At 46.8% G+C, this 60948-nt stretch overlaps 1 protein-coding gene and 1 long non-coding RNA gene across 8 annotated transcripts in view; both read right to left on the bottom strand.

Annotated features, from left to right (window-relative positions):
• Positions 1-7533: 7533 nt before the first annotated feature.
• On the bottom strand, positions 7534-42182 carry LOC135252215 (uncharacterized). 2 transcript variants are annotated; one of them, XR_010329361.1, is made up of 3 exons: positions 41743-42182; positions 41330-41414; positions 7534-7710 (listed from the first exon to the last, which is right to left on the bottom strand). It is a non-coding gene; the product is annotated as an uncharacterized LOC135252215 (long non-coding RNA). The 2 variants fall into 2 exon arrangements; XR_010329360.1 differs by lacking the exon at positions 41743-42182 and having other exon boundaries at positions 41330-41429.
• Positions 42183-60455: 18273 nt separating this feature from the next.
• The window catches only part of xxylt1 (xyloside xylosyltransferase 1), a 52391-nt gene continuing 51898 nt past the window's right edge, over positions 60456-60948 (bottom strand). For all 6 annotated transcript variants that reach the window (XM_064330042.1, XM_064330039.1, XM_064330038.1 and 3 more), the window contains exon 5: positions 60456-60948. This exon is cut by the window's right edge and continues 1498 nt beyond it. The gene's annotated coding sequence lies outside the window, so the exon portion shown is untranslated.

The raw sequence follows: 60948 nt of genomic DNA, 5'->3' as shown, positions 1-60948 counted from the left end.
GTCCAAATAACCCCAGAAGAGAAAACTTCAAAGGCTTCAGAGTTGGTATGCATTGCAGTCTAGTACATTACATTACATTACATTCATTTGGCAGACGCTTTTATCCAAAGCGACGTACAAAAGTGCATTTTCATGATCGTAGACAACTGAAATAGTATTATTACCGCTACAGAGTTCTGCGAGCTGATGATCTTTAGCAATGCTGAAGAACATAGATATGTCCAGGACCGGCTTATAGACGGACATCGTGTTACTTTTTAAAGCATTTATTTGAACGCTCGATACTGATTGGTCACTTCAGGTAACTTTTTTTTTTTTTGGGGGGCTGGGGGAGACGCGCGACAACCTTCTGAGGACGGCTCAGATGCTGCTCTGAGGCTTGTAAATGGACTGAGCCAGGGTGAGCTTAGCTTAGTGTCCCAGTATAACCACATTAATCGCATATCGGGCGCAAGCGCTTTATAAAAGCTTCTTTCCCTGCAGCACTGACGCCTGGGATATCCTTACAGACGGTTTATCCCAGCATCCTCCTCTCCTTTCCGTCCCATCACAGTTTTACACATGTAGTTTTTAAATGCTTTTCGGAGCGCAGGAACTGGAAGAAGCAACGAGTCATCACGTTCAGGACAACTAAGAGTTTAAACGATTCCGAGTTCGTCCGGTTTTTTTTCCAATTCCGCAACGGCACGTTCTATTCGTTCACTAGCGCGAGTAACGAGAGACATATTTATGCAAATTAATTCAAAACAAGGGGACGAAATGGAAATGAGACTGAAGGATTAATTAGTTCCCGCGTTCATCTCTCTGGGGGTAATGAAGCCACGGAAAAGACTGGCGGTATGTCACCCCAATTAGAGACCCGCATAAAGGTTCGTTTCAGCGCCACCGCAGAAAATCCCCTCGTGCGACGAAATGACAAAGAGGTGACATCATGTAGGCTACAGCGCAGCTCCGCCGAACTTTCAGACGGAAGTTCAGTGACGGGCTACGCCGCACAGCGAAGCGTCTCTAATCGAACAAGGCGGTCTGTTTACGAACAAAAGAAGCATGCACTACGCGTCTTCGCGACAGGAGACATCGCTGACCTACATACATAATTACGGGAAACAGATGGGATTTAATCACAGACCGAATCAAGCGCGCTGGTGTTTTCGCTCGCTCAATTAGCTTGTGCCAAATGCGCATTGTTCATCGGGGTAAATAAGCAGTCAGTCATCCACCTCTACAGCTTATCCTGTTCTCACTGCTTTCTAGTGCTGCAGCATTTTTACCAACATGCATAGCCCCTGACTTTGAATTTAAACCATAAGAAGCAAGGGTGTCATTTGGGGGGACTTTGAGGGGATTACAACCCCACTGCCCCTCCCCCCCAAAAATATTATACAACAAACCAAATAATCACCCGAATGCCCGAATAATTCACTAGAAATGATCATTTCCTCCAGATGGGCATGACCCTGGACCCCCATACAGGGTTGCAGTTCTTGGAGTCTGTGCATTTCAACCCCCCCCCCCCCCCCAATATTAATACTCAAGTTACACCTAGGGTAAGAAGTTTTTGACTCCAGTAAGTATAAGCATAAAAAACGTGATAATATATTTTGAGAGTGGTGCAGCTAAATAAATAAATAAATAGAGGATATCGGCTATAAATATCACTACAGCTACACCAATTCACTGGACTGAAAAACTATATAAAAGAATAGGGGTCTCTTTGAACTAAAAAATGTAATTTGATTTGGTTCTCAGATTAAACTGAGAGCCATCAGTGCACTTGTTCTTATCCAACTCAAATTTCACTTTTCTCTGATCTTTTAATCTCATTCTCAGGATATTCTGCAAATTGAATCTTCAGTGAAATATGAGCCTGAACAGAACATGAAGAGCCTTCTGAGTGTCACAAACACTGAGTCACAGCACAATAATAACAATATTAAGAAGAATAATAATAAGACTAATAATAGTTTTAAAATTAATGATGCCAATTCATCCTTGAGACTAAGTAGGGCGGGACAGTGGTGCGGTGGACAGCACTGTCGCCTCAAAAGAAGGTCCCAGGTTCGAATTCAGGCGGGGACCTTTCTGTGTGTCTGAGTTTGCATGTTCTCCCTGTGTCTGTGTAGGTTTCCTCCAGGTACTCCGGGTTCCTCCCACAGTCCAAAGACACGCAACTAATTGGAGAGTCTGAATTGCATGTAGGTATGAGTGTGTGTGTGTGTGTGTGTGTGTGTGTGAACGGTGTTCATATCCTGTGATGGATTGGTGACCTGTCCAGGGTGCATTCCTGCCTCTAGCCCAATGCATGCTGGGATAGGCTCCAGCCCTCTCGTGACCCTGACCGGGAGTAAGTGGGTTGGGTAACGGACTGATGAATGGAGACAAAGTAACGAAAACACCTGAGAACATGAGAAGCTTTCATGGAATGCTGTAAGCCTCTCCTAAACTACAGCACCTGGTACCTCTTCCTCCTGTAGCGCAAGCTGACATTAAAGATACCCCCGCCCCCCCCGCCCCCTCCATTGGGGGTACAGCTCTCTCTCACAGACACATATCAATGGTGAATGAGAAAGTCCTGCACAAATCCGAGGACCGGATCCTTCCTCAGAAGCACACACACACACACACATTTGAGAATGCGAAAGGTATCTTGGGTTCCCTGTCAATAACTTCTCCCAGTCAAGAAAAAAAATAATCAAACACAAATGCGGACTGCCCAGATGAGACAACAGGAGCAGAAGAATATGTGCAGAGCTAAATAAACTGCTCGAGTTAACTTAACACAGAACATCTCACTGTGTGGCTAACGCTATCTACCATATATTCATTGTGGCTCCTTCAATAATTAATTAAATAGTACGTGAAGTACGAGTGCCTGGTTTGTACAGGTTGTTTTTAATTCCACAGAAATGTACAGTTTTATTTGAGAGATTTGAAGCAAACGCAATTAGGCTTTGCGTATTAACAAGCAGATGTGGCAGCGATGTTATCGCTAAGCAGCACATCGGTCTTCACTGATTATGAATGGTAAGAAGGGTACATGTAAACAGTGAGAATGGAAAATACATTATGGATCACCGATTTTGGAAATAAACCTCAAATTTCCTCCAATGAAAAAACAGCGACTCAAATGTCCTCCAATGAAAAATCAGTGGTGAACACATCACACCCTGTGCTGTAAAATGGTGAATATCTGCTTCCTCTGAGAGAACTACATCCATAAATACCACCTTTTCGACATATAAATATACCAGAGATCTCAACCTCATGTCCTGGCCAGCAGCCGCATCTTCTGCCTTCCAGTGTTCTGGTACTTAGTGTTCCAGCGCTCCAGTGCTGATGTTTAAATTAAGTAACTCTGGGAGAGAAAGTTCACTCACCGTGTTCCCAGAGGAGGAGATTGGCTGCTGACTGAGAGGAACCGGAATAAAAAGCTGGAAGACGCTGCAGCTCCCCAGGGCCGGAGTTTGAGACCCCTCAAATAGGCTCGGTAGGCCTCCCCCAAAACCCCCTGCCCCCCTCCCACCCCCCACACAGCCTCTCATCAAAACCTGAGAGAGAGACATGCACACACACGCACTCACACACACTCTCACACTCGCACAGACACAAGCACCCACTCTCACACTCACACTCACACTCACACACGCTGACACATACACATGCACGCTCACACACTCACTCACATACGGACACACGCCCACATGTACACGTACACACACACACTCACACACACACGCGCAAACACACACACACGCTCACTCACACACTCACTCACACACACTCACAAACACACACACACACACTCACGCTGTTTAAGACCAGCGGGATAACGTAACAGAGACCGAAATTGGGAAACCGAGCCAATCAGACGCACAGAGTCACTCAGTTACCGACTAATAAGACTCAATTCCCTCTGAAGGCTCTTTACCTGTTTGCTATTCACCAGGGGTCCTAATGCACTGTGGCAGGAGCTCAATCAATCAGTGCTATCCACTCTAATGCCGTCATTTACAGCCAAGCCCTGCCAACCCAGCCAGGCTGAGCACAGACTGCAGGGTCACAGTTATACAGCCCAGCCCTGCCAACCCAGCCAGGCTGAGCACAGACTGCAGGGTCACAGTTATACAGCCCAGCCCTGCCAACCCAGCCCGGCTGAGGACAGACTGCAGGGTCACAGTTACACAGCCCAGCCTGGCTGAGGACAGACTGCAGGGTCACAGTTATACAGCCCAGCCCTGCCAACCCAGCCAGGCTGAGCACAGACTGCAGGGTCACAGTTATACAGCCCAGCCCTGCCAACCCAGCCAGACTAAGTACAGACTGCAGCGTCACAGTTACACAGCCCAGCCCTGCCAACCCAGCCAGGGTGAGCACAGACTGCAGGGTCACAGTTATACAGCCCAGCCCTGCCAACCCAGCCCGGCTGAGCACAGACTGCAGGGTCACAGTCATACAGCCCAGGCCTGCCAACCCAGCCAGGCTGAGCACAGACTGCAGGGTCACAGTTATACAGCCCAGCCCTGCCAATCCAGCCCGGCTGAGCACAGACTGCAGGGTCACAGTTATACAGCCCAGCCCTGCCAACCCAGCCAGGCTGAGCACAGACTGCAGGGTCACAGTTATACAGCCCAGCCCTGCCAATCCAGCCCAGCTGAGGACAGACTGCAGGGTCACAGTTATACAGCCCAGCCCTGCCAACCCAGCCCAGCTGAGCACAGACTGCAGGGTCAAAGTTATACAGCCCAGCCCTGCCAACCCAGCCAGGCTGAGCACAGACTGCAGGGTCAAAGTTATACAGCCCAGCCCTGCCAATCCAGCCCAGCTGAGGACAGACTGCAGGGTCAAAATTATACAGCCCAGCCCTGCCAACCCAGCCAGGCTAAGCACAGACTGCAGGGTCACAGTTATACAGCCCAGCCCTGCCAATCCAGCCCAGCTGAGCACAGACTGCAGGGTCAAAGTTATACAGCCCAGCCCTGCCAACCCAGCCAGGCTGAGCACAGACTGCAGGGTCAAAGTTATACAGCCCAGCCCTGCCAATCCAGCCCAGCTGAGGACAGACTGCAGGGTCAAAATTATACAGCCCAGCCCTGCCAATCCAGCCCAGCTGAGCACAGACTGCAGGGTCACAGTTATACAGCCCAGCCCTGCCAACCCAGCCCAGCTGAGGACAGACTGCAGGGTCAAAATTATACAGCCCAGCCCTGCCAATCCAGCCCAGCTGAGCACAGACTGCAGGGTCACAGTTATACAGCCCAGCCCTGCCAACCCAGCCCAGCTGAGCACAGACTGCAGGGTCAAATTATACAGCCCAGCCCTGCCAACCCAGCCAGGCTGAGCACAGACTGCAGGGTCACAGTCATACAGCCCAGCACTGCCAACCCAGCCAGGCTGAGCACAGACTGCAGGGTCAAAATTATACAGCCCAGCCCTGCCAATCCAGCCCAGCTGAGCACAGACTGCAGGGTCAAAGTTATACAGCCCAGCCCTGCCAACCCAGCCAGGCTGAGCACAGACTGCAGGGTCACAGTCATACAGCCCAGCACTGCCAACCCAGCCAGGCTGAGCACAGACTGCAGGGTCAAAATTATACAGCCCAGCCCTGCCAATCCAGCCCAGCTGAGCACAGACTGCAGGGTCACAGTTATACAGCCCAGCTCTGCCAACCCAGCCAGGGTAAGCACAGACTGCAGGGTCACAGTTATACAGCCCAGCCCTGCCAACCCAGCCAGGCTGAGCACAGACTGCAGGGTCACAGTCACACAGCCCAGCCCTGCCAATCCAGCCCAGCGGAGGACAGACTGCAGGGTCACAGTTATACAGCCCAGCCCTGCCAACCCAGCCAGGCTGAGCACAGACTGCAGGGTCACAGTTATACAGCCCAGCCCTGCCAACCCAGCCAGGCTGAGCACAGACTGCAGGGTCACAGTTATACAGCCCAGCCCTGCCAACCCAGCCAGGCTAAGGACAGTGAGGAATGCAGGGTCACAGTTATACAGCCCAGCTCTAGCTCCATCAGGACCTCCCTCCTACCAGCGTGTACCAAAGAAAAGCCTTTATTTAATCTGGCGCCTGTGCTCAAACTGCAGGGAGATTCACGCTAGAGCGTATTAGGGAAGGGGAACGGGACATGAGGTCTCAGGAACACCCGAAATGGACGGAGCGGGACTGCAGAGATGTCCGTTCCTAAAAGCGCTGCGTTCCAGAGGAGCCTCGATGCCCGTGTGCGCGCAGGCAGAGCGGGGATTAGCGCTGGTGTATATTTAGCATGCGAGTCAATGAGACTGTTGTTCCCACGGATTCTGTCTGTGTGCGAGTCAAAATGGGGGAAAGACAGCTTGCCCTAAGCTACTGAAATCCTTAACTGAAGCAGTCACTCAAACGTATAGTACAATATTGTAAGCGTGTGCGTGTATGTGTGTGTGCGTGTGTGTAAGCATTAAAAAATATCCCAAAAACAGCACACAAAATGGAAAACATGACATGAGCAGACCTAAGTCAATTACAACTGTTCCTGAAAACGGTTATAGAAAACATGGTTATATCATGTATAGATGGCATATCTTGTGCAGATGGTAGTGATTAATTTTCCGTCTTCTGAGAGATCGGACATGTAAAAGCAGAGCCAGTGTTTCTCCAGAACTGTACCTTTAGGCTACATTTCCACATTCGCATGACAAGGAAGGATTAAGTTATAAATGTGTTATTTTTTTATTTATTTTTGTGATATGGAACCCAGGACATGAGTATGTACACATGTGTATATACATAACCCAGGACATGTGTATGTACATATATGTATAGCCCTGCAGGAAAACAAATGATTGACTATTTGAGTGGGTCTTGGTAATGCTTCCTGAATTGTAATGCCTAAACTAGAGTCATTCTGCGAACCTACACATACAGGCCGCTGTACTGTGCTGAGAAGCTACAGGTTAAAACACCATCTACAACAAATTATTGATTCATTAATTAAGTCCAGCAACTGATTTCATTTCTATTTCAAACAATGAGCTGATGAATTGAACAGAGGCAGTATTATTTTCCCAGAATGCATTTCAGGTGCCCAGAAACGATGCTGGGGGAGTTTTTTTCCACCGTTGCTTGGTCTCTGGAAAAAACCAAACGCTGAAAAGTACATAGTGCCCTTTTTGGCTTCGGACCAATGCGCGGACACAAGTACAGCGGTCACGGGAATGAAAAAGAGCCCGAGTCCTGTGAATTAAAAAATGAAACACTCGCCGAAGCCGCGCGTCCGTGGAGCGCATCGCACTGAGCCTGTGAGCCCGAGGGCGTCTCTAAACGGAGTCACGGCGACCGGCGCGAGCCGCCGATTTGCCGCGCTCCGCTTTGTCAGTCTGTCACTACCGCTTTAAAAACAGAGAAAATGCTTCGCGTGCCAAAGCGCCCCACTGTTCCCCCGGGAGCTTACGCCTGTAATGCTTCCCCGTGGATAAAACGCGCCGCTTAGGTGCCGCGAACACAGTGCAGGAAAGGAGAAAAAGAAAAAGAAAAAAACAGAGCAGCCTAATCTCTCCATCTGCCATTTATTTACGACTCTCCGCTTTCCAATTCCCGCCAGCATTCACAAAAGCGTTTTACTTCTCCTCGGTTTACCGGCACTTTCCGGCTCCATTGAAATGGGTAGCGGAGCAGGAAATGAAGACTCTCGGTCTCTCTCTCTCTCTCAGCAAAAGCCCAGCGCGGGTCCTGAATACGGACAGAGGGGGAAGAAAGTTTGTATTAAAACCACACAGGTTCCCCACGTAAAGCCTTCCCCGGCTTTGGAACGTTTCCTTTTAAAATGTACGGTAGCACCTTCGGGACAGACAGGCAGCGCGAATTGCAGCAGAAGAGCGATTCCGAAAAGTAGACTTAAAAAAAAAAAACTTCCTGCAAGTTAAGCCTTTTTATTTATTTACATAAAATGAACACAAAACTATTCTGAAAGCATGCATTTTTTTGAACGCGTTCTCTGACAGGTGAAAGGTACTCAACACAGTCAGCAGAAAGGTATCCCAGCATTCCGTGCTCTCCTCTCTCACCTTGACACTGTGGGACCATGGGCCCCAGGGTAGGGGCTGTTACTGCTGAGTGAAAGGTGATACATTAAAAAAAGCTAGTTGGCACTCATAATTTGTCTTGGTGTCTAATTACACATTTTTATTTAATATTTGACCTCCCAAGCCCTTTTATATTGTTGGAAAATATATTTATGATATATTTTCTCTTTTCCACCACCCATTCCATGTGCATCATAATTTAACTTTATAATTGTCACCTTCAAGGATGTCATATGACCCTCACAACAGTTTTATGAAACAGTGGTGGTGCTGATCTGAAAAGGAGCAACCATGACCTGCGGCTGTTTTGGGGGGGGGGGGGGGGAGTATGAGTTTGGTTGATCTACCTGACCTGCGGTCCACTGTTGGAAGTTTGGGGGGTTCAGGGTCAGGAGTCAACCCCGTCCTACATTTTAATTTCCACACGAGAACTGTGAAATGCCTATAAAGTTTAGTGACGTGCAGTTAACGCTCTTATCCAGAGCAATTTGCTCAGATTACACACAATCCGTTTATACAGCTGAGTATTACACTGATGCGACTGAGGTTAAGTATCTTGATCAAAGATAAAACAGAGACTCCCCAGCTGGGAATTACATCCACAGCCTGTCACAATTTTTTTTTTCCTTCTCAACTTTTTTTTAAACCTTATTTCCCCCACACTAAACAAAGGACAAAAACAGCATCAACAATAATGAAAAATAAACAACAGTGACAACATTAAAAAATAGAATCTGAAAGGCAATATGCAGTAGACGATACCAAATAATTATTCTACATTCATCTGCAGTGCTGACAATAAATTGCAGAGACACCATTCTCCATTAACTTGCCATTATAACATGGGTATCTTTGTCATTTCCTCCACCATCTTCGGCGAACACATCCAATTACATTTGACCCCTGCGCGTGTGACCTCTTGCATGTTTACTTCCTGTCAGGGCAGATTGATTGTATTGCCAGCTGTTTACCATTAAATCATGTTTTTGTACTTTTATTTTTTTCCAGAATTACTGATTCCGAGGACAAGACATACTGCACGTCTCCACGGCCCTCAGGTCATGGAGGGGAATATTATTTTAGAGAATTTATTATGATACAAAAATTACTCATCAGAACAGCAGTCGATGCACGGGCGACTGGTAGAGGAACTGTGCGGTTTCCTGAGCTGTGCTCTCGTCATGATGTAACGCTGAGTGTCGCCATATTCAGGGACGGGCCGTGCTCGTTTCCAAATACATCTGTGTGACACGTATGCTTACATGTACGCATTTCCTGTGTAACATCAGTTGCTTGCCCCACGTTCTGCATGGATTACATGTTTTCAGAACAGCCCATACCTCCAGTGTTATGACTGCAGTTTGCAGATACACTAATAACACTGTTGCAATCATTTGTACCATCCAAGAGCACTGAGCGTTACTATCCAGGGTTAGGGATTTGTTCTTAGAGGTTGCAGGTTTGATTCCCAGGAGCACAGCCGTCACACCCGTGAGCTGCTTCAGTACATACACACTCTGTCACACGCCTGAGCGTTACGTATTACTGAAAATACTCTCAAAATATGAAAAAATATTATCTGAGGTCCTCGGGCTCAGCTGCAGTCACGGGTCCGCTCTTTAATATCTTCGCATTATGCTGAATATTGCCTCACAGCGGCTGAGCCTGCGGTGACCTTTGACCCGTGATGTAATGGGACATTCCCTCAGGGCCACCGTGTCCTGTTTTGTTTCAGTGATGCTGAATCCTTAAAGACACCCCCCCACCCCCCCATCCCCCCCCCGCCCCCCTGCGAGTGTCCTTCCTCCCCCCTCCAGTGTGCCTCGTTCGTCGTGTTTGTTTTTCAGATAAAAATAGAAAGGCGCTGTAATCTCGTTGCTGTAATCCCGACGGCGATGGCGACGGTGTAACCCGTCTCTCTGTCCGCCCACGTTAAATCCTCCTCGTGCTCCTGTGGCGGCGGCGGCGCTGGAGTGTTTTTAAAAAACAGAAGGGAAGTCTGACTGCCCCTGTGACAAACTGCTGGCTCGCGGCTGGTGGTCACCCTCCGTAGCGAATGTAATTTAGAGTCGGTCAGGCCACCAACCAGGCTCCAATTCGGCTGGACGATTCCGGGGGGGCGGGGGGGGGGTTGGGGCTGGGGGGAGGTGGCTGGCTGTGGCCAGCTTCACATACAGTTCATTGAGGCTTTAACTCTGAGATACATCTGTGTGACAACATCACACTCGAAGAATGCTAAGCTGTCCGACACCATCTCTCCCTGCCCTAACAGGACTGAGCATGATAGCGATAGTGATAGTGATAGTGATATATATATATATATATCACTATGTCATGACACAAAAGCGTCATGGAGCTCGTTACACCCCAGTCGCGAGTTGTGACATAGCGAAATACACGACGAACCGTTTTTGGGCTGAAATAAGAAACATCCCGGCTAACGTACGCACGGTTTCGCAAAAACACCGTCTGGACTTTGACCGCCGTAATCTGACGCTCGTTTTAAATCCACTCAGTCTGACGGGATGTGACCTGCCTGAGCTCCGGTCCCTCGCCCCGCTGTCCCGTCAACACCGCTACCCAAAATCCCTAATTAACCCGAGCACCGCGGCGGGATAAGGCGGGAGGTTTAGATCCTGCCGGAGCACGCAACCTGGGGATGACCTTGCTCACCTGGGACCACCTTGCTCACCTGGGACCACCTTGCTCACTGGGGACGACCTTGCTCACTGGGATGACCTTGCCCACCTGAGACGACATTGCCCACCTGGGACCACCTTGCTCATTTGGGACGACCTTGCCCACCTGGGATGACCTTGCCCACCTGGGACGACCTTGCTCACCTGGGACCACCTTGCTCACCTTGGACGACCTTGCTCACCTGGGACCACCTTGCCCACCTGGGACCACCTTGCCCACCTGGGACCACCTTGCCCACCTGGGACCACCTTGCTCACCTGGGACCACCTGCTTGACCTTGTTCTGCAGGGTGGATGCCAGTAGTGCACACAGACACGCTACTGTCCCAGTGCTGAAGGCTCAATGACCCGCTGGGCCTCTCCAGCGATCAGTCTCATTCCATAGCAGGGCCCGAGTAACTTCAGCGCCGATGGCTCGAGAAGCGCCCCGGGTCTTTATAAAGGTCCCACACATACAGCGGCCTTTTGTCCAAAGTGAAATTGGACTTTGGGTGCATTCAGTGGCCAGAGACACACGATTGCTGTTCTGACCTGGGGGGAAACGCTGAGTCAGCACTCCACAGGCCCTCCCCCTGAAGGCTCTCTCACCTGGCTCCAGTAGCCCAGGTGGGCAAGCGGAACGGATGCCGAAATGCATGCTGGGAAATTATTCAGACTCCCTCCCTCATTGCCGGGTTCAAGGAGAGCCGGGGGAACACGCTGGCGGGCGGTACCCTTCTGTTCTTCTCCGTGAATCCCGGTACACCAAGTACTTTTGGTTTGATGCTTTGCACATTAGGAGTGATGATGACTGTGTGCTCCCATAATGCAACAGTCTGTTCACCAGCTGTAGGTGTATTAGACCACCAAGAGACACACGCTACATTCAAGACAAGAGCAACAACAATTAACGCGCTGAGAATGTGCACTTAAATGACTAAACATGGAGACTCATTAAATATGAAAAAAGGACGTTTTTAAAGAGCTCTGGAGGAGTCACATGACCAGAAATAGGACCTGTGGATTGGCCGGGATATACAGTAGGTTTGTACAAATAGATTTAACCTGATATTTAAAGTTTAAGTATTAACACAAATTTTAAAAGGTTACTAGAAGTGAGGTTATTTATCTCCACCAATACATCTGTTTATTTTAATCAGAACTGAACAGGAACATATTCGAGAACTCTCCACATCAGTTATTTTAAGTCCACCAGTTAAAAAAAAAAGGAAAGATAAGATGAAGCCAAGAGTGGAAACATTGCGCTTATCTGTGTCATACATGCTGTTTCAACAGCATCAGTGAGACGAGCCCTTGACCCACTAACCCACTCTTCTTTAGGCCCCTCCCACATGCATACATAATTCCGCAGTGTCGTATAATGGGTCTCGTAGCCTAAAGGTCACAGGTTCGGTTCTTCACCGAGGGAGTCCCACATCACTCTATTAACCGCAAATTTTTTTGTTTTTTTCTAAAGAATGGATTTCGGATAACGACTCCATTTCTTGGCCTCAATATGATTGATTAATTTTATCTGAGAAGCCCTCACATGCCCAAGCGATTCTGACCTCTGACCTGACGTACCCTGTCACCTCAGCGGTTTGATGGAAGCGGTGTCAATCATCAACCCTGGTGGAAATGCAACGCCGTCCTGAGATCGACACTGTTCTGGCATCCGAGATGAAATTCAGAAATACTGTTTCAGATCTCTCTAATGATCTTACAGAAAAAAAAATCATAAATTTGGAGTTATGTTATGGGCCTACATAAATAACCAAAAGACAGCAAATACTATATAAAACCTGTTTTATTCGCTTAAGATTTTAAATAAGTTTTTTTTTTCTTGAATGGTTCTTATATTGCCCCCTACAGGAGGGCTGGGTATTGGTCTTTTAGAAACTATGTCGCTGACAAGAAAAATGGACATTCTCATTTTAACCAATCAGTGCTGCATCTGTTTAGTGCGCTGCCAATCAGAACTGGCCTTTAAAGGCACACCCATCACAGAACGGACAAGCTTTGTCAGACTTCCAGCTCCCCTGTTGAAAAAAGGGTTTATATCTTACATCAAAGGGAAATGTTATCTTCCTGTTTATAAACCAGTTTCGAAAAAAGGTATGCGTTCATCTTCATCCTGTAACTTAAGGAACACTTTAAACGTAATAAAAAGGTGAGGACACAGGGTATTTATACAAAATAACAAAGTGAAAAATAAATTAAAGACAACGAAGGGAAAGACACAGGAAACCAAAAAAAACTGCTCAATGCTAAAAACAGGCAACACAACACGTACAACACCCCCCCCCCCCCCCCAAACATGAAAGACATATTTTAAACCACAAAATGGCTGCCCTCTGTGGGCGATGAGAGGTGAACCTGTGGAGGCTTTTTATAAAGAGCAGACTCGTGAGAATCTTCCGGAAGGTTCCCTGAGGTGGGGGTGAGCGAATCTGTGGTGCCACATTCTGAAAGGCAGTGAGGCATTTTGAAGGGGTTCGCCCAGTATAACCGGGACGTAACGGGTTTTTAAACTTCCCCCCACTGCTCTGATGTAAAATGGAGGGTAGTCCCCCCCCCCCCCCCCCAGTTCCTCCACACCCCTGTGGTGTTTTAAGATGCAGGAAACCAGGCAAGGGGATTTTAAACCTGTCCCCCCCTCCCCAGAATACAGTAGCTATTGAAAACTGTGTGGGATGAAAAGCAAAGGGAATCATTTTTATCAGTCCCCCCCCCCCCCCGGCACCCCCGCCCCCTCCATCACCTGCAGTGACATTTCCTGACCTCACCATTGATCCTGGAAATCTACTGCACGCCTAAAGGGCAGATCTTTCCCTCCAGATTAAAAAAAAAAAGAAAAGAGAAAAGAAAAAAAAAGTAGAAATGAACGACAGATATGGGTCAGCCGCAGACGGGTGCGGGGCCCAAATCTGGGTCACGGCCAAACTCTCTTTCTGGGGCCTCCATTCATCCTCTGGCACACTTGTTTCCCGCTGATATACGGACCGCTCGTCCCTCGCTCACCGCCCCGCAGTCTGGGCACGCAATCTGCCGAGTTTAATTAACTCCGGCCTTCACTGAAGCCTGCGCCCCTCACGAAACCTTCCCCCCGTCGCTGGGAGGTCAGGCAGCGCTGGGGCGCGATTCACTTCGGCTGCAAGTTAAGGTCTCTGTTTTCAGGCCCACTCTTTATCTAAATATTACCTAAACGATTCCTTGTTTTAGTGTAATATTTATGGTAATTATGTATTGATTATCCAGGCACAGGGTGGGGGGACCCCAGCAGACCCTGCGGTTCTCTGGGACCAGGGTTGGGGACCCCAACAGGCCCCGTGGTGCTGAAGGACCAGGATTTGGGGACCCCCTGTGCAAGGGCAAATAATGATAACGTGTCACTCAAAGACCCACATGAGGGGAATTTCTGTTGCTGCAAAACACCACCGCCTTGTAAACAAGGACACTACAGCTGCCCCTGCAACCACGCGCCTCACTTCCTTTCTCGCATTTCGACTTCCTGTCTGTCTCGGACGAGCCTGGAAACTGCGCTTTGATGTGAGCTGAGGGGAAGTTCACCTGCCAGGCGCCTTTGATGTCGAACTTTCCACCTCCCTTTCTGACATCTTTCCGGAGGACCCAGAGGACTAATCTTTCCTTACGGGCAGACAGATGCAGAGACAGAGAGCGACAGGTCCCGCCTAGCCGCCATTTCCTGTTTTCTTCTCTGTGTCAGTGTTCGAAATGCTCCTCGTCGACTGAGTTAGGCCAGCAGCTACTGTAGTGCTCCACCCATGAAAGATAGCTGATGCTAACACAGCTTAGCTTCGGCGGCAGTTACGCAGCGGCTCGCCAGCGGTCCACCGTCGGCAGAGCCGGCAGGCCGCCATCAGCCGCCAGCGGCCAGCACAAATAGAGCGATCGCGGTTCAGCTGCTGAGAGACGGTAGAACAGCAGATAAACAGTTCTGCCACTAAGGCACTACTGTAGTGACAATCTTTAAAGCGGTGGCATGCCTACATTGGCTGGATCGGCTTCTGCCAACAAATGCGGCTAAAGGCCAGGGCCTGTGGAATCCCCCAAATTTTCTACCCCTAAAAGGCTCACCAGTACACAGTAACATACTCAAGTCAAGCAGTCTGAGAGGATTCAAATCTGTATTTCACTCTGTCAGAGTGAAATACACTCTATTAGTGTTAATTTAACACTGACCAATTTTCCTGTGCACATCAATGGAGCGCTGAACCAGACACAGTAAACCTGTGTCTTCCAAACTGTACACTGGCCGGTCCGCATGACGGTCCAGCTCAAATCACACCGCGTGGAAAGAAAATGAACACGCGTCATCTTGACAGACGGCGTATGCCGCCATTGCAGCGTTCCCTGGACCACAGCGTGCCATAGCTGACTGTCACGCGTCTGAGAAGGTTTGTGGGATGTCGATGGATCAGGTGACAGAATTGGATCGGATGAGATCAGCCGGTTTTAGGGAAGCAGAAGTTTCACTTCGCTAAAAAAGGAAGCCGCAGAACCAGGTGATCGAAACAGGTGTGTGTGTGCGTGTGTGGGGGAGGGGGGGGTTCCCGCAGGTGGGCGGTTCCCCAAAGGTGGTGTCCCATGCACTGATGCGTGCTAAAATGGCGCACACTCATTTTCCTCTACAGTATCATTTTCCTTTATTTTAATTAATTGTGTTCAGTTCACTAGGAAAGACGGAAAATATCAACAAGACAAAACCACACACACACCTGTAGGCTCTCTAACCACGGACTGCCCCTCCAGGCCCGGTCCAAAATCCAATCAGACCCACTTTCATAGCTTTCGCTGTAACTGTTCTCAGAGGGATAAGGGCCCTACCCAGCACAGCGTCGCCAGGATGTGCTGCAAGCTCGCACTTCCAAACGCCGCTGAGAAGTCACATCAGGAAAAAAAAAACCGACGTGAGAAAGCGTGGTGTTGCCGTGGCGCCTGTTCCTCTGGTGCCGACTGTTCTTTTCCTTCCTCAGGTATTGTTAAGTTTGCCGTTGCTCGTCTTGTTTATAAGGAACTACAGCGAAAAGGCTGATAGATTTCCCTCTGATTGTTATCAAAGGTGTTAGCTCACACAGGAATCTATTTTCAAAAGAAAAAGAGAAAAAAACCCTGTGTGCTGACACCATCTTTTAACACCCTGACTGCAAACCCCTCACTAAACAGAAGGTACTTTTTTTGCTGAGAAGCCGTATCTAAACAAAATGCAACGTAAGATTCAGGGTTTTGGTGTTTTTGTGTACCAGAGCAGCACTAAATTCTCCCCACTGTGGCCTGGATCGCATGTTACATAAAGCGTTTTTTTTTCACACCAAGCCTGACAAACACAAAATGCCTATACACACCGATTTTGGCCATTTCCTACTTTGTGGGATGTAGATTACTGATATTAAGAATTTATCCCGTCAGATTGCATTCAACATAATTAAAGAATCACGATTCCACTAGATAACACCATCACCATAGATACCACTGTTCTATAGAATCCCAGATGGATACAGTTGCACTGTGGAGGTTCTGAAGAACAATGGATACGAGGTGAACGATCAGCCAGTGTTCCGCACAGCGTGTTCTACTGCAAGCGTGTGGCGACGCCCACAGCTCTGCCCAGTAACCCATCTCAGAAAGGGTGCAGCTGCACACAGAACTCTGTTCTGGCACCAGTTCAGAGACCGTGAAAGGTCTGTGCCGGGGAAACCACTGCCCTCATTACTCAAAAGGGAATCAATCCAGCCGCAGAAGTAGGTCAGCGATCGTCGATTCTGCTGATGAAATGCAAGCAGGCCATCTGTGTGCATATTGATCCAGACTTGGACTAATGGCAGATTTCACCCACAACTGCAAATGGAGAACAAAATCCACCGATACTTTATATATATTTTTTCTTTACAGTTAAAACTACAAATTTTAGACGGAACGCATTTAAGCCAGTTTGGGAGAACACAGAGGACCCGTTTGAAAGACCTCTGCCCCGTGTTTTAAATACTACACAACCGCAGAGCTGATGAAGCACATTACAGCCAGGCAGCGCACGATCTGAATTAAGCAGTATCTACTGAGATTTAATGTGTATGCAACATTGCCACCAAGGCACTACTACTGTACCTCTTATCACTCCCTATTTGCACAAGCCAGCCAAAAGGCTTACAGGGAGGGACCACTAAAACGCCCCCCCCCCCCCCCCCCGGCCCCTGGCCCCCACCCCCCTCCAGGTGGCTCACATGAGAAGCAGAGGGGCCCACATGTGGATGCTGGGGTGGACGTGAGAGCCCTAAAACTATTCTGAAAGGCCTAAATACAGAGGTCAGCAGAGCGAGCCAAGCATGGGCAGCAGTGAATGGTCAGGTGAGGCAGGTGATTTAAACAGCAGCTCCCATCACAGCATCAGCATCATGTGACCCAGCGGCGATTTGGCGACTCTCGTCCGCACGGACTAGTTCCGCAAGCTTTGCATCGCTCTGTGAGTGTGAACACCAGAGCAAAGGTACATGGGAAAAAAGCGTACATACACAGAGAGGTCACATGACTGCGTGATACTCAACGCTGGAATGCGATTGGCCAACCCTGCCAGCTGACCGCACCTCAAGTCGAGCACCGTAGTGTTCTTCGTTCGAATAACCGTGAAACCCCATTCCTAAACCTAACTGAACACCTGCTGTGGAACCGGTGTAGATTAGTGCAGCATGTTCGCTTGCTGGGATACAACAGTGTGCTCATCCATTCTTAATGAGAACAAGCCACTGGTCCCAAGGGTTAAGCTCCTGTGTTAACAAATATCATCAATACCCCACTGAAATGTTCAGTGTAAAACACAACCATTTAACTGCAGTGCAAAGGATTTTTATTTTATTTATTTATTTTTTTTTTAAGTAAAGCACTACACTTCCAACATCAAATGCGATGAAAATAGTTACACACTCACATGTTCTACAACTTTTACATTTAATTGAATGAAAGTGTTTGTTTTCAAAACTCAATGACATGAACTATCGCTGAGCCACAGACGCATCACTGGAAATAACGACGTGTAGTGCACTTAGTGATTATATTTTCCATTTCAATTCTTTTTTTATTTTAAAAAAGCTTTAATAGTTGCCATGTCGATGTCCAATTATGTCAACGTTGACGCTCCATATTGATCTGGCCCAAGGAAACAGGCGGACGTCACAGCCACATCAGAGATGGCGGTCCTGAGTGTGAGCCCTGTCAATCAACGGAGATCCTAATTGACCAGTTTCCATTCACAACACGTCTGCTTTCGGAAGGTCTGAATGGACCGCACAGCGACGGGTCACACGCGGCATCAAAGACGACGCACTGTCCAATCACTGCACTCCATCTCGCAGGACCCGGCCAATTACAGAAGAGAAGCTGGAAGGGACCTCCTCCCCAAAGAGAGCACGCCATTGGGCAATATCCACTACTGAGTAATCAAACCCGCTTAAAAGGGAATTCTAAAAACAAACAAATCTGCGAGGAGTTTTTAACGACAAGATCTCAGAACGCAGATTACGCACGCAGTGGGATTTGGAGGGAAAGTCTGTGATGCCGCGATCACCTGCTTAGCGTGGCGCCAGGTCAAAGTGGATTGGTGACCCCCCCCCCCAAAATAGCAGCGAACACACAGCGGGGAAAGCCTCTTACCCTCGGCGTCTCCGGCGGCGACAGAAACGCACGGGACGCGCTCAGGCTACGGGGGGCGCAGGCGCCGATGGTCGGTCTCGTTTCGCATTTACAATTAGGCCATTTTGGCCGACGTCCTCACCGGCAACGACTTTCGCCTTTACGCTCGCTTGATAAGGGACGGGGTAGCTTGTCACCGAATCGCAGAAAATAGCCGCCACCTGTCGATGCAAGTCTAATGTTAACGCCAAGGAATCACAGTATGGAGGGGATTTAGAGCCGGTTGGCGTGTCCGAGCACCCACAGCATAAGCAATCTTTGAGATGCAGATTTAGGCACAGATTCCCTCAATGTGGTTGGGCTGAGTGTAGTAATAGGACTACTCATTTCGGTAAATAATAATTCTGCTCTGATGGAAAAAAAAAACAACATGATTCAGTATCGGAGTAATACTGAGAGGTAGGAACGGAAACACCATCTGTCGGAACACACGGACGCCAGGCCCGTCTCTGTTGGACGTGGGAAGCCTCTCATGGTGATGTTAAAACGACTGAATAAGCAATTAAAAACCACGCGAAAATAACTGCCATTTAGAAACCAGAAATAAAGCAAAATAATAAAGTTGAGGAAGCTGCTCGCTGTGTACGTGCCTTCTCCCGCGATACACGTTAAAATGTTCGGTGTAAAAAATTAATTCATTTCTAGCACTAATTGAACACGTGTGCCCTAAATGTAATGGACTCAGACAAACTCACCTCAAGTTAAATTAACACTGAGAAGTTTGCTGGGAGCTTGTGCAAAACCCAGTGTAGCTGCTTTTTTGGTTTCCAAATTTTAATTGATAGCGGGTCATTTTCAAAATTAGGTTTCTTAATGCAAACGGAGTAGCACTCCAGCTTCTAAAAGCACCCGTTGGCTTTAGTTGAGCTATGATAAATCAGCCATTTGGTCTCCAGTAAATGTCCAGCAGTGCTAAGTGCTAACAAGTAGATGGGCTGAAAACGATGCTAATTCACAAGATGGGTCCGCGGCAAAAATGCAATTAAGTTATATGGGCGATGGAAAATTACTCAGGATGCTCGCCTTCCTTTCCTAATGAAGGGGGGAACCTGCGGACCAATGAATAAAGTTCCTCTGCAGACCCTCCTACTCAGACTTCCTCCCTACATCACACTCTGTAGCGCCCCCTGGAGGACAGGCTGATTTGTGTTCAAATTTAGACTAAGCCGTAAAAATTCCCATTGTGTTAAATTAACTCTTGACACATTTCACGAGTCGATGAGGGACCAAATGTACTCCATTAGAGTCCAGCTCGTTCTCTTAGTGTTGCTTTTACACTGAAAAGCCAGCAGCCGCAGTAGCTTTTCCTTGTTGCTTTAACAGGTTTGTACCAGTACTGCAAAGTATTTGAGACAAGTAGGAGTCATGGAAATTGAAACATTTCCTCAAAATAATCTTTTTTTTTTTACTGCACTTTGAAAGAAAATGACATTCCAAGGGTGGCATTATTTGGGTTGAACGAAAGCCTCATTTTATGTTCATAGTTACCTGTTTCTCTGTAATCCAATCTGAGAAATGGCATGCATGTCTAATCTATAGAGCTAATGTAAATCAGCTTTACGGTTATACAGGAAAGGATCAGTACTGTAAAGACTGCCAGATGGTTTCATTCCCTGAGTCTTCGGTCTTTCTGATAAAGTATATTTATTCTTTATTGTAGCCGTAGGCAACCCTGGTGCCGGACTGCCCGTGATGTTTCTGGTTTGTGTTCCATCCAAGCTTGATCTCCAGAGTTAAACGGATTAAGAGTCTAAATACAGAGAACCACTGAATACCTCCAGCACACGGTCACCTGCATGCATGAAGTCTAATAATTAATACAAATGACAGGTACCATTAACTCTACGAAAATGAAAACCATTATGCAGTTATAGGTTTGGACGGGGGAAAAACCAGGGGAACTCAGAGTCCAGGGCCGCCTGCCCTTATTTTACAGGTTCAACAGAAAATAAATGACTGTAATATATAAATAAGTGAATGACTCAGGCTAATTTTATGAGGGCCTGGCGGTATTTTTGACCGAGGCCTGACGGCTCAGCAGACTGCAGCGGGTGATCAGTCATGTTTCAGTCGGTGGCCATTTTGAGAGAAGCCCGATTACATTTTTTATGGTCCGGTACTGCAGGACGACGCGGTTGATTGAAAAAATAAATCTGAACCCATGCAATGATCTTAGGTAAACCCTGCCTGCGCGGGGGCGGGGGGGGGGGCACTGGACACCTCTGGAATATGATTGGCCACCACAAGTGGGTGGCATCCCTATTTTTCCACCTAAAATTGCGTATTATCATTGGCTTTTATAACTGTAGGTGATAGGCGCCCCCCCCCTTACTGAGTCTCTGACACTCCTCCTCCCCCACCTGGGCCACCCCATGAAGAAAATCCAGATAGCGCCCCCCCGCCCTGCCAGATGATTTTTAAAAAACTTCTCATATTTTACTGTTGATGGCATTGATATTAATAGTAATAGATAAATTCACTCCACACCAGTATTTTTCTCATGCCAGTTTATGCAAGGTTACCTGGTTCCCTCAGAACATCAGCTGGCCTTCACAGTATTTCACAGATTCTCCACGACTCCATTTTCAGCCAGTCTGGAACTCTGCGTCTCGGAGACGACAGAGGCCTGCGCACGCACATTTATTTATTTTATTTTATTATTATTATGTTTATTGTATTTTCATCACGATTACAGAAGGAACGGTGAACAACACGGCCCTGTTTGAGCCATCCGATTCCACACGGGAACGTTGATGAGATTAGATCAGCTTGCATTACGTTCATTTAACAGACGCTCTTATCCAGAGAAACTTGGAAGAGGACAGAAGAGAATCTATATGAGCGATGTGAGTAGCAGTTGCTAAATCTGGATAACAAAATTCCCAGTCCAGCGTACACTGCCTCACTAAAGTACTAAATGTGAGATACTCATGGCGAATCTGGCACTGAACACATACAGAGGAGATCTAGATCACACCATAATCACTCCTTTATTTATACAGGGGTATACACTGTATAAATAACACTGTATAATACCACATTGGATTCCACTGCCACTAGAGGTGAAAGCACAGGGAATATGTTGTCCTTACAAAAAAAAATAAAATAATAAAAAACAGAAAACAGAAAGGTCTATGGGTCATCAGGAATCAAAATCACATTTTTTTTCATCTCAAAAAACCTTTTCTTTCAGTTTGTCTTTTTTTCAACAAACTCGTTTTGCCCATGTTTTTTCTGTCAGTGTCTGTGTTTTGTCTATTTCCCGGTTGTTTCTCATCATTCTTTTTGGCTATGATGGCTACACACACACAGACACACACACACACACACATACACACACACACACCGCCACGCTGAAGGCTGATTGCTGTCCCTTCACCCTTTTCTCCTGCCCTTAACGCCGGTGACTCGGCACGTGGGCGAGAGGGAGGGACACGTGCCGCACACCGCGTGCCACGGCCTTCCGAACGGTCAGCTGCTCGTCCCGACACGAGGCTGCTCAAGCAGCGCGGCAGCCACACCAATATTCACCATTATTCACTATTATTCACCAATATTCACTATTATTCACCGATATTCACTATTATTCACCAACATTCACTATTATTCACCAATATTCACTATTATTCACCGATATTCACTATTATTCACCAACATTCACTATTACTCACCAATATTCAACAATATTCACTATTACTCACCAACATTCACTATTACTCACCAATATTCACTATTACTCACCAATATTCACTATTATTCACCATCAGCAATTACAGACAGGGAATACACTGCAATATATTCTCCATAACCGTAACGACGAGGGAACACATGGCAATATATTCATCAACACCCCGTACAGGACATGGGAATATATTCATCAACACCTCTTACAGAGAGGGAACACACTGCAATATACTCACCAACACACTTCTACAGAAAAGGAGGACAAGACAATATATTCAAATATACTACCAATAGCAGGAAATACACTGCAACACTTGCATTGAAAGTATGTGAAAATGGAGAGAACTGTATTAGAGAGAACTATAAGATAGAACATCTAGAGAACCGTATTAGAGAATCGCACTAGAGAGAACTGCAGGAGAGAACTGCACTAGAGGAAGTTAGACATAACGTTACTAGAAGTTGTCAGAAAGTTTTTTAAAAAAGTGAGATTTCATGTGCAAAATCAACCCACAGTCTTTTTCCTCAGCCACATATACTGAGAGATGTGTGTAGAGATGTGTAAGAGATGTCCTTCTTGGTGTCGGATTTTCCACCACCTAGAGAAGCCTGAGAGAGACATTGCGTGTCTGTGCGGTCTGTGTCTGTTACATCCTCTCTCCCCCGATAATTCAAATCTGGAAACATCACACACACCTCTCTGGCCCGATCGATCAGGCGACAGAAACTGACGCTCTTACGGTGAACTCTCAGACAAACGGATCGGCGCTGTGCGTTTCTACCTCTGATGCCACCCTGGGGGACATGGGCGGCTGGGATTGGAATAAAAGCCCCAGCCTGTGTCACAGCTCAGATGCACGGCGCACGCTGAATCGGGGGAGACCGGCCCCCTCGTTCGCCCGAAGGCCAGCGGCGCGAAACACAGAACGCCGGCCAGAAAAACGATCTCATGTTTTTATTTTCCTTTAAGTTCCTTCTGCCAGGAGCCAAAAGGGGAATAACAATAACAATGGAGAACTTCACAGTGCCAGGAAAGCGGTGACTCAGATGGGAGACCATCGATAAGGGCTTAAACTCCTGGGCTTAGATATCCAAACGGTCAAATCAGCACGTAGGGCAGCCAAGACATTATAGACTACACAGATGGTCAACTCCAAACAATTTCCATCCATCTTCCAGTTGTCATGACGATGGGCAGTTCACTGAAGGACCCTCCCCGAGATGAACTGAAGTGGTGCTGCATTTGGTTGCACGCACGCCCCTTTACGAATATTCAGAAGATGCATCAGATCAGGAATGTTTCAGCGTCAACGGAACCGGACAGCAGAACTTCTGACATTAAGAATACGGAGCAGGGCATCTGGCTCTCCCGCGGTAAATATCTACGCCGTTGCTAAGCGACGGCGGAATATTGGAGCAGACGCTTTTTTTTTTCGCCCGTTCGCCACACACACCGCGTGGGAGGCACAATGGAAGCAGCCCCGGAAACAGCCTGTTGCTAAGACGCAGCAGATCCGCCTCACCCCATTGGACAAGAGCTGGCCAATGAGCACACAGAGCCCCCCCACCCACCCTCACCCCTGGAGATGCACCGGCCCAGCTGGACAGAGCCACTTGTGGGGTTTTTGTGGTTTTGATTGCACCGTCCCTGTCCGTGCTCTGTTCATTTAATGCATCAGGCCCCGGGGGCACTCAACGTGGGGGATGGGGGGGTCCTGCTCCTTTTCGTTTTCACCTGAAGATCACCAAGTAATTCAGACCCAATAAACCCGGAGTGTTGGGGTAATCAGCTGCAGTAACTGACCAATGAGACGCTGAGAAACACCCGCAGTCCCCTGTGCCCCTCGCGGCTCGGTCAGTGGTGGGAAACGCACGCACCGGGGCCGACGGCCGCTGATCTTCCTCATCGTCACCCTCGCACACCTCGCCACCCGGCCCCCGCGATCGCTCCGCAAAGTTTCTCCCAAACGAGAGTCGCCTGGCGAGGCACGGGACGCGACCGTCACCGACGCCGGGACTCACAGTCACAGTCGCACGCCGCGACGCCCAGGAGACTCGACTTCGAAAAAGAAACGCCTCAGAAAGCAATTACAGGAGTTATCCCCGCCGCCGCTCTGCTCCCACGCTTAAACCACACAGGCGGAGAACATCTCCCACCACCGAACGAAGCCTTTAAACTGAAGACAACGTGTGCTCGGTGGAGGAGGAGAAACACAACGTCCCTTCTCCTGAAATAATCACAAATAAAACGCTTCCTTTGCTTTTTAAAGCCAAAAATCATGCAGGAATATCGACCTTCCTTTATACCTGCTTCAAGCCAGCCTTAAAAAGTCAGCAGATTTGGATTTACTGGAAAAATAGTGTATGTACCCACTTGGCCCATCCTGGGCTTCTTAAAGTTTATTAGATTTCTTTTAAAAAAAAATCCATTTTGGGAATAAACCTCAGTAGTTAGAACATTTTCCACCGATATTAAGTGTGTGTGTGCAAGAATGTGTGTACAATGCCTCACATCACCAACCTCTTTATTAGAAATGTTCCACAACATTGCAACCACACAGACAACCAGAGCAGAGTACAGAATGTTCAGAATATCTGTGCCGGTCTCAGATAAATACAATAACGCAGAACCACCAAGAAGCCTTTGAAGTCCCATTTATAATCAATTGGTGTAATATTAACCTAGAAACCGTATCTTAAACAAAAGCACCAGTAGACACACAGCTATTTTTTTTTTTTACAGACACGCCTGTAGCATTATCTCAACAGGAAATCCAAAGAATGTGAGAAAGAATGGGGTGATATCTGAACAGTGCATTGTACTGTACAATGAAATACCTGCAAAGCATCAGCTCAGAAGAAGATGCAGTGCTGCGTGTGTGTGAGACGCGGACAGAGGCAGATGCACTACCGCACATCCTCATTGGAGACCGAGAATTTATGAGCTTTCATTTGCAATTTGCTCAATTAAAACAGGACAAATGTTTGAGTGCTTCACACTCAATTGTCTGTCTGTTTGTTTGTTTGCGTGTAACGGAAGCAGAGAAAGAAAAGGAAATTTGAGGAGAGAGCAGTCACCTTGGGAAGGAACAGGCTCTCTCGCCAGCTAACGAGAAGAGACAGGAGTTGTATTCTCTGAAAGAGAAGGTTTACTGATGGAAGAAGCAGCCAAATGAAAAGGCTTTTCAGGCTTTGTAAGGTGTGTCACATCTCATCTAACCCCCCCCCCCCCCCAGAAGCTCAAAGTCATTACAAAGGGCCACAGTGAGCATCTATTCTCACCGAACATGACAAGACAGGCACTTTGTGAGCACACCCTGAGGTCTGAGAACAGTCACTTAAGCCTTTAAGGTGTCACAAATGTGCGATTAGAATGTTCAGTTATGAACATTCTAATGCTGATGTCACAATCACTGCTGGTAGTTGAAAGCAGTGGAGTTCTAGAACACTGACTTAGAATTTTGACAACAACAAAAAAAAAAACGTCCCGAGAAACCTGCTCTCCAAAGGATTAAAGCAAGTTTTGAAATATGACGCTACCGGGAGGTCCATCCTGCTAAGGTGCAGTTTAAATTCGTGAATGGGCACCGCAGTCTGGTATCAAACGCGGCCCAGAGAAGAGCGACGCGTAATTGGCAGTAGCATTACTCAGGGACGGATGGATTCAGCTCCCTAGCGCCGCCCTGCTGGTCAATCGCGTGCCAGCAATCTGCTGTGCGGGCGAGCTCAGCCTGAGGACTGCGATGCGTAAAGACTCCCGCAGGAGGTCTCGGAGGAGAAGGTGCGATAATGGAGGCTGCAGCAACGAGTGGTCATGCAATGCAATCGGAAGGTTGCAGGTTTGATTCCCAGGTGGGGCACTGCCGTTGTAGCCTTGAGCCAAAGGCACTGAAATTAAACTGCCATTTAAATTGATAGCATGTGAAAGAATGAAAGCTGCACAAGCCGCCCTGGACAAGACCGGCCTGCTAAATGCCTGTAATGTAAATGTGTCTGGTTGGAGAACAAAACTGAGCATTCTACACTGGGAGAATAAAAGAATAAAAATCATGAAAAAAACAAACGTATAAAAAAGCGAAACTCCATTTGATCAGACGTTCTGAATGTGACAGGAGTCCTGCACGTCGTTCAGCTCAACTCAAGTTCACAACTCGGGGGAAAAAGAGAGCATTTCTTGCTGTCATCCCGCCCCCGCAACACCCCCCTCACAAATTCCACGGGAGCTCGACAGAAAGACGAACGAGCGCCTTTCTGCGCAGAGACAGCCTTGAGAGAGCTGTCCGTCAAATATAACAAACGACAGAGGAGAAGGAAAAACGCTCTGCGACACGCAGGGCTGCGGCTCACGGCTTGCACGGACGCCATCGGTCGGGAAATTCACCCTTGTCAAATGTTTTCTTGAGAAATGTTTTTTTTTTTTGTTTTTTTTTATAAACGCAAATCAATTCTGCCTCCCACGTGCGTGGAGGACGGGCCGCTAATGTGCTGCTAATGGAAAAGTGAAGAAAAGGCGACTCAAACGATCCCTTTAGAGACCGAGCTCTGAGCTCAAGGCGAGGCCATGCATTTATTAAAACGTCTTCGTTGTTGTCAGGATTATGCTGCATTTTGAGTCCCCAAATGCGGAGGGGGGGGGGGGGGGTGGATCAATTCAGTTTAAAAAAAAAAACGAAGAAACTGTTCACTATTCTTGTTTTATTAAAAAAGAAATCTCTCTCTCTCACACACACACACAGAATAGCAAAGATGGAACATAAATGGCTGAGGATATAAATGAATACATGTTCAGGGAAACAGCAACAGGAAGCTACAGTCACTTTTCTCCACTGCACTCTATGGTACCGTACACAGGTTTAGCAGTGATTCAGCAGGTACTAGCCCAGAAAAACCCAAAAAAAACAAAGACAAACTAACAGGAAACAGAGTAATGCATTCTGGGTAAAGACAACCAAATGTAGACACAGGGACACATTTGCAGCTCTTTAAAAAAAAGAGGTTGTTTGGCATAGATGGAAGCAAAAAAAAGAATAAAATAAGATATAAAACCTACATAACACTGACATAAACATTACATAACCCCTGTTATAACCAACCGTGACAGCTCATTACAGCCTGTGACCAATGTCATGGCACTGTCACAAACCTATGTAACAATAACTTCAGGTTCATTGTAACTGATTATGTTCTGTAAAATCGTGCACAATTCCTAACATTTTCACAACTCAAGTACCTACTTCAGAAGACTCATCACCCAACATTCTGCATGGTTTTGACTCTGATTTTTAAAAAAAATGTAAAATTGTATTTTGCTAAAGGAAGCTTGTGCCAGATTGTTAACCACAGGGTCCAGGCCTGACTTCACGCCCGTAGAGTTGCGGTTCAGAGTAGTGTACGCTAGCCGAAGGGCTAATTAGCACCAGCACATGGGGCTTCAGCGAGGCCATGCTGGGCTCTCCTCATTTTGAATTACAGCACCGCCCAACACAGCAGCACAATGCAGGATAGGATATAGGGAAGCACACCGTGATGAACCTGAAACTGAGAATCCCACTGTGATTGGCCGAGCTGGAAAACTGAAAACCACTGTGATTGGGTTAGCTGAATCCATTGAGATTAAATTACCTTAAGCCACTGTGATTGGGTGAGCAGAATGAGCCACTGTGACTAGGTGAGCAGAATGAGCCATTGTGATTGGGTGAGCTGAAGAAACTGTGACTAGGTGAGCAGAATGAGACACTGTGATTGGGTGACCAGAATGAGCCACTGTGATTGGGTGGCAGAGGGAGGACTGGTTCCAATATGAAAATCTGCAGACACTGACTGCAGACTCAGGCAGGCACAGGTTCATGAAACGAGAAGCCTTGGTTTATTTTTTAGACATAAATCAAGGTCTGTGCTAAAATGTAAAACTGAAGACTGACTGGAAATATGGTAAAGCTGTTCAATTAACTGCCCAGTAGGTTTAAACTTAATGCAGGCAGTTACCGGCACTGAAAAGAGAAGAGGAGGGTTGTGACATGAAAACACTTTTCGGGAAGGCTGTAAACAAGTCGTGCAGCTGCATTCTGGGATAGCTGCAGGGGGTTGAGTGGCATGAGTATGGAGACCGGCAGAGAGAGAGAGAGAGAGAGACGGGAATGGGCCAGTGATGAAAGCACCAGGACCTGGAGTAAGAGCTGTGTAGAGTAGCCCAAGCACCAGGGCTTGGAGTAAGAGCTGTGTAGAGTAGCCCAAGTACCAGGGCCTGGAGTAAGAGCTGTGTGGAGTAGCCCAAGCACCAGGGCTTGGAGTAAGAGCTGTGTGGAGTAGCCCAAGCACCAGGACCTGGAGTAAGAGCTGTGCAGAGTAGCCCAAGCACCAGGGCTTGGAGTAAGAGCTGTGTAGAGTAGCCCAAGTACCAGGGCCTGGAGTAAGAGCTGTGTGGAGTAGCCCAAGCACCAGGGCTTGGAGTAAGAGCTGTGTGGAGTAGCCCAAGCACCAGGACCTGGAGTAAGAGCTGTGTAGAGTAGCCCAAGCACCAGGGCTTGGAGTAAGAGCTGTGTAGAGTAGCCCAGTACCAGGCCTAGTAAAGCTTGTGCATAGCCCAAGCACCAGGGCCTAGAGAAGAGCTGGTGGAGTAGCAAGCACCAGGGCCGGAGTGCAGCTGTGTGAGTAGCCCAAGCACAGGGCCTGGAGTAAGAGCTGTGTGGAGTGCAAGCACCAGGCCTGGAGTAAGAGCTGTGAGTAGCCCAAGCACCAGGGCTGGAGTAAGAGCTGTGTGAGTAGCCCAAGTACCAGTGTTTGGAGTAAGAGCTGTGTAGAGTAGCCCAAGCACCAGGGCCTGGAGTAAGAGCTGTGTGGAGTAGCCCAAGCACCAGGGCCTGGAGTAAGAGCTGTGTAGATTAGCCCAAGCACCAGGGCCTGGAGTAAGAGCTGTGTAGATTAGCCCAAGCACCAGGGCCTGGAGTAAGAGCTGTGTGGAGTAGCCCAAGCACCAGGGCCTGGAGTAAGAGCTGTGTGGAGTAGCCCAAGCACCAGGGCCTGGAGTAAGAGCTGTGTGGATTAGCCCAAGCACCAGGGCCTGGAGTAAGAGCTGTGTGGAGCAGGCCTCCCCACATTAGCCATGCAGCCCAGCCCTGTAGCACTGACCCGCGGCGAGTTCACTCCCAGCTGGGGGGAGTTTGAGTGATAAACTGACCTGAAAATAACAGCCCAGAGGCAGCCCTGCTCGCTAATGGCAGTAATGAGTGTCCGTCAGGACGGGAACTCTGCCCTCATTAGCCGGTACCGCTGAGGCCCCGCCCCCTCCTCAAGCGCCGCTCACGCCCGGAAGGGGGGGGATAGGCGGCGGGGGGGACGCACACTGGTGTGTACCCGTTACACGATGGCCATTGGAGAATAATTCACACACCCCCATTGTCAGGAAAGAAAAAAAAAAAATTTATCGTGTCAGTGAGCTCTGTGCAGAGTGCTTTTCCACCACATTCATTAGGGCATCGCCATTGCATTAGCCCGACAAAAATACACCCGGATACGGACGGAAGTAGGTCAAAATAACAAGCAAAACAACCCAAGCTCAGCAGGCAGAGCAAACAGTTGTGATGAAGAGGACTGTCCTACAGCCATTTGATAAGTTTTTCATTGAAATATGGAAGAAATAAATGCAAACATATCAGTCTGGTACTTGGGTCTCTCTGGTTGCCTGTATAATTTAGAATTGGCAAGGTTCTACTAGCTCATAAGGATGTCAATGGTATGGCTCCATGTGCAAGGTGCTGGCTATTTGTAAGGATAGCTGAATTCACAATGGGGCACAGAACCATCCCCTATATACTGTAGCTCTTTTTTTACGAAGTAATCTCCTTACATGTGCGTGACCTTCAGACACAGTGTGCTGAAATGCAGGCTCAAAGCTGCATTCGTTCTCTGTTAGTCAGTCCAATCGTTAAGAGCTGACCTGATTCCCTGTTCCTACGTGTCCCGGGTCATACGTGGCCTTCACGCCAAATCAACAAGCCTGTGTACGGACCGAGCCACAAACCCAAAATCAGAAATAACTACGCGTAATACGAGACGCTCGTTATAAATCACGTCTTCCCGTAGTCTCATCAAGAGGAGGAGGCCTGCATCTCTGCCGAAACAGAAAAAACGTGCAGTTTTTAAACCAAAAATGTTCAGTATAATAGGTGAACACAGCTGAAGAAGGGCCCCAAGGCATTCTGAGCAAATACCTTAACAGCGCTGCCTCGTCCGGGAGGCCCGATGTCTGCATTCTGAGCGTGTCCCCTGCCACCAGCTAAATTGCTGGTTGCAAGATCTCGCAAAGAACACGGCGTTCGTTATTGCACCAGAGTGGAGCTTTATTGTGTTTCAGTCCGTTCCAGACCACAAACACTACCACGAAACCCTGGTGTTATCTTAGCAGAGAACAACAAAACAACTCTGAAAGAAGGACACGTTCTCTCTCTCTCTCTAAAGTGACACCAGACGGACATGTGTGTCAATATGCAGCCAATCTAAATTGAACGTGCGCAGCACACACACACAATGGAAATTTGCCCTTCACAGACCAGAACTGCGCCCAGTGCAACTTAACTGGAAAGTGGCGACATCTTCATTGCACGGGTCACCACGACTTTAATGCGCAGAGACATCAATGGTGGTAAGAGAGCAGTGCATGCTGGGATATCGACCACCCTCGTTCGGAGGGGGGAGAAGCTCTTGGATGGGATCTGTAGAAGGAAAGTGAGGAAAACAATTCCCACAGATACCCAGCACCGCTGAGGGACACCGCGACAGACCGCCCTAATGGAACGTGTGCGACCCTACGACAGATACCATTAAACCGATAAAAACCAATAAATCGTTAATGCCTCCATTAATCTCCAGGGGTTTTAAACAGAGCAGAAACAGTGCAAGCCGACAGAACCCCACTGCGGTGCGCGAGGACACAGAATGCAGAAGGCAGCCCTTTAAAAAAACGGGGCGACGGCCTCCAGCTGAAAGCTGCTAAGAGAAGCTGGCGACTTCTCAGTTAACTTGTATTACTACGCCAGGCGCTCTGTAGAGATGGGTTTTACTCAGGAACCATCTTTCTTATTGCCAAGAGCATCCAGAAATTCAATAAAAACACAGAGGCGGCCCTTGTGCGGGTTCTGGAAACCCTTACCTGCGTTTTCAGAAAGGGGATCTGCAGACCCCTGGGGGGATTTTGGGCCACCCCATCCCTACATAATCATCATTACACCCCCCACCCCACCTTTTAACTTATGACAGGGGTCACCGGTATTACTTTGAGCCTGGCTGGTGGTCCCTGGATCAAAAACAGTTGGAATGGGTTGGCATGTAAAGGGAAACCAGGAGGGGGCCGAGTACAGAGCCATGGGGGACACCTGTAGGAAGGTTATGCGCATGAGACAAGTACCCATCCCAGGAGACCTGGAATCTTTAACGACGACAGTGAGCCAGGACCTCAGTTGAAAGTCTCATCCAAAAAAACCGCACTTCATTCAACACAGTGTCCCTAATCCCTGTGCAGAGAAGATTGGTCCAGAGAGAAGACCGCCCCCACCTCAGGAATTGTGCATTTTGCTTGGGTTTAGAAAGGGCTAAAAAAAAAAAAAAAAGGACAAAATGTCTTTTGCCAGCGCAAAAAAAAACTATGAGCAATGAAAGTGGAAATACAAATTAAATGCTACACTGATTAATACATGTCTCTGGGCTAAATGTGATGTGTATTGATGGGCCAATTTCCCAGGCACTTACAGCAATGTTTGAGCCTCTCTGGAAGCTCATGCTGATTAATTTCCCCAATCGCTTATCAACAACAAACACAGAACAAAAACACGCTGGGTTCTCTTTATCAAAGACCCCAGTTTAGGAAACATAATTGAGGATTATGTATTCCATTCAATAATCAACCCGAAAACTGCTGGGCAGTTATACATTTCCGGTTGCACGCCTGCTTACAAACACAGGAACAGTGTTTAAAAAAAAAAAAAGACTTAATACAATAGCAGAGCAACTGAACTTACCATCTGTGGCAGGATACACATTAAATAAGCAGAGAAATTCTCTAAGGATATAATTTAGCAACGTCATCCAGACAAACCAGCACTTTGTATGGAGTCTTGCATCCTCCATGCAAAATTTAATTTCTGATTCCAAGTGCAATGCGAATATTATATTTTCGATTTGAGAGACACTTACAGCACATACGCAGCCCTGGGTCACGGATAATGGGGGATTTCAAAGCGACTCTGAATGCTGCCCCTGTTGTTCCCCTCATAGCAAATTCCCCCTCATTTATACTGTATAGGTAGAAATTGAGAAGAAAGCGTACGACAGAAGGAAAAAAAAAAAGAAGTGTTTCAGCGTCCACATGAAAGAGGAACGCCCGCTTTCCGGCTCTCAAGCCAGCTCTGAGATCTCCAGTCCCCTACACTCCGTCCACACAGGAAACCACTCGCTGTAAAACCTGCTCTCAGAGTAGCTTTAACTCTAACAGCGTATACAGGGGTCCCTGCTGGACTCAGATGAACCGTGTCAGAGGTGATTTAGCACACTGACAGTTTATTTAAATGCAGAGAATCGGGGCTGTGAATTTGAATAGTCTACCGCAAGGAAATGTTCCAAACTTGCACTTGGTCCTTTTATTTTTTTGCACAGTATCTTCCACAGAACACTTCCTCAGCACTGTGCTGGAAGAGCCATATAAACACAGCTAAACCCTCGGTCTTCTTTCGGGGTCTGTTCTGTCCAAAGCCATCCTGCGCGAAGCCACTACTCTACTTAACATGACAACAAATTACTCTGTGATTGAAAATCCTCTTTGCGCACGATGGTTCTGTCAGGAAGTCCCCGACACACAATTCATGTCTTTTTCTTTTTCCTGGGGTTTTTCATTATTCAAAGGAGGAAAAAAAGATACGCAATCCCATTCCTCACTGAAGGTTTATGCCAAGGAAACTCAAATATGGCCCTCGGGGGCCAGTAGTACTGCTTGTTTTCCATTCCTGCCCTCTAATCAGGGACCGATTTTATCCCGGGACACCAAGCTTGAGTTGACCCTCTGAAGAGAAAGGTTTTTTGGAATGTTTTTTTCCTCAACTCTAAGCCAGTGTTCTAGAACTCCACGGCTTTCCCATCACCAGTAGCGATTGCGACATCAGCATTAGAATGTTCAGTTAAGAATGTTCTAATCACGTATTTTTGTGATCTCACACCCTCTCTAGCCAATCAGTGGCATTAATCAATCAAATTAACTATCATGCAGAAAAGGAAACCAGCAGTACTGCAGGCCTTGAGGGCCAGATTGCAGTGTCCCCGGTTTATGCATTAAAAGACCCGGTGCTGGTACTACACTGGTGCTGTACGCTGGCTTTTATAAACAGCCGTGAAAGCAGCACTGTATCAGGCCACAGTAAAACATTTACCAAGGATCAGGGCTGCACGATACACTGAATCACACTTTTTTTTGTTAAGAGTTACTGCCGCCTCGGGGTATATAGCTGATCTTTCGCCATTTCGTTAATTTAATCGTACCTGATGTAGCGGTAAACAACCAAACGTCTGAGGTCATGCGAAACGTTTCCAGGAAAAAACTTAATCACTGATATCCACAGGGTGTTGATAAGACAGCCAATCAGCAGCAAGGCCGTACAGCTTCCATGTGATCTGTTTTTTTTCAATCACATGGAAGCTGCAAGGCCCTGCTGCAGATAGATGGCTGTCTTATCAGCACCAAATAGATATCAGCGATGTTTTTTTCCCTGGAAGCATTTCACATGGCCTCTGATGTTTGGTTGTTTACAACCTCATCATGTATAATTAACAAAAAAGATCAAAAAATCAATTTTATTTGTATAGCGCTTTTTACAGAAAACTGTCACAAAGATGCTTTACAGAGTTGCAGAAAATGGGCAAGAGACAGAGCAAAAAACCAGGCCCGAACCCCCAAACAGCAAACACACGAGGTAAAACGGGCATAGAGGTTAATATTACATTACATTTTAAATAAAATAATAAAGCTCACCTGAACACCCCAAGGCCGCAGGCATTCTGATTACACTTAAAAAATAAAATTGTGATTCAATAAGTCACGCAGCCGTACTAAAGACGTACACGAATGAGGCGACATAGCTCAGGAGTTAAGACCGATTGTCTGGCAGTCGGAGGGTTGCCGGTTCAAACCCGCCCTGGGCGTGTCGAAGTGTCCTTGAGCAAGACACCTAACCCCTAACCGCTCTGGCGAATGAGAGGCATCAATTGTAAAGCGCTTTGGATAAAAGCGCTATATAAATGCAGTCAATTTACCATTTACCAAAGCTCTACTGTGTACAGTAGCTCAGCCCCTGGCAGATCAAAAGAACACGACTGGATTAACTAAACGATTACCTCCCCAAAAACAGATCAGCCCTCACTGTGCGCCCCTGACTTAGCGATAAGCTCTCGGGGGTCATCCAGCGTTGGCAGGTGTCATTTTGGAGCTTCAGGACACGTCAGAGGAAGTTTTCCACTGCCAGAGTTAGAGGAAAATTATCGATCACTTAGTAGGGAACACGCCTCTGGTGGTGAGAGAGAAACAATTCCAACAATGGAACAAGTGGAAAATACATTGGTGACCTGTCCAGGGTGTATTCCTGCCTCTCGCCCAATGCACGCTGGGATACGCTCCAGCACTCCCCCGTGACCCTGTCCAGGATAAGCAGGTATAGATAATGGATGGACCCTGCTCAGGATAAGCAGGTATAGGTAATAGATGGACCCTGCCCAGGATAAGCGGGTATAGACAATGGATGGACCCTGCCCAGGATAAGCGGGTATAAACAATGGATGGACCCTGCCCAGGCTAAGCAGGTATAGATAATGGATGGATGGATGGATGAACATGTGGAAAATGCACTAAGCGTCCTCTGAAACTGTTAAAACGCTGCACAGTTTGATCAGTACAGAGGCAGCCATGACCGTACGGCGACCTGCCCCCCCCCCCCCCCCTTTCCCTCATCTCTCACATCGCTAAGCAACGGAAACTGAATTTATGGTAAGCCCCGTCTAATCCCCTCATGGCTTTTACACACTTCAGTTAAAAACCGACTTAAACATTCCCTCCCCACTTGTCTCCAGCTTCTTGACTTTAAATTTTTGACAGGATGCAAAAGGACTTCAAAAGGGTTTTTTTTGCCGTGCGGCCATTTTGACTGTTTCTTTTTTTTTTACGTCCCAGCCTTCCCCCCTCCTGCATCACAGAATAGTTGTGTGAAACAAAAGCGCGTATGGCTGCGTGTTTTATGGAGCTCTGGGCCTCTGGCTCCGGGCTCTGCGCGCACACACTGCAGCGGGCTGAGCTGATAAATGGCTCCACGCAGCATCGGTCCCTGGTGCACTTTACTTCCCAGGCTCGCGGAGCGCGGAGATAAATAATTTAGATGTGCAGCACACTGTGTTCAGGGCAAGGATATCCCCCCCTCCGCCACTTCCTGCAGGAAAGTGGCTTGTGGTTTTACTTCCACAAGCTCCACATCCAAACACGCAGCCATGAAAGGATTAACTCGGACCAACCTGCGGTTCCTCTGTTCAATCCATCGTTCCCCTTCTGATGTAAACTGAGTCTTTTGGCATGATGCCAAGTGAGAAAAGACTAGAAACATTTTGGCTTTTGTACAGTAAACTGTAAAAGTGTTTAATATAACAACTGAGGGCAAACTTGCACAGACAAAGTGGAGGTTAGTCTGGTGGAGCTGTACAAGAACATTACCGCAGCACAGTCACACCTCTGTGACCTCATCACTACGCCCTAGCTACACCTCTGTGACCTCATCACCATTTTCTAGCTACAGCTCTGTGACATCATCAACACAGTCCAGCAACAGCTCCGTGACATCAACACACCTCAGCAACAACAACTCTGACCTCATCACTACTCCCCAATCGCAGATCTGTGACAGTACTGCTACTCCCTGGCTACAGCACTGTGACATCATCACCACCCCGCAGGCACAACTGTGACATCACAACTACCCATCATGACTCGGGCCACTTTGACAGCCTGTACAATCCGAGCGGAAGCAATTCAACCCAACATCGACTCTGTAGAAGTGTTATAAATTTACCGGTAACGTTGACACGTATAGCCTGAAGCTTCCTCCCACTATTAGATTCATACAGTGAATACGGCGGGTTTCTGAAGTACAGTGTGGCCTAGTTAAAAACAAGTGCAAAATACTGATCTGTGGTTACAGGGGGAACCTGCTCTAAATGTGCACTTGTTCAGTCTACTGGAGTTCAAGTCCTATCTATCCAACCTGCTGAAGCTAGGATCACACCTGTTCCAACCTGCTCTTGATAGATCCCACATAACCAAGCCACTCGAGCCCAGATCACACCTGTCCAACCTGCTCATGTTAGATCATACATGACCAAGCCACTCGAGCCCAGATCACACCTGTCCAACCTGCTCATGTTAGATCATACATAACCACGCCGTTTGAGAGCAGATCACACCTGTTCCACCTGCTCATGTTAGATCATACACAACCACGCCGTTTGAGAGCAGATCACACCTGTCCAAACTGCTCGACTTCAGATCAAACGTCAAGCATCGGACATCCCACTGAGCACCGGCCAGCAGCCTCGACGACCGTCGCCACGGCGCTCCCTGAACAGGGCGGAGCTAACGACGGCAGCGAGGAGCACCTCCTCCCGCGAGCAGCATCCCCACGCAGCCGCGCAACGCGCCTCATCTCGAGTGACTCAACACGAGCCGCAAGAAAAACAATTAGCGATCCTAAAAATAAAAAAAATTTAAAAAAAACAGACGAGGAGGACATAATGTTCCATCTTAAGCAGGTGCTGAGACAGACACCCGAGTGGCAGCCACCCTGTGGGGATTGTCAGAAAAAGACTACACTCCATGATGCGCTACACAGGGGACACGCAGCCTGAGGGAGGAAAGACAGCGTGCGGAAAACACTGTTATCCGTGAGGTAAGCGACTTGAGCGACATCTGGGCCCTGCTTCATGAAGCGGGATAACAGAGCTCGCTGGATAACTGCGCTGAGTAAAACCCGGATACCCTCCCAAATCTGGAACACGGACTGAAGTAAAAAAGAGCCAGTTCCGGGTTTTTACTCGGCGCGGTGATCCAGCTAACTCTGTAATCCTGCTTTGTGAAATACCCCCCCCCCCCCGATCGAGGCTGGACTCTCCTAATGCCGCACATCAGATCTGACAGAGGTATGAAAACCAGCAGCAGATCCACACAGGAGATACGGCTCACTGTGTACAACAGTTCAGTTCAGTGGGACTGCGCACTCTGTATTAAACATGTCACCGTGATTGTAATAATGATGATAATCATCAAGGCTTTTATTTATTTAAGCATTCAAAGGGCTTTACAGACAATTTATAAAGGAGTGAGTTAATATCATAAAAACCTGTAGGCGTATACATAGCTAGAAGGTACAAATAGAAGAAAAAGTGATTTTTAAAAAAACTGTAAAAAAAATTGAAAGATTGAAGACTAAGTATCAAAAAGGGAGAAAAGGGATAAAAACCTAAACGCAGGTGAAAGCAGGTTTATACAAACATCTTTCAAACGCCAGCACAGTCCCTGCACAGCTTCTCACTGCAGTGTGACAAGGACACACGGTTTTGGAGCAGACAGCGTTATGGAAATGTACCAAACAAAAAAAAGCTTGTGGATGTGGATCACATGACGATATCAGTACAGTAAAGTTCCACTGGGTCGCACATCTGCGCGGACGAGTGCTACGTGAGTCACGCTAAAAAGCCCAATGCTAAAGGCAAATACGAAACGCTAAAATTGGATGAGAAGCGTTGGCAGGTTGGACCAATGTTCTGCGAACAGCAATTACGACGGAAATGAACCGGTCAAGTACCAGCAGAGAAACAACCGAGAGCCAAAATTGCCCGCGAAAATGAGAGAACTCATTTCACGGAGGAAAGACGCGACATTATGAAACATAAAATGTAGGTGATCTTTTTTTATGTAGGTCAGGGACTTAAGAGATGTGTGTCAGTGTGTGAATAGGAGGGAAGCTGCTTCAAAGGGTCTGGAGACGACGGGCGATCCGGAGAGAGAGAGAGCGAACGATTTCCGACTGATTCCCCGATTAAATATTCATGAGCTTCAGCTACTCTGCACTGTACACTTGAATAATTTACTGTCTTGATATTACTCCGTCAGTAGCTAATTATTTTGCGGTCATTCTGTCGATAGGGTTGTATTTGGCCTTCCTAAAGAAATGCCTTAAAATATACAGCATCTACACTCCCGCAAGTGGCAATTTCTTAGTGGAATTGCTTTGATTTTTTTGTAATTAGCAATAAGATTTAAGCTTTTACTCACACTTTCCTCTAAACTGTGATGAAAGATTTAAATCTTAAATATAGAATAGAGGAAAGCAACAACTGCATATCTAAAGCAGTATATATTTGGGGGAAAAATATAGACTAATGGAAAATTGACTGATTAATAAACTACTAATATCAAAAAAATCAGCTCAAATGCCCCTTTTACTTTGACACTATGTTCATGAAGACTGTCTAGCAACACAGAACTGAATCCTTTGGACAACGTTTCAGGAGTGTTCCTTCTGATTTTGTCATTGAGCAATAAAAATGCACACGTATCCAAAGAGGAGAGTCTAAAGAAAAACTACACTTTGAAAACCCAGTCTCTCTCGAAGTAAAGGGTCAGATTTGGGGGAACAGGGAAGTGATTTGTGTTTTGTGGCTGAAATTCTCAGGCCCCCTCTCCGAGTAACCGATTAGTCATGTGACACAGGTTAGTCATGTGACGGGGTACCAGGGCCCAATGGCGGACGTGGGTTCTCTCTGTGCTGCCCTATAAATTCTGTCTGACGTTGCAGGTTCCTCAGGAAAGCGGTCAGTAAAAAAAAAAATAATAATAATCAATCTGACCCACAAAATGATTTCCCTCCTGTGTCCCATATATTATTCAAAATAAAATGTTAATGGCTTCAGCAATGTTCAGGTGACTGCTATGTTCAGTTCCAGGTGCACAGTCGAATGATAACTGGTCCCACACAACGGAATGAATGCGTTAGGAAACAACGCTTTCAACAAACCTTAAGTATGCCAGGTTTACCCTGTCTACATGCAACGCTGCCCTAATGAAAACATTGGAGATTTAAATATTTGGCCCAGATGAGCCCACTTCTGCCCAGCCCAGCTCTGCTCTTCTGTGAAGCACCTGATGGAACGGCATCCACTGCGGCCTAACCCCAACGAGGTGATCTACGGGGAACACGCCCTGTGGACTCGGTTACTGACTGGGCCTAGCAACAGAACCGTGCACTTTTCAGGGTGTTAACACCGCGGACCAAACCGTTAGAAGAAGACCACGTCAAAACCTAGTGTATGGCTGGACCTAACACACGTGATCTGGCCGACCAATGGTGTGACTTCAGCACTCAGTCAGTCACTCACAGACATTTGCGTTCGTAGGGCTGGCCCCGCTGTTGCGGTCCAGCCAAAAAAAAGCCACACAGCACAGATTAGGGCAGGAGACCACCCCTCCCCCTTTTAAGCGCCAGACCTCCTAAAAAGTGTGTGCTTGCCCCCTACAGGCCAGCAGCGGAACTTTAACTTTCTAAGGGATACATCAGAGGTCACGTAATTGGCAAGCAATATTCCCACAAGGCTGGTGTTTCAGCATTGTGATAACACTTCTGCAGTATGTTACAGTATATTCAAGAAACACTGCATGGATGTTAGAGAATGGTAGGTGCTATTGAATGCTGCACAATAGAATGTCCTTAGAACAAATTTTAAAGGACAAGAGATGGAAGTCTAGAAGATGGCATTGAGTAAATGCCTTTCTTTACTATATTATATATAACATAGCATAACATAACATAATGGTGAGAACAGACCATTCAGCCCAACAATGCTTGCCATTTTCCTGACTAAAATTACTATGTTTAGACACGACAGGTGTTCCTCTTAAAAGCACTCAGAAAGCTCAGTTAAAAAGCGACAGTTGCTGTACATGCTTCACAAGAACATGGCGGGCATGAATGTGGCAGGTGTTGAGACAAAAACACGAGCAGGCAATATTACAATCCCCTCATATTTATTAACAGTATGTTGTCATAATATGGTAAATGAAACTTGTTGAATAAAACAGCTCAGTCATGCTGAAAACAGCAGTCAAATGATTTATTCTGGACATTCAGCAAATAGCACGCGAAGTGGAGACCAAAGATTCCACAGATTCCAGGATTTGACCAAACAACAATCCGGCCCATGTGTTTGCAATAACAGTACCAGGAACAGCAGGACACGTGGCTCGAGGCATTAATTATTTCTGTTTTTTTGGTGTTGACCTTCACTGCAAAGCAACTTGAATCCTCTTTCTGTTTTTATTTATTTATCTATTTTGACCGAGTGAAAGGTGCTTTTGCGCAAAATAGGTTAAGAGACACGTCAGATTTAACTCGCTGACTTACGCGCGTGCCGCCCTCCTGCCATTTAGTTCCAGGCGACCAGGATTTACAGCTCGTTGATTCTATTCAAGTCCCCTGTGCAATTAGAATACATAGCATACCAAGCAGAAAGCCACCCTCTGTAAGCTCTACACGGAGAATAACAATTTGACGCACCGGCAACATCCGCCGAATTAATTTGAAGCTTTGACGCGTTCAGCGACATTCAGCGCGCACCCAGGTCATCACTAATCTTTCTCGGCAAATGTGGATGTGGAATTTAGTCTGGGCTGTGAACATGCCCCGAGAAGTCCTTGTTGGTTGTGAATACATATTGTAGCTACAAGAAAAAGGGAGGAATGTAGCGGCAATGCGCAATCCAGTCTGTAGCCTTGGCCCGTTCCATATTATACTGTACCAGCGAGACATAAAAAACAAAAACAAAGATGCCCTTCTCTATGCGCGCAAGTGAGTTTGAACTGTCATACACAATCAGAACACCACTAACAGGATCTACTTTCGTGTTTGTATCACAATAATAAGTTTAATGTGATACAAATTTATGTTTATTTCTTAACTGCTGTTTAACTGCGGTTACATTTTATTTGGTGTCGTTCATGTTTGAGCATAACACATGAGGATAATTTTATTTTAAAAAAACATTTTAAGAGCAGGGTGAATATTTTTGCGGAAAACAAATGGGAGGTGGGGTCACTATTTTTCGAACATCATATCGATAGCATTAACCTACCTGTTGTTCTCTCTGTCCTCCTGGTGCTCAACCTCGCTCCCTCTCCGCTCCATTCATTTTCCTTTTACCGGAGCAAACTCGCCTTCTTAGACATCCCGATATAAAAAATATAAACAGCATTTGAACTGATCTGGCCTTTAACTGCGAAAATGGCTACTGCTATGCTACTGCTGCTAACTCGCTCAGCAGCGTAGGCTAGCATTAAAAGTAGGACAATTTAACGAGAAAAGAAAAGCTACCAACTATTTAGTTTACTTTCCAGTTTGTGTAGTGTTGGCACGTTCAAACTGAAGTAAAGGATTTGGAAATGTGCAACCGAAATCCAGCTAGTCCGCCCAAGACGAGACACTTCGTTTATCGCTCGACCAGCGGGGGGCAGATGCTCGTAATTAAATAATGTTTGTTCAGCTTACCACCATTTGCAGTATATGGTATTTTCCCTTTTCAATTGTTTTTTTAAACATGAAAAAACGAGGGCTGTCAAACTGCAGGGCCAACAATGTCTGCAGGTACTTTGTGGTTTCCTTTCAATCAGCAGCCAATTAAAGCCTTGGGAAAAAAGGTGTGTGGACTCTATAGCCAATCAGTGACTTACAATAATCACTCCTGCTCCTGAAACACACGGTAAACCAGCGGACACCTGCTTCCGGGACTGGAGTTGGCCCTGTTTCCCAAAGCAGGATTACGGAGCTAGCTGGGTAACTGTATCGAGTAAAACCCGGAACAGCTCTTTTTACTTCAGTCCATGTTCCAGATTTGGGATGGTTTTGGTTTCAACATTTATGAAATACCCACTGATGTAATCTGATCATTAGTTATAGGTAACCGGAAGTGGAAAGCAATAATTTTTCGGATAAAGGCGATATAGAATTTGCATACGTGTTAAGTTCTTGTTATTTTTTTTAGCTTTTGGGATGGAACGCTGATTTTATGAGGATCTTCACAGGCGGGTAGAACTGGCGGAATCAGCGCCGTCCTTAGTGTGTTACTGACCCGTAGTTCAAACCCATTAACATAGCAACTTTAGCCCCGAGCAAAACTGCTGATGCAACTTTGCCTCTTAACTCTGTGGCGACAATGAGTCACGGTCACGCACATGCGCGCGCACACACACGCACGCGCACAGACACACAAATACACACACGTGCGGTCGTGCGCACACACAAACACACGCACCTCTAGGAACCAAAACCCAAGACACTGCAGATTAACAAGACAGGAGGCAGCCATGCCTTGTCGGCGTAATCACAAACTACTATTTATAGGCATATAAACAGCTTCACTGGAAACCTTGGGCGTCAACCTTTTTTTATGAAGGGAAAAGATAGCCTTTCATTACCTCTACATGTATATCTCCAGCTGGATTCTGTTCTCATTACTGTAAAATTATTTAATTGTGCACCTGGTGAAGTAAGAATTCTTTTTTTTTTTTGGGGGGGGGGGTGTTAACCTAAGTCCGTATCCCCACATGATATTAGTTCTACCTGTTATAGCACATACCTGTGAACACACACACAAAAATACACACAGACATGCACACAAGCACACACATGTAAATGCACACACACTCAAACACAGAAGTGAAGCACAGTCTTGCAAGCATACTACTCATGTAAGAGTTTTTGCCCCCACAATGCCTGAGTGGTTCCCCTCTGACCCTATTATAGGTCTGCTGCTCAAAATATATACATTACATTCCAGGTATTTAGCAGGTGCTCTAATCCAAAGCGACTTACACAACTTTTACACAGCATTTACACTGCATCCATTTACACAGCTGGATATACACTGACGCAATGTAGGTTAAGTACCTTTCCCAAGGGTACAACAGCAGTGTCCTTCCTGGGAATCGAACCTGTGACCTTTAGGTTACAAGACCAGCTCATTACCCATTATACTACCCATAATGCAATAATATTATGGTTTTAAACTTCAGAAAGAATTCATTCTTCACAGTGGCCCGTTAACATTCAGCACGGAGTACGCATGAAACTGCATGCCATCCAAACGTTGTTAACTTTCTCTGAGATAATTAGCTTAAAACCTCAAAGGGGTCTCCTAAATGCAGTACTCGTGGTCAGCGTGGTTTTTTACGCAAGCGAGGCCCTCTCCATTTTAGGCCCGTCGCACTCCATTACCCTGCCGCTCGAAGCACAGTCCTGCTCGTTATGGCGGTCGGTCCGGAATTCTGGACGAGAAGCCAGCCTGTGACATCAGCAGGCGGTCAGAATAACACGGTGTTTCTGGGAAGGCCATCGCGAGCAGGCGGTTCTGGCAACATTAATTCAGGCGGTAGAGCGGTCGTCCGGAAATCAGAGAGTTGCTGGTTTGGGCCCTCTGGACAAAAAAAAAAAGAAAAAAAGTGTTAAAGTGTCCTTGAGCAAAAGACCTGAACACGAATTCCATCCCGACAAGCTGGTTGGTGCCTTGCATGGCTACCTTTTGCCACATGTGTGTGCGAGTGTGCGTGTATGTGTGTGTGTGCGTGTGTGTGTGTGTGCGTGTGTGTGTGCGTGCGAGTGAGCGTGTGCGTGTGTGTATGTGTGCATGTATGTGAGTGTGTGTGTGTATGCGTGAGAGGGTGTTCGTGTGTGACTGGGTGAATAAGAGGCATTAATTGTAAAGTGCTTTGTGTAGCCGCAGTGGCTGGAAAAAGTGCTTTATAAATGCGTCCCATTTACACCAGGGCTGCGTGTTTTAAAACTTGCTGCTCTGCTGAACCCAGAGACACAGTAACTATGGCGGTTCTAAAATCTTCTTGACAGAAATCTTATCAGAACTGTGTGAATTTTACTGGCCCCTGGAGTCACTGCTGCTTCAACTTCATCCAAATCTTACCTAGGATTCAAACCTGCAATCTCCAAGCAATTCCACTGCTGCTCTGCACTGACACCAGCTGATTAAGGTAAATTTTTGTTCAGCAGAATCCAATAACTTCAAATTGCGCTGCTATGGCGACCGGCCATAACTGTAATTCAGGAGCGAGCTGCTAAGAGAAAGCAACAAAATGTGTGTTTATTTGCCTTAACAAGTGTGGGGCTGGATCTCCATGGCAACAGGAGTCTTCCTGAGAGTTTTTTGGATTGCCCACAGCTGATAGCAAGGGGGGGTGGGGGGGGGGGTGGGGGGGCTGTCACCAGATGAGAGAGCGGCTCTTGTATTCTGAAGAGCGCAGGCCAATCAGACACTGAAGAGCCAGAGGCAGCAGCCTGTCCTGTCAGTCAATCCGCACTCGTCTGTGACAATTAATCTTTTCATCTCGCCGCTCAGATGACGGACAGCTAAATTCATCCCCCGTAATTAAGAGGGGCTCTGAGGATTCTGCGTCTATTTGTTCAACAATCCGTTTCGAAGCGCGGAGGGCTCCGGGCTGAAATCCCTCCGAGGACATTTTTGACATATTTCATAAATGAGTTCATATTCCGGGGGCCCCTAACATTGAATAAAGAGATAAGAAAACAGGAAACGAGAGTCACGTGGGAGCATTGGGACAGCTGTAAGTGTGAACACACTCTGATCCTCGCGGTGTTAGTAAAATAAACATCGCCGCCTGAGGTGGAACAGATGGGTGCTTAACGAGAGGCAGCTCTGCTGGGCAGGCTGGCCAGGCCTCAACCCACTCTGTTACAGCTTATAACCTGGATCATAAACACACTTATTATGCCCTGTCATAGCACACAACTACACTCCCTGTGTTATAGCACATAAACACACTCCCTGCACTGTGTTATCAGGCTCACAGACACTGTAAAAGAGAGCAGCCAGGCCCACAGACACTGTACCCAAGAGCAGCCAGGCTCACAGACACTGTACGAGAGAGTCGTCAGGCTCACAGACACTGGACAAGAGAGCAGCCAGGCTCACAGACACTGTACACGAGAGCAGCCAGGCTCACAGACACTGGACAAGAGAGCAGCCAGGCTCACAGACACTGTACGAGAGAGCAGCCAGGCTCACAGACACTGTACAAGAGAGCAGCCAGGCTCACAGACACTGTATGAGAGAGCAGCCAGGCTCACAGACACTGTACAAGAGAGCAGCCAGGCTCACAGACACTGTACAAGAGAGCAGCCAGGCTCACAGACACTGTATGAGAGAGCAGCCAGGCTCACAGACACTGTACCCGAGAGCAGCCAGGCTCGCACTGTCAAGAGAGCACTAGCTCCGACACTAAAGAGAGCAGCCAGGCTCACAGACACTGTACAGAAGCAGCAGGTAGACCTGTAGAGCACCAGGCTCACAACGAGACACTGTATGAGAGAGCAGCCAGGCTCACAGACACTGTATGAGAGAGCAGCCAGGCTCACAGACGCTGTATGAGAGAGCAACCAGGCTCACAGACAATGTACCCAAGAGCAGCCAGGCCACAGCACGTGAGAGAGCCAGCTCACAGACACTGTACAAGAGAGCACCAGGTCACAGACACTGTATGAGAGAGCAGCCAGGCTCACAGACACTGATAGGGCAGTCAGCCCGGTTGAGAGCAGCCAGGCTTGACAGCACACTCACAGACACTGTACCCGAGAGCAGCCAGGCTCAGAGACACTGTATGAGAGAGCAGCCAGGCTCACAGACACTGTACATGAGTAGACGGCAGTCATCGCCTGTCTGCAGGGACCTTGCTGCATCATTAGAGATGACATCCTGCACATCCTCCAAGAAATCCTCTTCTGTGAAAAGATTAGGCTAAATCAGGCCAGCAGGGAATATGAGGTATTTTTAAAACAATGCACTTCATGCAAGGATCTGTAAACAGAGAGAAAGGCTTTTTAGTTTTTCATACATTTACAAGACACTGACATAGACACAACCAGAAAACAACCTGCCTTTACTTCATCTCCCAATGGCAAAACTGAATTTGATTTGATGCAGTTCATGGTCAAACATAGATTTCTCCAGGTTAACTAATTTAACAGACACTTGTACCATAAGCAGGTGACCAAGGTGTTCTTTTGCGTTTCTAGACATAGTGCAGCTTTAATACATCTTCCCAGAAATCATTTCGCCATGACGTATAAGTCCAGATGCTATTCCTGCAAAGGTTGCTGTGTAAAATGACTTTACAAAAGTGATAAAATCAAAGAAAAGAAGAACAAGGAGGATGTAAAAGAAAGTCATAAATAGTGGACTGTGTTACCGGACTGTGCTTGAGAGTCCATGTTAGTGGGGTCTGCTAGGCTGTTGGGTTTGTGTTGGTATTCGGAAGCTTGTGCTGGGGCCACTCTCAGGTGACATTGGGGTTGTGTTTGGGTTCTGCTGAGTTAGTGTTTGGATTGTGTTGGGGTTGTTTTGTGGTTGTGTGCCTGTGTGCGGTAGTGTTATGTGTGTGCATGTGTGTGTGTGTAGCACACACACATGCACACAGGACGGAGTGTAGCACAGTGGGTAAGGAACTGGGCTTGTAACCGAAAGGTCGCAGGTTCGATTCCCGGGTAAGAACACTGCCGTTGTACCCTTGAGCAAGGTACTTTACCTGCATTGCTTCAGTATATATTCAGCTGTACAAATGGATACAATGTAAAAAGTTGTGTAAGTCGCTCTGGATAAGAGCGTCTGCTAAATGCCTCTAATGTAATGTAATGTAATGTTTGTGGTAGTGTTGTGTGCGTGTGCGCATGTGTGTTTGTGTAGTATTGTGTGTGTAAGGTTGTAGATGGAGCTCCTCTCTCTATATGCATGGGCAGGAGCAGATTATAAATATGGTGTCATCTGTACACTTTTTGATGTTTTTTTTATTTTTTAAATATAGAATTGTTCTCCTCAGATCCTCCAGCTTTAGAAAACTGCATCCCCATCTGTCAACTCTTGGAGGAGAGATCATCTTTTAAAGGTCAGATTGGCTGAAACTCCGTCATGTTTTTAAAAATAGAATGTGTTCTCTTATGAGCCAGTGTGGCACCTTTCTTTTTTGCCTGTGTGGATAAGAAAGAGGAAATGTGACGCGGCTGCAATAAATTTTAATTATGCGGACCTTAACAAAGACTGCATGCCGGGGAAATGGAAATCGCAATCTTCGTGTTTTGGTTTCTTGTTTTCTTTTACGGTTTGATCTAGAGGAGCAGTTCATCCAGAACATCAAGCAATCAAGCACGAGACCAACCAGCTCTTCAAAGAAGGGTTCAGAGAATAAAACCAAGCGTGAAGGTCAGATATGAAATAATAATTTCAGTTTACCCAGGGTTTTTGTTAGGCTGGAAAAATGGCGGGAAGCCATTGTAGGCCTACCTTCTCTTCATTTTTCACACACCTTTGAATTACAAAAATTATGTATTGACTAATAAGGAACCACATGCACACACACAGTAACGTTAGCTGTTTTTTAAAGAGGTGAACGTTCACGTGTTCCGAGTGCACTGGCTTTTGAAATATGTTAACGTTCTTTTACTTGAGTAACAATATATATTACGCAATCTGTTTGGCCCGCTTCTTAAACCGTTTCCGTCTTGAACGGTAAATCTGTTTAAAATGTCAAATTAAGTGCGACCGCAGGAAATGAACCGGCGCGAGGACATACCTCGCGCGTCCTCGAGGCTACAGCCGGTTGATACGCTCTGCCGCGAACCGCTGACTGTGACCGCTGTAAGCAGAAGTATGTTCTCCAGCATCCAAACGAGCCTCTTAGGGAGAGTCGGCCCATTATCGGCTGTGATACGGCTAATGAGACAAGGGAATCTACCGGCATACTTCTATGGTAACTCACAGCCTGGGAGGACCGTCAGGGGCTTTACCCCCTCGTGGTTTTTTTTACCGCGGCAACCCGTTCCGACACATAGGTTCCGTTAAAATTGCCTGTTTCCAGCCAATTTATCGCCTTTATATTATTACGTTAACTAATGGGATTAGGAATCGTTCGTAGATAATAGGATGGGAAACGGCTTCACCTCAAAGTCACAGCGGGTCGCAGACGGAGTCTCGCTAAGGGCGTGGAGGGAGCAGGAAAGCAGGGCAGTGTGCCAAAACGCCAACACACTTTTCCTCTGTGACTTCCCAACACGGTGAGAAGTTTAACATTTCTGCAGAAATAAAACCATTTCCACCAGTCTTCTGTGAGAGGGAGGGGAGCGAGTTCATATTAATTTTAATTGATTTTAAATTTAGAGTTTATGCACACTGCAGCATAATTTGTTGGACTACGGCTGGCTGATTCACTCATGGCTGGATACTGAAGTTTTTTTTTGTTTTTTTTTGTTTTTCATATGGTGGAAACAGACATGAGAAAAACTTAATTAAGTCCATGTAAGCGTTATAATTAATATTTCAGATCCAAAAGAAAAATGGCTTTCAGTCAGGGATCTTACTCTGTTTTGCAGGCTGCCAATACAAGCTTGTATTCCACAGATTTACTCAGTAAGGGTGCCAAATGTGCATGTGATTTTCAGTTCCACACTATATTGGCTCAAACTCGCTGAAAACGGCTCATCCCCAAACCCAAATTTTTTCATGCTGATTCAAGTGCTAAGGCCAGACACATAGCGGAGATGGACCCTAGCCAGGGCTTGGGTCAAAGCCCCTCAATGTGGTATTTGAGTATCTGGAAGCGAAGCACTTTTTAAAGTGATGTGAGCTGAGCATGCTCAGTACGCTAACTTCATGTTATGCGTTTTGTTTGCCTTATCCTGGGCAGGGGATTGACCTTTGCATTCAGAGCAGGATTTCAGTTCTCCTGGTCGACAGATTCTTCTCCTGATACCAGCTCTTGGTAGCAGAGATCTGGTGCTGGTAACAGTGAGGCTACCACACACACACACACTCAGATCACACACACACACAGTTCATTGTACATGGCAAACACACAGCACAATGTACATGGGCACTGCACACACTGGCATACAGTTCATTGCATACTTCACACACACACACACACGCTCGCGCGCACACACACACACACACACGCATGCTCAAATCCAAATTGAGTAAACTGAAAAAAATCCTCATAGAACTCTATGGTATTTTTCAAATCACAAATTGAATTTCCATCCATTTCCTGAATTGAGTGAACTGAAGTGTATCCTGTGGCGACTCAGTGTCTGTGGACTCCCTGAATTCTGATATCTCACTGGAAAGTAAAGGAAAAGCTGATATAATTATCCGCTTTTTTCCAACGTGTACATTGTTTATCTACTCAAATCCTGATCTCGATATGCTGGAGAAATTTTCATGAAGTCAGCCTGAGTTTATCGAGGGGAATATGCAGCCCTATTGGCGAAGAAAATGTTATATTAAAATAGGTGTTGCAGTGTCATGTTGTGAGAGCGATTTGACATTTGGCAGTCACTCCATCACATCAAGTTCTGATGCAACACTTAACGTGTGTAAAACGGGGTGGGAGGATTTTGTTTGGTTTCGTGTCGGTGAAATTGCTAAACATTTGCTGAAGCAGTGTGAAGTAACTGAAATCATAGCAGTCACGAGTCGCCTCAATTTGAACTGCTTCTCACGATGCATGGCCACGGTGGATCTGGAGATGGTGAGCATAAATACATACAGGGCCGTCGCTAGTGGGGTGGAAGGTGGTGAAGATTCCAAGGGGCCACACCTAAAAAAAAAATCAATTTGTTTCATTAAAAAAGGTGGGGGGGGGGGGTAGGGGAGGGGGGTGGGCAGAGCAATATTCTCTCAGGGAGTCCAGAGTTCTTAGCTACGTCCCTGAACACATACATGCATAAAAGCAAACACACACAAAGCATATATGTGACAAAAGTACATACAAAGCAGTCATCTGTGGACCAATAGACTGAATCATGGAAGCGGTAAAGGCTAAAAGTTATATAAAGGTCTGTACGTCACGGGATGTAACGACCGTACACGTTTCGCCTCTCAGAACAGAGAGGGAACACGTGATGGCTTCATCGTTTGGGCTGCTGACGTGCACACAGCTCTCTGTACACCTGACATACGTGACACACGGCTGTCTGTTCATCTGACATACGTGACACATGGCTCTCTGTACACCTGACATACGTGACACATGGCTCTCTGTACACCTGACATACGTGACACACGGCTGTCTGTTCCTCTGACATAAGTGACACATGGCTCTCTGTCTGACATACGTGACACACGGCTGTCTGTTCCTCTGACATACGTGACACACGGCTGTCTGTACACCTGACATACGTGACACATGGCTCTCTGTTTCTTTAGTGAGAGAGAGAGTGCAGCATCTCTGAGGAAGAAGTCTGTTTTCCACCCACGCAGTTGGGGGTACCCAAGTGTCACCCCCCCGAATTAGCTGCCATGATCCCTATCTGTGGGCAGAAATGCTAAAACCAGCCCAGGATGTTTCACGTTGTTTGTGCTTTTATGTGATGTGCACCCTAAATGTTTGTACATATTCAGTACATGCACACACAGGCACACGCGCACACACAAACACAAACACAAACCCACGCGTGTGCACACACACTGTTTAGCTGGGAGGTAGAGGGCCTGTATTATGTTAGACAGTTGATGAGATGAAGCTCCCTTAATTTACCACCACCCCCCCGCCACCCCCGCTAACTGGACACCCGGTCATCTAACACAACTAAGACATCATATAAACATTCCAATACAATTACAGCAAGGGGGGAGTCTGTATTGTACTGACATTAGAGAGATTCCACAGTCTGGTAATAAGAATTCTGCAAATTAAACACTCATGTGTCGCGCTGGTTCTACCCTTAAGCGATGTACTTTTCCACAAGTGCCTGAGTATGTGTGCAGCTGAACAAATGGGTAATATTTGCTCAGATAAGGGCTTGACTCGCCCTGGATGACTGCATCTGCTCTGTGAGGAAACAACGCGGTGATTGAGAATCGCCACGCGGCCGCGATGGGTCTGCGATTCCATTCACACGGCCAGGGAACTTCCACAGGCCGGGAGGTTTCCGAAAAATATCCACTCACGCACTGAGTGTGTGTGTGTGTGCGCGTGTGCATGTATATACATGTCTGTGTGGTGTGTGTGTGTGTGTGCATATGTGTGCGTGAATGTATGATGTTTAATGTTTAAGATATACTTTTATTGAACACCGTGGGGTAATTTACATGTCTGTATGGTGTGTGTGTGTGTGTGTGTGTGTGTATGAATGTACATAAATGTCTGTGTGGTGTGTGTGTGTGTGTGTGAATGTATATACATGTTTGTGTGTCTGTGTGTGCGCGCGCGTGTGCATGCTCACTGATGGCTTCTCTGAGATGAGGTCGTTGAGTAAATCGTCCATTTCCTGCATAAGAAGCACAACATTGGACGGAAGGAACTGGCACCAGGGGCCCTAATGGTCTCACCACGGAGCCAATGTCAGCAGCCAATCAGTGCAGAGCCACACTAAGGCCCCTGCATTAAAATAGTCTGACTGTGGCAGAGCTGTTGTGTCCACAGGAAATTACAGCACAGTGTTCAACTGGGGATTTTTCTGAAAAGTTCAAGTCAACATTTCCCTCCCTCTCCCCACCACCCAACAGCCCGCCATCTCTGACAGTTCTGAGTTCAGGAACAGCCCCTCCCCAGTTCATGTGTGTCAGAAGCGTTAAAAAAAATTGTCCTCACACTCACAACATTAACAAAATCCCTCAACTGCAGCTGAGTCAACAGCTCCTCTCCATCAACACACCACAAACACTTACCAAGTTCCTGCCACACTTATCGGCTCAATCGACACACCACGAACACACCATCTCACTGACACTCTTATCGGCTCGATCGACACACCATGAACACACCATCTTCCTGCCACACTTACCGATTCGATCGACACACTGCCAATACTTACCGGCTCGATCGACACACCACGAACACACGATCTCACTGACGCACTTACCGGCTTGATCAACACAGCGCAAACACACCGTCGCACTACCACACTTACCGGCTCAGTAAATTTATTGCTGATTCTGCAGTGCCCTGTTCATCTGGGAACAGCATAAATTTGGAAACAATTTCTTTTGATTCAAGTAATTTACTCTTCAGTGTGCTGCGCCTGGTTATGAAAAATGTAATAATTTTACAATAATATTCCCAGAGTGCTTTCCCGATCACAGGTTTGAAGCTCTTAAAAAAAAAAAAAAAAAAACACACACACACACAATAAAACATCATAAAATAAAACAGTAATTCAAAGGAAAGGCAGGGAACAATAAAAAAACTTACTGAGAACTACTGAAACAACAGATGAAACTGGGTCAAAAAAAACAAGGAAATAAAAAATTAAATGCTAAAATACTGCTTCGGTGCTTCAGTATAACCACGGTTACACCAGTAATGTGACCTTTGAGAAAGCCTCTGAGATACGCCAGGCCCTCCCTGGAGGAGCTGGAAGGAGCATCTTTCCGTTGCACGGGATGCTAAGAAGAGCCCGGTCTTAAGAGCTAATCCGCGCTCATTATCCAGAGCTGATATTACCGCCACTGTTGTTGTGGAAATTTGGTGTGTTGCATATTGAGCATCTGGCAGGCCTGACGGCTAAGCAGGGTGGTGGGGGTGGGGGAGGCGGGGGGGGGGGGGGGCTGTGTATCTTTGAGCCTCAGCTCTGCGCGTCTGGGAGTTGAAGCGTGCTTAGTTATGCTTGCTTAGCAGTAATGATAGGGTAGGCGCATTTGTCATGCAGAGATGAGTGCAATCGATGCAAGGCTCGTCTTGTCGTGTCCAGTCACTGCAGAGGACTGTGAGAATGCGCTGTGATTGGACAGGAGCTACAGCTTACAGCCTACCGACCACACCCACTGCACCCATACTCAACCAATACTGAACACATCCTGAACCAACACTGCACCCATACTCAACCAATACCGAACACATATTGCACTGATATGCAGCCAGTATGGAAAACCAACTGAATCAGTACTAATAGTGAGCCTGTACTGAACTGAATATGAACACATACAGAACCAAAACCAAAAAAAACCAAGACGTTTTGTTACAATGACTTGTTTTCAAGCTAGGAGTCCGTAAGAGGAAATGAAGTCACTGACACTTGTCAGTGACACTTCCTGTTTTTCTTTGTGAGGTCACTTTGTGCTTTCCATTGTCAGGTCACTTTGGTTCTGCGCAGGCTGGAACAGGGCACTGAACAGGACGCTGCAAAACAACACTGCATGACACAGACATACAGACAGAGACGGACAGACAGAGAATACCAGGACCAAACCGACCACAGAGACAAGCAGGGGGGAACAGAAACTCCTCTATTCATGCTGGGGAGAAAAAAAAAATGGGGTGGAGAACAGTCAGGGCTTAAGTTCCATTTGGGGAAGTTCTAATTAAATTTAAAATGCGACGAGGCACGCACTGCGCTTCAGGTTCAGACCGACTGCCGAGGAATCTCTCACCTCCGTCAGAGCGCACTGTCCCCCCGCTGCTGAGAAATGACAGCTCAGCAGCTCAGTGCCGCTGCCGCATGCAGAGAACTGCACTGGGACAGTGAAGGCTGCTGGGACGTGTGACGCCATTTTAGTTTTTTTGGCTCTGTACTCCAGCACACTGGATTTGAAATAAAACAATGAATGTGAGGTCAAAGTACAGACTGTGCTTTAATCTATACCCGTGATGAAACATGGCTCCCCCGTGGGCAACCATAGATACATACTCATCTAGTGCAATAATCTATACCTGTGATTAAACATGGCTCCCCCGTGGGCAACCATAGATACATACTCATCTAGTGCAATAATCTATACCCGTGATGAAACATGGCTCCCCCGTGGGCAACCATAGATACATACTCATCTAGTGCAATAATCTATACCTGTGATTAAACATGCTTGTCCTATGGGCAACCACATATATAGATAAAAAATATAACATAACATAATGATGAGAACAGGCCATTCACCCCAACAATGCTCGCCATTTTCCAGTGTATATATATATATATATATATATATATATAGTGTACATACGTAGTACTTTAACCTAGAATTGTGAATAAACTTGACTCCTTTTCCTTTTTGCCCTGTGTGTGTTAGTGTTCGTAAATATGTACATTTAATTTGCGTGCACTTACTCCCACGAGTCTCTCTAGACACGCTTCACTGTTACTGAAACCCTTTCCGGTGGGGTGTGGGCGTGGGGGGTGGGGGGGGGGCTTGCCTTAAGAAAAGTGCAGATGTGATGTCACCGCCTTCCCGGGTGGATTATTGTGTTTCCCTGCAGGGAGGACAAACTGTCTGCAACCCGTCGGAGAATGCGCCGGACGGCATTCCCGACGCGAGCCGGAATCCTCCGGAATCCATGGAGAACAGGGACACGGTTTTAAAACCCCAAACACAACGCGCAGAGCTTTCCTGGAAACCACGGCAGCAGACGGTCATAACAACACGGGCGACGCGACTCATTCTGCTTATTTATTACTCTGCTTCGCTTGGTGTAAAGCACGCGCGAGGTTTCCCGTTATTCCTTTTTTGGCCGGACCGCAACAGCGGGGCCAGCCCTACAAACGCGAATGTCTGTGACTGACTGACTGACTGACTGACTTACCTTTCTGATTGACTGAGTGATGAAGTTACACCATTGGTCGGCTGAGTTATGAAGTTACGCCACTGGTCGGCCGGATCACGCGTGTTAGGTCCGGCCACATACTGGTCTTGTTCTTTAAAGCGATAGGCTGACTTCCCGGGGTTCGCTGATTATTGTTCCAGTGTTAGTGTTCGTTTTCAACCGGCCCAAACAATTTTTTACGTGCACTGAAGGATATATTACATACTTACAGAGCTGTCTGACAACTGCCTGGCATTACAATGATTTGTATGGGGGCATTCCACCATGTACGACTTACAAAAGCAACAAACTGCAACAGGTTTGCTATACAGACATATTCCTTCAATATAACATCGCATCTATTCTTTAAATTCATCACATACACTCTGCATTTTCGTACCGTCATGGAAAAATCCGTAGTCGAGCCTGTATGCCAGTTAGGCAGTAAAACTCCATCCTGTTTTTCTAGGCTCGTCCAAAGACATCTGCCCCCCAAGGGCCTCGTCCTGTGCTGTCAGTATACTTGTGCTGAGAGATTTTACATTCACCACGTGCAATAGTAAATTACTTTTCCATACTGCCCAAAAGTGGAGTCAAGCAATTACCACCAACGAGACTGTCTCAATTCAGGCCATAAATTATTATAATTTGTCACAAGTGGTATTGACAGACAAGTATAATTTCTGGGCACAATTCTCAGTGGGTTTCTGTTATCCTAATTTAATTTAATTCACCTCAACTTAAGCACTACCTCGGGACCTCACTTGCAGTGGGGCAATTAGTGAAGGGCAGCTCAGTGGGATAGGTGGGGGGAGGGGGTGGGGGGTAGACCAGTTCAGCTCAAAGGGGTAATTAGATAAATCTGCATCCTGTCCCAAAAACCCACTGTTCCCCTCCAGGGGTGCTCACTCAAGCCTTACACCAAGCTCACGCAACAGGTTGGGTTCAAACAGAGCGGATTAAGCCATTTGGAACCTTGCTCCTGCGGGCCACATGGCTAATTATGTGTCCATGGCAACCAACCAACCAACCGGCTGCTCTCCGCGTTCACTGACGGGCGAAAGTGTGTTAATTGGGGGGGGGGGGGTAACAGGACCTGACCGCACTGCGCTCGGCCTGCGTCTCCACCCCGCTGCTTCATCACCGACACTTTCTTTCGGTTTCTACGAAATAAGTAAGTGAAACCATGTATTTCGTGTATTTTTTGAGAAATAAAAAGTTTCCGCAGAAGAAACCAAAATTTAAAAAAAAAAATGTTATAAAAATCCTTAGGTCTAATTTTAAAATAATAACACGCTCAGGTGTGCAGCATATTTTTCTCCACCAGGTGACAAACATAGAGCAAGAAAAAAAAAATATATATATATATACCGGTCATGTTACCATTTACCACCAACAGGAAGCACAAATGAAACGACTCGACTGTTCTACGGTGCGATCCTTGAGTAGACAATCGTAAAAGAAATGGGTCATGTTTTGTTTACCTGGACACATCTGTTGCTGTCAGGAGACTTCACAAACGACATCACAAACGACAGATGTTCTGTAACTGAAGTGGCCGGGGGTTGATACTGTGAACAGCATAACTGTGGGGGGGGGGCCTGGCGAATCCATTTGAACAGCTGAATCCGTGAGTACCTGCTCCCAAGGGGTCTCGACGCACCGAAGACCAGACCAGGCACGCACGGACCGTCCAGATCCGAGGGGGAATGACGTGGGGAATATCGTTAGCCTTATTGAATCAGGATGAAGAATGCGAATGGATTCTGTGGGGGGGGGGGGGGGTTCGCGGTCGATTCCCGACTCAGCCGCGGGAGGAGGGGGTGTCGAGCGCAGCGGTCATGTGACGCGCGGAGGTAGGTGCCCTGGGGGCGGCGGCCCTGACCCATATCAGAACGAACGGGCCGACGTCGCCCCCCTCCTCTCCACTGTAGAAACAGCAGGAACAGCGGGGAGAGCAGGCAGCACAGTGCTTTACACGCGTATTGGGCTGTAGATAAATCTATTTTCATCGCAAACCACACCAGGATCGGTTTTACCTGGTTAAATAAAGGATATATATATATATACACCAGGATCGGGCAGATGGGCAGGTGCTCATAGTGAGAAAAAGGGCACACTAACCTAGAAAAACATTTTAAAAAAGAAAAACTTGAAATAAAGGGGCACCTCGGGCACTTGGGGCAAAAGGGGTAAGGGTGCTGGGGCAACTCCCACCCGCACACCCCCCCCAACCCCGCACATGCCTGTATCACATCGGACACGCATATCTACGGGTGAGGACCACAAAAGAATTTTGCTATTGACACAACTGGGTGCTGTTGCACGTTTCTTCCCCCCCCCTTCCCCCCAAACTTCCAGTGGATACACACCTCAGGATTCCAGAGTCCTGTCCTCTGCTGCCCTTTCCCGATGATGTCATGACCTCAGAATTCCACGCTGACATCACCTCGCACACCGTCGCGTGCGCACCCTGAAACGTCAGCAAGATAGGGTGTCTCTGTTACATTACATTACGTTACAGGCATTTAGCAGACGCTCTTATCCAGAGCGACTTGCACAACTTTGACACCGAGGGTGCTGACGAACATGCCCAGACAATCACCGAGTCCCCAAACTGCAGCCATAATTATAGGCAAACAGGCCTGTTCAGCACTGTCGTATACGACCCTGTGCATGCTGGGATGTTATTTACTTAATGAATGGGTTTGCTTTGCAAACGCGGTCCTGTTCTTTCACATCTTCCCAGGGGTTTTCATTCTCTTCGCCCAACGACCTTTACCGAAAGAAAACATAAAAACATTAAAAACAGAATGCCACAGCAGGCACAAACCTCACGGTTGTTTTTCTTATACATTATAGAAGCAATTTAGCCTTCTGAGAAATTGGCAGAGAATAGATCAATTTCCAGGACTGTATCAGCCAATCAGCGGGCAGAATTCCGTTTCGGGAAAGGTCGGGGGAGGTCAGCCCAGGAAAAAGCCACCCCAGGAGAAATGCTTCTGTCGTTCACACGAGCTGCTGCAGCACATGATGCAGGGAAATCGATGTTCCAGGGCAATCGGTTGTTCCCGACAGATCTGGGTTAAGACTCCCACGCAATTCAATAAAAAATAAAAAACTATCCAGTTTCAGCCTGCTTTGAGTCGAGGACCGTTTAAAATCCATCCCCAATCGGATCTATTTTTATGTAAGATGAAGATGGAAGTTAAAGCAGTGCTTTGTTGAGATCTTGTTTCCGGTATTTTATTTTTTTTAGTTAACTACAAGTAGTGGGCCAAAATTCCTGAGTGCATAACTCATTCTTTGAATATTTATAGAAATATTCTTTAAAAATCCAATATAGATTTGTTTCTGACACAGTGGTCGATTCCACAAGTTTGACTATCCAACTAACCAATCAATGAACTTTACAGAGTGGGGGCGGAGGAGACCCAATCATACGCGTATGCAGAGAGCAACAACGGGGAGCCCGGTTGGCCAGCTGGGGTCACATGACCAATGAACACCGCCGACTAAACCCTCCCATATATCCCTTGGGCAGCGTCAAGCCAATCATGTGCTGCCTGGGCAGAGCCGTCAGCCAATCGGCACCGGGCCGGATTCCATCAGAGACCGCGGGGCTCACCCTTTTACCGAGTCAGCTACCCAGCAGCCCCTAGGATTATTATTATTATTGACAGTAGCTAATAATTTGAAGTTTTTAATATTTTAATACATCTAAAAGCCTTTAACACTCTTCTGAAGGGGGTCCTGTTAATAGGAGTTAATAGTCAATTAGGATTAAATGCAGCTGCACGGCCAAAATGCCTGAGGCAAAACTCAAATGATCCCTACAATACTGAACACCAGATCCAAACACACACTTTTCCCAAATAAAAGGATGATTAAGAAGGAAGGAATTTGTGTGCCTGCACTTTCAGCCAAAACAATGCAGTGTTAACAAATCAATGCCAGAGCATCTTTTTTTTTTTACCCAGCAAAGAAAACGTCCTGTACTGTATATCATCACACTGTGGGCCAATGACTATGGAAGCGAAGGCCCTTATGAACACATCAGACTGTGTAAAATAAGCCCAAGACTCACCCATAAACAACCAAGATGCATCTGTGCCATCAGTCTACTTGGCCTTGCTGTCACACAAGCGACCTGCTCTAGAATTCATTTGAGAGAATTTAATTCAAGGCCGTGCTTTTTTTTCTTCTCTCTTTTCTTCTCTTCAGGGAAGGGAATTGAACTGCTGTGGCAATAAAAGGTTCATCACGAATCCCAGCTAGGTTCATGAATAGTTTAATTGCAAAATGGCCCTGTCCTTATCACAAAGAGCACCGCTCAGAATTTTATTTTTTTTAAAGTTCAACTGCCAATAGCGGAATTTCTAACTCTGTGATGGATTCCAAATGACATCATTACTAAGAATGCCTATGGACACAAACTAATATTTACAGTATAATTGAGGTGGCAGCACAGATCTGAGATGATGGGACAGTGATCAGGTAAAGGAGAACAGAACATTAAGGTAGAGATTGAAGAGAGAAACCTCTACAGTGCATTTCAGGGGAGCCTTACCTTACCTCACCTCTCAGTCACGTTCAGTTCAGAATAGGAACGCTGACAGCCACTGGGAAAACCCAGGAATCTGCAGTGACCTTCCGGAACGCTGTTCCAAACACAGCGGAACGCCGCGAATGTTCCTTCTGAATCATGTGGCACACTTCCAAAATGGAAAGTTTTGAGTAAATCCTCTGAATGTGTCCTCTTCTTGTTTTGAATGGAAATTTTTCTTAAGTGGGACACACGCACGTACACACACACACACACACACACACCACACGCACGCACGCACACACACACACACAACAAACAACCAGTGTTTTGGAATCAGTGGTAGCTGCTTTTATGGTCCCATTCAGCTAAATGATGTTACTGACAGCACATTTCAGTTTATCTCTTACCTTTACCTTTCACAGAGTACATTTTTAATCCCAGTTTTAACAGATTCTGCAAATAACAAATCAACTGCAGTCTGTTCTACTCATTTCACAAAAAATGAGAAAGCTTTTATTGTGTTCACTGTGTATAAAAGAACGGCCTTCACAGGTTACATTCTGCACAGAAATTAATGAAAAAAAATTGACCAAAACATCGATATTTAGAATACTGCGAGAGGGAATGTAAGAACCGTAAAAACGAATGTAAAACAGAAAATAAGAAATAAGACATGCGATTCAGTAGAAACCCCCTAAATTTGAGAGTTTCAAGTGCTGAAATCATCCTGTAAACCCAAAAATCACATTTTGTGTTGTAAAAACACAGGGCATGCAATGATATCTGAAGTACTGTTACCAAAAAAAAAGGGAGTATATAGCAGCATGCATTACTTATTCAAAAGCAAGCACAAAAAACGTGACTGCAAACAAATGCAAAAAAAAAAAAAAAAGCTTCTGTATAAAATATGTTAAAGCGGAACCCAAGTTCAGTGGTGTGAATCCCGACAGGGGTCTCAACAGCCCCCTGGCGCATTTATAAAGTTGCGTAATTAAAAATATTCTGTGTGTAACAAAGATAAACTGTTGATAAACAGGACCCTTATAAACTATTGGAAAATAGGTGAGAGAACTTGAGCAAACTGTACCAGGGAGGAGAACGTCAACACTTGGTTCCACTGCTCTTTTCTTTTCATTTTTTTAACGTACTGCTGCCATCGTTACACTCGCTTGGACGCGGTCCCGAAGCGCTTTCTCCAGAACCTTCTCGGATCGATCGGCCTGCGGGTCGACGTGAGGGAACAAGCCAATCACGACGCCCGCTGACACGCCCCTGCTTTGACTTCCCGCTTCTGATGGAGCGTTTGTGTCGTACCGGCACCCAAACCCCATAAGGGCACCACCACCAGCCCCCAAGGCCTGTCTGTACCCACTTAGAGCAGGCAATACCATCACACAGGGCCACAGTGCCAAATGCCGGCCCCTGATTGGACATACACAGAGATGGTGGGGGGGGGCATCGAAACTGAAATACAGCCCTTTATTATCATACTGATTATTTATGTGAGTCCATCATTCCCGTGTACAGTACATAAAAATGAAAGGATGACAGATGAGTGAAGTTCTCAGAGCTCTGTGGAAGTTCTCAGAGCGGTTCCCCGTGCCGTACCGCGGA

The sequence above is a fragment of the Anguilla rostrata genome, chromosome 4, assembly GCF_018555375.3.
Source record: "Anguilla rostrata isolate EN2019 chromosome 4, ASM1855537v3, whole genome shotgun sequence".
NCBI lineage: Eukaryota > Metazoa > Chordata > Actinopteri > Anguilliformes > Anguillidae > Anguilla > Anguilla rostrata.
The sequence above is the reverse complement of the archived record's forward strand: the minus strand, read 5'-3'. Positions and strand labels throughout refer to the sequence as shown.